Source organism: Anolis carolinensis, chromosome 2 (genome assembly GCF_035594765.1).
Source record: "Anolis carolinensis isolate JA03-04 chromosome 2, rAnoCar3.1.pri, whole genome shotgun sequence".
Taxonomy (NCBI): Eukaryota; Metazoa; Chordata; class Lepidosauria; order Squamata; family Dactyloidae; genus Anolis; species Anolis carolinensis.
In genome coordinates, this window is record NC_085842.1 from 31,440,816 (window position 1) to 31,508,388 (window position 67,573).

Genomic DNA, 67,573 nt, shown 5'->3' on the forward strand with positions numbered 1-67,573 from the left:
ATTTCACTATAAGTATGGCAGTCTCCGTTTAATAATTTAGGCTTCTAAGGAGAGTTCAGGCTTGATTTCCTCCTTTCTTTTTAAACTCTGCACAGTATCCATAAAAATTCCCCAGCACCATATTTCAAATGGGTTGATAAACATATTTTTAAAAGCCAAAAGTTTGTAATATCACAGTCCTCGCACTATTATACAAATTGAAAAAGAGTGTTTCTATGATTTAAATAAATTTGCAGTTCTAATAAACCACCTTATCCATACCTCACAACCTCTGAGGATGCCTGCCATAGATGTGGGTGAAACGTCAGGAGAGAATACTTCTGGAACATGGCCACACAGCCTGAAAGACATACATTAACCCCACCTTATCTGGCATTGTTTCTTCTCAGATCCTTCGATAACATCTGGGCTTAAGGCATCAGACTTAAGAAACCACCCTTTCTAGGATCGTTTGCCCTCAACACTCTTTCAATGAAGCTGAATTAAGGCACTCTTTTTAAACACTTATTTCAGTGGGAGCCACACCACCTGAAGAAGCATTATCTTTTAAAAAGATATAAATCACCTCCTCATTTTACGGCAGCTTTAAAAATGGCAAGAAGATACTTCTATCCCATATTTGAAGCTTGTATGGTGTGAAGGGCACCATCGGTGGCAGTTTTTTAAGTGTTTAGACTAATCCCTTATTTATTTATTTATTTATTTATTTATTTATTTATTTATTGCTATTTCAGTCAAAAAGCTAGTGGCATTAAGATCACCACTGGACTGGAGCACGATCAGTCTCTCTCAGAAGCCTGCTCGCAACAGAAAAATGGAGTCCCAGCTTGGCTAAGAGACTTTTTATGGCTTTCTTCTGTTCTGATTGGCTTAACAGGAAAGACTCACTGGGAAATCCTATGACGCTTCACCCGTAGCCAAAGGAAATCAAATGTAGCCATGGTCAGCAGCCACGTGTTTTGTTGCGGCTGAAAAAAATGGCAATGACACTCATGCCTATACAGCTAGCTGAAAGAGCCAAAAGAGCCAGAACAGCTGGAGCCCATTTTGAAAAAGCTGTGTACACTACACAGTCCCATTCTTAGTCTGTCTGAAATGTGCTCTTAAAATGAAACATAGACCATGAGAACACACTTGTATGGCCCTGTTCATGAAGGTTTCACATAATAAAACCTTCTCTGGTCTATAATAAATAATGAACCATCTTGGGAGATGACTCGAGGAAGAGATTGCATTGTTTAAAAAAAGCTACCAAAAAGAAAGTTTTAAATGGGACAAAACCCGTTTGCTTGGATTCTGAATGCCATTTCTTTGGCTCTCAGGAATTGTTCCCTATAAAAGTAAGAGCTGATTTGCAACCTTAAACAGCCTTTCAAACATGGAATAATTCAGTAAGTGCTTCCTTTTCCTTTGATTTTTTTTTGTGTGTGTGTCAGGAGAAACTTGAGAAACTGCAAGTCGCTTCTGGAGTGAGAGAATTGGCCGTCTGCAAGGACGTTGCCCAGGGGACACCCGGATGTTTTTGATGTTTTTACCATCCTTGTGGGAGGCTTCTCTCCTGTCCCCGCATGGAGCTGGAGCTGATAGAGGGAGCTCATCCGCGCTCTCCCCAGGTTGGATTCGAACCTGGCAGCCTTCAGGTCAGCAACCCAACCTTCAAGTCACAAGGCTTTAACCCACTATGTCACCGGGGGCTCCATCCTTTGAAATTTAAATGCTGTGTTTTAAAACTATTATTCTCACTCAGTTGAGGCCATGGTTGGCTTTCATATAAATGGAGTGATGAATCTAATCCAGATTTTAATCTGAATTTTAAAGATTAAGAATACAGTGGAACCTCTACTTAGAGTCTCAACTTAAGAGCGTTTTGAGTGCTTTGACTGTGCTTTCACTGCATGGCAGAGGCTTGGACTGGATGGCCCTTGCGATCTCTTTCAACTCTATGAGACTATGATTCTATGAACTAAGGGTCTATATACATGGACAACAATCTCTGTACACTTTGTATTGGCCGCTACCTTGACACATGATGTTTGTGGTTCTTCACATCCCTTAAACTACATTAAAAAGAATTGACCTTTACTCCAAATTCTGGCCAAAGATCTGCATGTTTTCTACTTTTTTCTGTGTGGTCATTCCCAATGGGCAGTGTCACATTGTAGCTGAGAGAAGAGTTGCGGTGGGACAGACTGGTTGGTGGGAGGTGACGAGGTCGAGAAGGTCACGTGATCATTTTGTTGTGGTAATCTCTGAGCGGTTAGACTCAATTTAACCTTCTCTAGGGGAGATTCCACCAAAAATCAGCAGACTAGCAAAAGCAAAAGCTTTCAAATGCAACAGTTACTTACACGGGGTGAGCAAAGAGAAGGCTTTCAGCTTAGGATGGCAATCGATTGCAGAGTCTCGGTAAAAGTTCAAAAAGTATTTATTCAGGTAAAAAGAACTCCATTGTAGATAGAAAGGCTTGGGAGCTGTCTAGTCTACTCTAGACTGGTTTCTAAGGAAAAATAAGAAAGGAAAAATAACAATCATCTAAATAGTTACATCTTGCCAGGAGAGACAGCAAGATGCTTCTTGTTAGCTAGAATAACAAAGGGAAAAGAGTGAACCAAAATGGTTCCAACCTCATGGTCCAGTTTATTGGGGCCATAAAAGACATTCTGACCAATGAGAAGTTAGTGTCCCTAAAGATTCACATTTCTACTAACTTCAAAGTAAGGGATGTGACGTATACAGGATAGAGTGAAACACAGTAGAGCCTGTCTAGGCATGCTTTGGAAACAGGAAAGGATTCCCTCAATCTAACTCTATCATCTACCTGACTACATTTAGACTTGAGTAGTCCAGGGTGATTCCCAACACATTTCCACCAGGAAGTTGGTTTGAATTTTAAATTTGAAAATGTTATTAAGGTTGTTTTTTTTAAAAAAAAAGGAAAGTGTATGCAAATATCCACAGTAGCAGACACAATTCCAAGATGGCCTCCATCATGTTACTAATCAACAAAAGTAATCACTAAGCAGTAACCACTATTAGACGACTGTCTCTGATAATGATACGATAGTTGTGAACATAATATTTATTTATTTATTTATTTATTATTTACTACATTTATATCCTGCTCTTCTCACCCCGGAGGGAACTCAGAGCGGTTTACAAATCAAACATACATACAATATATTATTAGCATAGCACAATATAAGCATTAAATTACTATATTGTACTATATCATTATAAGGTTAAAGGTAAAAGTTTTCCCCTGACAATACGTCCAGTCATGACCGGCTCTGGGGGTTGGTGCTCATCTCCATTTCTAAGCCGAAGAGCTGGCGTTGTCTGTAGACACCTCCAAGGTCATGTGGCCGGCATGACTGCATGGAGCGCCGTTACCTTCCTGCCAGAGCTGTACCTATTGATCTACTCACATTGGCATGTTTTCGAACTGCTAGGTTGGCAGGAGCTGGAGCTAACAGCGGGCGCTCAAGCCGCTCCCGGGATTTGAACCTGGGACCTTTCGGTCTGCAAGTTCAGCAGCTCAGCGCTTTAACGCACTTCACCACCATATCATTATATGGTAATATTATTAGTAATATTACATTTAATACATAATAGTTAAGCTAAATTGCAAAGCAGGAAGGGAAAATCGATGCCATTGGATGGATGGGACAGGTAAGACCCTTAGCCAGTGACAACTGACGTGTATGTGTATTCTCACATGCATAATAGGAAGAAAAAAGCTAATGACAACTGATGTACTATTCACATGCATGATGGGAATAAAAAAAAAGCAAAGTGGCCAATAGTGTATATGAGGAAAAGGCTCTCACAACTAAGGTAACATTGAGGTGAGTTCACTGGTGGTCATGTGAGGACATATAGGATGAAATCACCATGATGTGCATTGCTGCATGTAGTACTAATGAGGCAAATGCTGGGCCTTTGTGGATATGGAAAATTCAATGCAAATAAGGGCTTTGTTATGCATGTGTAGACAAGTCCCAGATTTCAAGAATGCAAACTTGGATCCAACCATTTCCTTTATCTCTGCAAGCAAAGGGCAACGAACCAGTTTCACCCGAGCGCGGAATTGAATATAATGAAGATCACAAATAATCACTTCCAGCAACTATATGGGAGTGGCATGTTGCTCTTCAGGAATGGGGAAAATAGAAGCCAGGAAACCACCATGTGAAGGAGTCATGGCAAAGAGGCAGCTGTCATCTGTGAATGCTCCAAGCATTACAGCACCATTGCAGCTGACGGTATTTGAGTACGTGCTTTTAATGGCACATAAAGCAATCTACACTTGTTGGCCATCATCACACATAACTATGCAGAAGGAGCTCCATTGCTGCAGTTACATTTGGTGATGTCTACCTTTGAAACACCTAACTTTTAAACCTGGCTACAAAAGAAGTGTTGCTAAGGTGCTGCAGACCGGGTGCTATCAAATAACACCTGCACTCTTCCCCTGGTCATAAGAGAGATAAAGAGCAGGTCATTCAAGAAACCCTTAGTCATCCTGTCATATCTGCTTGTCTCACTGTAGTTTGGTCGTCTGCAGTTTGAGTGCTGCCCAGCTGTAAAGGTAGGACTTTGAGACCATATTTGGTAGTTGATTAAGGTGCACATCTGGATATTTATAGGTATGGAAGCAATGGGTATCCCAGGACGTGTCCCCAAAATCATCCAGGCTCAGGCAGGACTATAAATCCCGGAATTCTGCAGTAGGCAGCCACAGGATTTAAAGTGGATAGACACTGGTGGCACAGTGCATTAAAGCTCCTGCCAACCTAGCAGTTCAAAAACATGCAAATGTGAGTAGATCAATAGGTACCGCTCCGGCGGGAAGGTAACGGCGCTTCATGCAGTCATGCCGGCCACATGACCTGGAGATGTCTATGGACAACGCCGGCTCTTTGGCTTAGAAATGGAGATGAGCACCAACCTCCAAAGTCGGTTCCGACTGGACTTAACGTCAGGGGAAACCTTTAGATTTACCTTTACCTCAGACACTATACCCATGGTTCCCAATCTTTGGTCCTCCAGGTGTTTTGGACTTCAGTTCCCACAATTCCTAACAGCTGATGATGTGGTGTGAGGCTTCCCCTTTTAAGGTTCCTACAGTTTACTTGACATTATGCCCAGGTTTTCTCTACCAGGTGCCTGCAATGCTTCTTATATCTGTGTATCCTCTCAAAGCAAATCACCCTGACATTTCCATTGGGGTTCAAAGGCTTCTAACATTACTTCAGAAACCCTTATACATCGGGCCCCTCTTCAATATATTCAGTGCACATATTTTCCTTGTAAGTCCTTAGGTGTCTTGCTGTTGTGTTTACTTTGCAACTTATTTCCATCCCATCCCCATCTGAGCAATCAGAAATATTTCACTTTCCTCCCTTGGACTGAGTTTGACCCGACCCTTCTCAGATCCTCTTGACTTGCCCCCAGGTCCAATTTTTAATGCCAAAAGAAGAGAGATATGTGCTATGCTTACATTTCATGACTTCCATTACATACCCTTTTTCATTACATTTTGTTATCTGTCTTGCTTTGTGCAACTGTGCAACATTGTGCTTCCTGTGACCTTTTCTGGGTGGGTGTGTACATGGGCAGTGCCCCATAACAGTGTAGACACTTGGAATGTTTCAGTTGAGAAAGCCAATCTTGGCAAATCCCGAATGACTGCTGGCTTGGAGTGCATTTCATTCTGGCTATAAAACAAGGGAGCTCACTGACATCTTTACATTGACCACTGAAACATGGGCCAGCACTGTAAGTGAATACTTTTCCTCACAAAAATAATTTCAGAAGACATATCCTTTTCAACATTGAATGATGACCGTGATATTCCGGATATGAAATGATAACTGTGATATTCTGGATATGAAATGATAACTATGATATTTCTAACAGCATTTTGTTTTGAACATAATAGATGCATAGAGTTATGATTATGAGTACCACGTATTGCTGCTATGTATGGATTAAGTTGGCTATGAGTATCCAACTTAATCTGGATATGAAGTGATAACTATGATACTTCTAACAGCATTTTGTTTTGAATATAATAAATGCATAGAGTTATGATTATGAGTACCATGTATTGCTGCTATGTATGGATTAAGTTGGCTATGAATATCCAGAATGATATTCTGGATATGAAATGATAACTATGATATTTCTAACAGCTTTTTGTTTTGAACATAATAGATGCATAGAGGTATGATTATAGTACCACGTATTGCTGTTATGTATGGATTAAGTTGGCTATGGGTATTGTTGAATGTTCTTACTATGCATGTTTGCAAGAAAATATTGGACAAAAATATGGAGATGCTTAAAGGTAGATGATGTCCAGTACGAAGCCAAAAGACTGGATCCATTGCTTCTCCCCTCATCTGTTCTTATGAAATTCTTCTTTGTCATCGTGTTTGTAATCTTATGGTTACTCTTATGGTTTCTATACCCTCCAAGAATCCTAGCTTGGAAGGGACAGTTCTCTTCTGTTCCATCTTTTCAGCTGCTTTTATAATGCAAACAATGTTCAAAGTGCCAAAGTAGTTTATATGATATTAACTCAACAAAATGTAGAAGAAGGATTTGGTCTAACCTCCAGTTGTTAGTAAAACTGAATTACTGTGACACAAAATCATGCAAATCTTAAAAGCTTGTCATCAACATGAAGTGTTTAGAAAGCTCTGAGTTGGCAAATTCAGGTATGTTTGAGAATAGACTGATATAACTCTTGTCTAGACAACACATCAGATCATACAATCACAGAGTTGCAAGAGACTCTAAGGACCATCCTGCAAAACCTAATTCTGCCATGCAGGAATACACATTCAAAACACTCCTGACAGATGACCATCCCACCTCTGTTTAAAAAGACCCAGAGAAGAAGACTCATCATGCTTTATAGAATCATAGAGTTGGAAGAGACCTCATGGGCCATCCGGTCCAAGCCCCTGCCAAGAAGCAGGAAATCACATTCAAAGCACTCTTTCAAGACAATTTTAATCTAAATGGATTTTTAAATGTGATATAAATTGTTTTTATGTATATGTTCATGTTGTAAGCCGCCCTGAGTCCCCTGAGGGGTGAGAAGGGCGGGGTAGAAATGATCTAATAAATAAATAAATAAATCTATTCCACTTTCACTCAACGGTCACAGTCAGGATGTTTTTCCTACTGTTTCGGTGGAATCTTTTTTCCTGCACGTCGAATCAACGTCCTTTCAGACATTTTAAAAGAAAACTTGCACTGCATATCCACGATGTCTGTGATCATTCAAACTGAAAAATGCATTTGTACTACAAAATTATAGTGCATCGATTTCACTTTAAATGTCACGATACCATCTTAAATAACGCAGTTTAGGGAAGGGGCATTTAGAAAGCAAGAGAGCTCTTGCAGTTCAGAAACCCCAGGAGCCCATTGGATGCAACCATGGCAGTGAAAAGTAGTGTCAAAGGACTATAATTATGTCAATGCAAAGTGATGACTTATTTTCATCACTTTGCAATGACACAATTCATGGGATGCTTGTAAGATGCTTGTGGCGCAGGCTGGTGAGCAGACTGCTGCAATAAATCACTCTGACCATGAGGTCATGAGTTCGAGGCCAGCCCATGGCGGGGTGAGCACCCGTCAATTAAAAAAAATAGCCCCTGCTTGTTGCTGACCTAGCAACCCGAAAGATAGATGCAACTATCAATTTACAATGTTGGAATGAGCAAGTGCCATCACAGCTGCTCCCCCCTGTGGCCAGAATCGAACATCCCCTCAGGAGAAGGTTAAATTGCCTCTGTGTCTGACTCTGTCTCAGTTCTATGTGTATATGGGCATTGAATGTTTGCCCTATACGTATATAATGTGATCTGCCCTGAGTCCCCTTCGGGGTGAGAAGGGCAGAATATAAATACTGTAAATAAATTAATGGGATTCATTAAGTTTAAATAAAATAATTTACAAGCATTTTATAGAACCTGAATCACTGCAAAATTCAGAACGTAACAAAATGTGTAGCTCAAGGAAACAAAATGATTAGCATTCTTTGTTGATTTGCTTTCTTGTTGCCTTACTAAGTCATTCCATTCTTTTTCCTGCCTAGCAGTCTTTCCATTCTTGCTTTTTCTGGCAACACTGGTTTCCAGCAATTATGCTGCGAAAGAAGAAGAGTGGATGGAGTGCTTTCGTGATCCTGACTATGAGGAGCTGCTAAATATTGCCAGGAATGGTCTCAACAAGGCCTCCAAGCCAAAGACGGTTGTAATTGTTGGGGCAGGAATCAGTGGACTCACGGCTGGCAAATTACTGAAAGATGCCGGACATCAGGTAACTATCGTGACTGAGGGTGCAGCTACACTGTGGCATTGATGTGGTTTGACATCACTTGAACTGCCAGGGCTCAGTGCTATGGAATCCTGGGATTGGTAGCTTGATGTTCTCAGCACCCTTTGGCAGAGGAAAGAAACAACCTTGGAAAACTACAACTCCCAGTCATTGAGTTATGGTTGTTATAATAGTGTCAATTGGCCTTAATTCTACAATGCAGATATACCCTAAGAAATACATATCATTAATTTCAATGAAAAAAAGAGAGAGAGACAAATTGAAGTGTTGTCTACATGTGCACAAAAATATTATACTCACCTCATATCTGGTACAGTAGAGTCTCACTTATCCGACATAAACGGGCCAGCAGAACATTGGATAAGCGAAAATCTTGGATAATAAGGAGGGATTAAGAAAAAAGCCTATTAAATATAACATTTATGATTTTACAAATCAAGCACCAAAACATCATGTTTTACAAGAAATTGGCAGAAAAAGCAGTTCAATACACAGTAATGTTATGTAGTAATTACTGTATTTATGAATTTAGCACCCAAACATTGCAACATTTACTACAAAAACAATAACTACTAAAAGGCACACTGCCTTGGATAATACAGAATATTGGATAAGTGAAGCTCTACTGTACGTGTTTGCATTTTGCAAACATGCAATGCTTTTATTTTTTTGAAAGCATATTTGTTTGTAAATTGCATATTGATGTTAGCACTTCTCTGTCTATCAACATTTAAGTACCAGCAATGTTACTTAATAGGATAGCCAATGACCTGTAAAGGCATTGGTATGTAACGTGGACTTACGTATTTTCACATACATAAGGCAGGGAACAGACTGGCCATGGCATTGTGCCCAAAACAATTCGAAATATAGCAGACATTGTCATTGTAGTAATTTGATATGGTATGTTTATTGTTGTGTCTCTGATGTGACATTGAATTTTTGTTGTAGTTTGTAAGCCAGTCTAAGTCCCCTTCAGGGTGAGAGGGGCGGGGTATAAATAGAGTAAATAAATAAATTGCAGGACTGTCCTTTAAGACCAAAGAAAATTCACAAGGGGAAACAGGTGAGTGCAATGCCACACTTACTTTGATTTAATAGAGATGTGTGTGGCATTAATGAACCACTATTGAGTAGGGAAATATGAGCTCAAGCAGATTTTTTTTCCTGTGTAGACAACACAGACAACGGTTTATTGTTATTATGTTCTTTCAAATTCTGATTTAAGACCACCCAATCATGGGGTCTTCTTGGAAAGATTTATTCAGAGGTGGCTTGGCATTGCCTTCTTCTTAGGTTGACTTGTCTAAGACCACCAAGGTGGTTTTTGAAACTAAGCAGGGATTCAAATTTGTTTTTCTGGGATCTTAGTCCAGCACTCAAACCACACTATATTGGTTCTCTAAAATAGCCATCATTTTAGTTTGCATTAGGGAATTACCTTGTTAAGCACACTATATTGTCTATTTGCATAATACTTGTAAGTTTTATTGTTTATTGTTATTATGTATAATTACATTTAATTACTTCTAGAGAAACAATAAGGATGTGATATGATTGTCCAAAATCATGATTAGAGAACTGAGCCCAAACAGAATAAATTTCAATGGGGAGAAATGTACAGTACTACTGTATTTTTTCTTAGGTTCATATTCTGGAAGCCAGTGACCGTGTGGGTGGTCGGATAAAGACCTATCGCGAGAAGGATTGGTATGCGGATGTGGGACCTATGCGCCTTCCCAAGCACCACAGGTAAGCAAGAGGAGGCATGACAGCAGCCATAACACCAAGCTATTCTTCTGTGATCTCAACAAATCATGTTTCTAAATGATAAGCTGAGTAGAAGCCTGTTTTTGAAACATCAGCAATAAATTATTATTAACAATAGATAGCATGAATCCACTCCAGACTAACCTGAACTTCAAAGGAGCTATCCGAGGTGCTGAACCCTTTTTCTGCTGCATTCTATCTTACCAAGCATTCTTGTCTTTTCCAATGAATCATTTTCTCGAAAGATATGTCCAAAGTACAACAGTTTTATTTAGTCATCTTGGCTTCTAAAGAGACTTACAGGCTTGAATTCCTCTTGGACCTGTTTTCAAGCCAGGTGTCACTCATCCTATATCTGCATTTCATTTTTATTGGCAAAGTGTAGTACATTGAAATTTATTCTGTTAATTTGGGCTCAGTTCTCTAATCTGTTAAAGTCATTCTGGATTCTGATCCTGTACTCTGTAGTGTCAGATGATCATTAGAATCATAGAGCTGGAAGAGACCTCATGGGCCATCCAGTCCAGCCAAGAAGCAGGAAAATTGCACTCAAAGCACCCCCGACAGATGGCCATCCAGCCTCTGTTAAAAGCCTCCAAAGAAGGAGCCCCCACCACAGTCCAGGGCAGAGAGTTCCACTGCTGAACAGCTCTCACAGTGAGGAAGTTCTTCCTAATTTTCAGGTGGAATCTCCTTTCCTGTAGTTTGAAGCCGTTGTTCTGTGTCCTAGTCTCCAGGGCAGCAGAAAACAAGCTTGCTCCCTCCTCCCTATGTCTTCCCCTCACATATTTATACATGGCTATCATGTCTCCTCTCAGCCTTCTCTTCTGCAGACTAAAGATGCCCAGTTCTTCAAGCTGCTCTTCATAGGGCTTGTTCTCCAGACCCTTGATCATTTCAGTTGCTCTCCTCTGGATTCATTCCAACTTGTCAACATCTCCCTTAAATTGTGGTGCCCAGAATTGGACACAGAATTCCATTGCAGAAATGAAGCAAGAAACTAAGTTGGAAATCCTAAAACAAATGGAAATTATAAACACAATTCTTACAGCTGCTGACAGTAAACTTGAGCAAATAAACATAAAATTGAATTGGATAGCCATGACCTCTAAAGAACAAGAGACACACAGAAAAGATAGCAAGCAAACAAATCTCAACTTGAGAAAGGTTGACTTGGTCAAGGGAAAGGAAATATGAACAAAGAGAGCTAGCTAAGTCCAGTACAAAGAAGGTGAATGGATGAAGAGGAAAAATTATAATTAAGAACAAGCGGGTACCAAATGGATCCCAGGCTGCGATCCAGAAACAAGTAATGTGGATGAAACAACAAAGATTTCAAATTAAGTTGGGAGTGAGTAGAGAATTGACAGGAAGTCCAAAGATGTTCCCAATCTTAATCTCTAATACCAATTGGCGAAAGCAGAACCTTTTAAAAGCAGATGCCTAAGAAGATAGAATCCCAGAGTATCATTGGTGAATAGAATTAATGATTCTGTTATTGAGATATAATAATAAATCTGTGTAAATCTTATTCCTGTCCTATATTCTGTGCCCATCAGATTTTCACAGGCTTTTTGATTGACCTAAAGCATATCAGCATTTCAGGATATAACAATATAATCTATAGTTGTGTTTTAAGAAGTGTTCCCCTATTTTTCTGTTTTTCAGAATTGTTCGCGAATATCTGAAGAAATTCAACCTCGCTTTAAACCCGTTTGTTCAGAATAATGACAATGCCTGGTATTTATTTAGAAACAGAAGGGAAAAAGTGGCAGACGTGAAAGCAAATAGTAACCTCTTTGGATATGAACTGGATCCCAAAGAGAAAGGAAAGACGCCCGATGAACTTTATTTGGGAACGTTGGATAGGGTACGTCCTTTCTGAACAAGACGCTGGAGTTATATCTCCTCTCCCTCCTGACATGCCCCATGCCATTTAATTTAGAATGGCATCATTGTAGTTGTAGCACTCCTGTTGCCTGTGACCCAAATACCCTAGAAGCACCAGATGCCAACTGATCTTGGAAGCTTAAGCAAGGCCAGCCCTGGTTAGTTCTTGGACAGTAGCCCACCAGCAAATACTGGGTGCTGTAGGCTATGATTTGGAGGAAGGAACTGGTATAACTGGGTTTGCTGTGGGTTTTTCGGGCTGTGTGGCCATGTTCCAGTAGCATTCTCTCCTGATGTTTTGCCTGCATCTGCGGCTGGCATCTTCAGAACCTCTGAAACCTCATTTGTGAAATATGACTCAGTTTCTCTTTTATTTCATACACGGTTCCTCGTTTCTGTGTCTTGCGCAGTTTGCCTTCATCTAAACTCTGGTCACTAATCTGTGCCCAAATCTGATCTTTATCTATTCCATTTTGTGTGCTTTAAAACTTGTCACATATTAATTAGTTTAATCCCTTTCAAAGTTGTCCAAGGTGGTGGCCTCTGGCAGTAAATCCCATAATTTAAAACTATGTCCTGTATGTTGAAATACTTCTTTATTTATCTGTCATGAATGTCCTGCCATTCAACTTCACTGAATGCCTTCTGGATTCTTATGTCCTAAGGCCGTTTTCTCACTGCCCACTTTGTCGATTCATTGCCTAATTTTATACAACTCTATTACATCTTAACTTGTTGGTTCTTGAAAGTAAAGATCCTTAAAGATTGTGCTCTTCCTTGATGGGATATAAGGAAAATCCTTGTAAAGCAATAAAAGGCACATAAGATAAGCCAATCATTGCTAATATAGTTAACATGTTCTGACCTGAATAACAAATGAACAACACAAATGAACATATTGGTTGGTTCCCAGTAGACTACATTCCTTGCATAAATTGTTGAATGGTGAGTTAACAATTGGATAAAACCCTATTAATTCTGGAATCTTATGAATAATTAGATTCTTGCTGTTATCTATGATTGTTGCTGTTTCTTTTAATTTGGAAAATTGAATAAACACACAAAGAGGGTTGCATTCCTTTTGCTTATCAGTTAATCTTTATGATTCTCTCCAGGTCACAAAAAACTGCACGCTTTTGAAGGCAAAGTATGATTCTTATACTGCCAAGGTAAGAGACATGGGCATGTGCTTATCTTTAAAATATATTTTAATCTATGCTGCTATATATTGTGTTCATTTGCCTGTTTGTTATGCTATACAAATGGACATACTTCATCAAAGAGTCACCTTATTTGGTGTGTGATCTAATAGGAGCAAAGCAAAGTCTACAGTAAAAATTGGGATTCAATTCACTAACTATATGAGATATTTATTTAAAAAATACTTTGTTTTAGAATGTAGATTTATGAAATGGCTTTGCACAAACTTGATATTAAATTTCAGACTACCATTCTGAACATTTTAAATAAAATAATCAGTAAACATCTGCATTTTTCAGATAACAGTTTTTTTGGCTCATTTTCTGTCATAAAGCAAATTGTAATGACTGTAGGGTCAAACTTTGTTTTATTGAAATCATGTGCAGTTGTGAACCACAAACCTAGGCAATGGGAAGTACATTTCATTAATTTCATATACATTTCTGAAAACTGTTTAATAGAGTTATTGTGGGATTTCCTGCCTTGATATTCTGGGTTATCTGGCTGTGTGGAAGAGCCCTCACTGCTTCTACTCAAAGATAGTAAGGGCTGATAGAGCATCACCAGGATGCTCAGTTCTGCAAAGAAGAAGGAATTTTTCACACTTCATAGAGGTGAAAGGGACCATCTAGAACAACCGCTTGCCATGCTGGAAAATACAATTAAGCAATATAAAGATGAACATCTAAGATGTGTAAATAGGTGGTAGAATGAACCTATATGAGATTGAGACAGTAGATGTAAATTTAATTTTTTTAAAAAGGCCATGTCCCAAAGCTTGATAACAAAGCTTGGTCCAAAATATTATTATTATTATTATTTTGCAATCTGGCTCATATCTTTTCAGTACAACAGGAGGAGAAAGAAAATCTAAAAGCATGGTATGCATTTAGCATCAATGGGAGTAAATATATTATGTAACTGGGTTGGTTAAAAGCAGCAACAGCTGTAACACAGCTACAAAAACCGGCCAATACCCATTCTTTTAGGAAATGCATTAGATTATATTCTATCTCAGTTTTGCTGGCAGAAATATTTCTTGAGCAGAATGCTACCAATGTTGGAAATAGGGAATGGAAAAAATACTAGCTATTTTTCTCCTCTCATAGGGCTTTTCCATATAGCCATATAATCCATGATATCAAGGCAGATAATCCACAGTATCTGCTTTGAACTCGGTTATCTGAGTCCACACTGTGATATAACCCAGTTCAAAGCAAATAATGTGAGATTTTATACAGCTGCGCAGAAGGGGCCATAGCCTCCAGGGCAATCTCTCTCAGTCTTCTGGGGGGTGCTACAGCCTTCTATAGTATCTTTTGAAGGCAAGGATACAGGGAACTACAGGGGGGAAAGCAGAAAGTCCACAAAACCACTTCTGTTACACCTGAAGAATCCAACTCTGTGTTGGGATCATCTGAAAAAGGAAGTCCTACTTAATTATCTTGTGCTTTGACAACCATTCTCCGCCATGTTTCATTTCCCTCCTTTCAGGAATACTTAATCAAAGAAGGCAATCTGAGCAGAGGAGCCGTGGATATGATTGGTACACTCGCAAATCAAGAGGCTGCGTTCTATCTTTCATTTTTTAATTCTGTATTCAGTCATGTAACTTTTTCAGATGATAACAGGTAAATGCAAAACCAATGGCCGAGAGGCAATATCAGTTAGCTATTAGTCCATTTCCTAGCTGTTTTACTAAATAGAGAACTTGATGTTGGCATAAGGGTATACTGAGTCCTGTCTTAAATATACTCCTGGGATATTTTTGCCCTTAAAATTACATGACAATGAGAGCCAGTGTGATGCAGTGGTTTTGAGTGCTGGACCATGATTCTGGGGATCAGAGTTCAAATCCCTGCTCAACCATGATAACCCATTGGGTGATCCTGGACAAGTCACTCTCAATTCCAGCAAGCCCTGTGATAGCCTTGCCCTAGAGCAGTGGTTCTCAACTTGAGGTCCCCAGATGTTTTTGGCCTTCAACTCCCAGAAATCCCAGCCAGTTTACCAGTTGTTAGGATTTCTGGGAGTTGAAAGCCAAAAACATCTGGGGATCCCAGGTTGAGAACCACTGCCCTAGAGTCTCCATACATTGAAATGACTTGAAGGCACACAACAACAACACAATTGTGAAGTATTCATACTTGTGGATATTAACTATATTAATGTTTGTACATCAGTCCAAGAGCTATAGGTCCAGTCATTCATATCAGCAAGTATAAAAGTCTGATTCCTGAAACATCTCCACTCATATTTGGATTGGATCTGATGTTGTCACAGCTTTACCCACTTTGTTTTTAACCATTATGTCTCATTAATTATTAATTCCTCTGCATGTTATCTAGCTAGATGTCTTCCAAGATCCCATTTTATGACAATTAGCTTTAAATATCTGTTAGTGAACCTTACATGGTATATCTATATGTATCAAAACTATTATCTGAAATAATTAAAAAGAGTAAGGGACTTTTGAACAGCTGAGTTTGGTGGAGTTGAAGAAGCAAAGGCCACGAGAAGGGATTTGTCAAAACATAAGGGCAGAAAGGTAGAGAGAAACAAATCCCATGGGCAACTCTGAAGGTAAGGCTGATAATGTCAGTAGTAGGGGAAGGAAAACTAGCATGGCATGGTCTTAAAACACATTTCTACAGTATAATTGATGTGGTTTGACTCCAACTTTACTGTTGAGGCTCAATGTTATGAAACTATGGGAACTGTAGTTTGATGAGGTGCCAGAACTCTTTGGCAGGAAGGCTAAAGACCTTGTAAAACTAAATCCCATGATTTTATATCACTGAGCCATAGCAGTTAAAGTGGTGTTAATCTGCATTAATTCTTGACACAGTTTATGACACGTACCAAAGAATACATTTTGTCTTTGTTGCTTGCTAAGTTCAGTAAATTAATCAATTCACTGTTGCCATTGTTCCTTTCCTGTTCCTCCCTTGATAGTAGCAGTTTTGAAAAACTGAACAGAAATTAGAACAGTATATTGATCTGGAAACATCCTAGGATAGCTCAGTAAGACAAATAAACAGAGTGTTTTTATACTTTTTAAAAATAATTCAGGTATCACAGAAATGTATTTTGTATGACCGCTTGATGAATCTACCCATTCATAGTTTTCATCTTTTCTTTCCTCCTATTTTCTTGGCTACTTTAGTTTGGATGAAATCACCGGTGGGTTTGACAAGCTCCCCAACGCTTTCCTCCAAACACTGCCTGGAATAATTCGCCTCAACAACAAAGTAGAGAAGATTGTCCATTCGGGCCGAAAAGCCACTGTGTTTTTCCACAAGAAGGGCAGAAGTGCCCTGTCCTGGCTGACCGCTGACTTTGTCCTTGTCACAGCTACGACTAAAGCCACTCGACTCATTGAATTCCAGCCTCCCCTTTCAAACACAAAGGCCCATGGCCTCCGTTCCTTCCATTATGCAAGTGCCACCAAAATTGCCTTGGCTTGCACAGACAGATTTTGGGAGAGAGACGGGATTCAAGGTGGAAGGTCAATGACCGATCGTCCATCCCGATCTATCTACTATCCAAGCCACAATTTTACCAGTGGCCTCGGGGTCGTCCTGGCTTCTTATACTACCCGGGAGGATTCAAATTTCTTCCTTCCCCTCAGTGAGGAAAAGTGTGTTGATGTGGTGCTGAGTGACTTATCACAGTTGCACAATATTTCCAAGGACTATCTCAGATCTGTTTGCAACAAACATGTGGTTCAGAAATGGAGCCTGGACGAATTCTCCATGGGGGCTTTTGCTGCTCCAGCTTCCTATGAGTTCAGTCAGTTTTTCAAGGCATTGGTTCAGAATGAAGGAAGGGTTTATTTTGCAGGAGAACATTTAGCTCATCCTCATGCTTGGATTGAGAGTGGTATGAAATCCGCAATAAGAGCAGCAAGTGCCATCAATCTGAGGGCTGCTAAACCTGCCTTGTAGAAGCTGGAAAAATTAGCCTGTGTCACACCTATCCATAAAAAAATGACAGAATGGATAGACTTCCTCTACTTTTAATGCACTGTGTGTTTGTGGCAGTGGTTAGGAAAGAGAAACATGGACCAAATTGTGACGTAGCCAAGCTTTATTATAATACAATCTTGCAAGTTTAGGTGTCTGAGTAAATAGGCATACACAAACAAAGTTCAGCACGTTTTGATATCTTCCTTTTTTTGGCCACTCATTCGTTCCCTCCATGGAGGGTTACAATCTTTGGCACTGCTTAAAACAACTCCCTAACTTTCTAAAACAACAAGTCTTTTTTGCTTATGCCAAATGCACAGTTTTCTCAAAGTTACAACAAAGCATACAAGCATGCACCTAAAAAAGAGAACATATTTTTATCTCTATCAAAGTTATAGGAAGGCCAGTATACACTCGCAGGATTGGAGCCTCTGGTAGCCTAGGGGATAAAAGCCTTGTGACTTGAAGGTTAGGTTGCTGACCTGAAGGCTGCCAGGTTCGAATCCCACCCGGGGAGAGCGCGGATGAGCTCCCTCTATCAGCTCCAGCTCCATGAGGGGACATGAGAGAAGCCTCCCACAAGGATGGTAAAACATCAAAACATCCGGGCGTCCCCTGGGCAACGTCCTTGCAGACAGCCAATTCTCTCACTCCAGAAGCAACTCCGGTTGCTCCTGACACACACACAAAAAAAAACCTCGCAGGATTCATAATTCTTTACAAAATGAACATTTTACCATCTCTAAAAATAGAGAAGGTAACATTCCTACAATCTATAGCAAGGAAATATTAGCATGCAACATTTCTATATCAAACATCTCCAACCACATATTTGTAAAAGCAATATTTCTTCTCTCAATATTAACCAAGTGCCATTCCTGTCTCCATGTTTTTAAAGCTGGATAGTCAAAGGATTCCTTTCTGATTTTTAATATTTTATTAATGAGTAGGAGCCATGATGTTAGAGAATATATACAGCCATCTCTGTAGTCTCAGGGTTTTCCCTGGCACTATTGACACTAACAGAGATTTTATTTTCAAGAAATCACCACCAACTTCACAGTGGATATACTTACACATTCCTGACAGAAACTGCAATTAAAAAATCAGTGGAAATAAACATTAATAATAATCTATTGTGATAGTTGATTGAAGTGAGAAGAATGGCTAAATAAATGCCCCCAAAAGAACAACTAGTATATGCAGAAAAAGGTCAAATTGCTGCTTGCACACTTGGTCCACTTCTTCCAGGCCCAATTATGCTATCTACAAGCCAAGATGAATAAACTAATGTTGTACTTTTGACATAGACACTAATGAGAGCTGTAGTTGAACAGAGCTTGCAAATTTTGCAATGGTGTGGGGAAGAGTGACTTTTACCGATAGTGTATTTATATGCAAGAAAGTGACTGGGCATTGGTTGGCATCCCTCAGTATGTTATCAAACCATGGCAACCCCTTTCCCAAAGTTTTGTGAACATTAAAGAGACTGCAAGCAAGAAATACGATTTTTTTCTTAAGTTTTTAAACATTGTCTGCAGATTCAAAGCTGCGCAATGCCAAAGCCACCAAAGGCTCTGGGATGGACCTAGCAGCAACTGTATCCAACTATATCAAATTGGTTTTCTATGTGTAACGTGTATCGTTTGTATACTGTGTCAGTTTTTAAATGCACAAAATGTATCTTGAAGGCAGCTACCTTCCCATGTCCTCAGTGTGCATAATCCCTTGGGAACAGAGATCGCAACTGGGATTCCTGTGTCGGATAATATCAGGACCTTTGTGTATGTATGCAGGGTGATGATCCCTTTTGTCACCAAGATGGGCTCAGGATGTTTGTCCATTCAGTTGAGGCTGAGAGTATGCTGCTCCTGTGGAAGAGGAGGCTCACCAAAAGATTGTGCTCCACTTTGGCCACAGGGGGTGCTGTCACTCTCTCTTCCATGCCATCCATTGAGCTTCCATGCCGTGATTGATGTCCTTAAAGGCTCATTTATAACCTCCCTGCTTAAAAGCGGTACCTATTTTATCTACTCGCATTTTTGCTTTTCGAACCTGCTGGGTGGGCAGGTGAGCTGGAGCAAACAGCGGAAGCTCAACCCAAGCGTGAACTGTTGACTGTTCAATCAGCAGGCTCTTTCTGCAGCACTGTGGTTTAGTCTACTATGCTAAGCCCAGCTCTTTAGATTTTTGTAAAGAGGCAACTAACCAATAACAAATCTACTATCCCCATTTTTTAAAAAGAAATTCCTTCTCTTTCCCCCCGTCTTCCAGTAAACTTTCAATAAAAATTATTTGGAATAAAATAGTAAAGGTAAAGATTTCCCCTGACGTGAAGTCCAGTCATGTCTGACTCTGTGGGTTGGTGCTCATCTCCATTTCTAAGCCGAAGAGCCGGCATTGTCTGTAGACACCTCCAAGGTCATGTGGCCGGCATGACTGCACGGAGCGCTGTTACCTTCCTGCTGGAGCGGTACCTATTGATCTACTCACATTTGCATGTTTTCAAACTGCTAGTTTGGCAGGAGCTGGAGCTAACAGTGGCCGCTCACGCCCCTCCCGGGGTTTGAACCTGGGACCTTTCGGTCTCCAGCTCAGTGCTTTAATGCGCTTCGCCACCGAGGCTCAGAATAAAATAATAATAAAATAAAATACATTATTATTGCTCAGTTTGAAGTTTTGAGGTTGTTGCTTGATCTGGGTCCCATGGGTGTGGGAAGGAAAAATTGTGGGTAGAGTTTTGGCTGATAGACGCTACGGGCACAATCTCATCTGCCCAGAATGGAACAATGTGTCTTGACTGGCTTAACAGTGATTGGCAGGGGAATTGGCCTGGCTTGAATGAATTGCCAGGAAGGGGGGACTATAGTTGAATGTTGGGAAATCCCCGCAGTTCTTCCTTAAATCCATTGTGAAACACACATGACTATTGTGAAGTGATTATGTCCCATGCCTGAATGAGATGAGATTTGCTCTGAGGTGCAACTTGGTGAGTTCAGGTTGAAAGGCAGCTGAAACTAGTTTTCTGAGAGAAAGAGCATTTGTTGGCTCCATGTCTGGGCACTTTTGGGGCACGGGTGCTGGGGTCCGTTATGGGGTTGCTAGGTCTCGATAATCTTGCGGAATGATACTTTCAAATCAGCCATCATGAATGCAGAAACATATAAAAGAAGGAGACAAAAACTTAGTATGTGCCTCTACTAAAGTTTGAAAAATTATTCAGGGAATTGATTAATATGTTCTCTCAGAATTCTCTAGGTTCTCCAGGGGAACACTATGGTCAACCTTTGCTGGAAGTTGACCATAGAGACATTATATTGGGCATAGGAATTTCTAGAGAAGTATTCTCTCAGATTTAAAAGTGTTCTTTATTCTTGTTTTTCCACTTTCACAGAGATTTCTGAGATTACTGAGCACCTAACCCCAATGAAAGTGGAGGGCTGATTTTTTTTGTTCATGTCAGGAGCAACTTCAGAAACTGCAAGTCGCTTCTGGTGTGAGAGAAGTGGCTGTCTGCAAGGACATTGACCAGGGGACGCCTGGATGTTTGATGTTTTACCATCCTGTGGGAGGCTTCTCTTATGTTGCCACATGGGGATCTGGAGCTGACAGAGGGAGCTCATCTGCTTTCCCCAGATTCAACCCGCTTTCCTGCCAGTCAGCAGTCCTGCCGGCAAAAGGGTTTAACCCATTGCACCACCAGGGGCTCCAAGAGGGCCAATTGTACATACAGTAGAGTCTCACTTATCCAACGTAAATGGGCCAGCAGAATGTTGGATAAGCGAATATGTTGGATAATAAGGAGAGATTAAGGAAAAGCCTATTAAACATCAAATTAGGTTATGATTTTACAAATTAAGCACCAAAACATCATGTTATACAACAAATTTGACAGAAAAAGTAGTTCAATATGCAGTAATGCTACGTAGTAATTACTGTATTTATTAATTTAGCACCAAAATATCACGATGTATTGAAAACATTGACTACAAAAATGCGTTGGATAATCCAGAATGTTGGATAAGCGAGTGTTGGATAAGTGAGACTCTACTGTAGTTATTTGCAAAGTGATCAGCAACTTGGTTAAATATAATCTAATCTATCTGAACTATGAATAAAAGAATTGTTGTACAACAAAGAAGCTGCATTTCCAGCATTTCGTTTGTGGAATTAAATTGCAGAAAGACAAGTTTCCACCATGTGTAACATGAGTTCACATCTTAACCCTGCTAGTTTTTATTTGGCCTTTAAAGTTCTTTTTGCCCAGCTGGCATATCATTGACTCAAGGCGAGCTGTTCTTGACTTGGTTGTTGTATGTCTTTCAGGCTGTGTGGCCATGTTCCAGAAGTATTCTCTCCTGACGTTTCTCCCACATCTATGGCAGGCATCCTCAGAGGTTGTGAGGATCCATACCTCACCACCTCTGAGGATGCCTGCCATAGATGTGGGCGAAACGTCAGGAGAGAATACTTCTGGAACATGGCCACACAGCCCGAAAGACATACAACAACCCTGTGATCCCAGCCATGAAAGCCTTCGACAACACATGTTCTTGGCTTCATTGTGGCATATGCCAGCTGTAGCCCTATGCATTTTCATCCATCATATGACAATATTTATTTTATTAGTGGAAACAATGGTTATGATCTTTGAAGTTTTGAAGTCCCAAAGGATATGGTCATCATTATGTGACTGACTTTTGGGACATAAGCAGCTACCTGCAATTCTGATATTTCCCCTACATTTAAAGAATGAGGGTGATCACGGCTAAGATCCCATAATGTCCTGGAGGAACAGAAAGCTCCATCAAGTGCATCTACCTACGTGAGTCCTTAGGCCACATTCTGAGGACAGGACTCTAATTCATTTGACTCAAACCAGGGAGAGGTAGAATCGCTGTCTGTAGGGAATAAATAGACTTTATTTGTTATTTTCAAGATCTCAACAATGATTAACCTTTCTGGAAGAAATGTTATGTTTGCTTAAACATTTTCTACTGTAGTAAATTCCAGTCTGTGTCCTTCTTCCCTCTTTCTGAACCTTGAGGTATACGTGACTTTCAGGATGTCATGCAGGTAAATCCACGCCATACATGCAAATCCAGACCTTCTAATATAGTTGGAAGAGATGCAGAAAAGAAGAGCTTTATGGACATTTCCTAAAGCCTTAAAAGATAATCTCCTTAAAAAGTATTTGATATTTCCTTAGGTACAAGTGTGTAAATGTCTGCTTTTCTCCTGATTTTTCTCTGGTGGCTCTGATGTCAATGGTGTATTGAACATATTTGTGTTTTAATCTGAACTTTAAGGAGCTATCTAAAGGTCTGAACTGTATCTTCAAAACAGGAAATGACTTCTTTCAAAGTTGAGGGAATTTTTGAATATTAGGTCAATGGACAGGAGTTGCCGTGATCTATCATGACTCCATCCCCCTGACCAGGTTCCCCATCCCACAGTCAACAGTGTTCGAGTATATATTTATTTATTATTTATTTATTTACAGCATTTATATTCCGCCCTTCTCACCCCGAAGGGGACTCAGGGCAGATCACATTACACATATAGGCAAACATTCAATGCCTTTTAACATAGAACAAAGACAAGACAAACATAGGCTCCGAGCGGGCCTCGAACTCATGACCTCCTGGTCAGAGTGATTCATTGCAGCTGGTTGCAGTTGGCTTGCTCTCCCGCCTGCGCCACAGCCCGGGCCTAAAGGTGGGTGACTGGGACAGAATAGGGATTCTGTTGGTGTACCTCCCACCTTGCTGCTTAACAGTCTCCCTTCTTGAGCTAGCAGGGATGGTTTCGTGGTTGGTGTTGGAGTTTCAGCAGCTAATAATGCTGGGAGACTTCAACATCCATGCTGAGACTGCTCTGTTGGGACTGCCTCAGAACTTCATGGCCTCCATGACAACCATGGGTCTGTCCCAAGTGATGTCTTGCCCTAACCATGCTGTTGGACATACTTTCAACCTTGTTTTCTGTGCAGAATGGGATGGTGGTGATTGTGGTGTGGAGGAACTTCTTGCAGTTCTGTTGTCATGGACCAATCACTACCTGGGCAGGTTTAAACTTCCTGGGACTCCAAACCTCTGTGGTCTGCCTCAGCCCTCGGCTCTTGGGAAGAGCCTGATATTCAGAGACAAATCCCAGACATTTAGACCTAATGTGTGTGTGTTGTGTTGTTATGTACAAATAATAATAAAAATTGAAGGAAAACTGATAAGGAGAAGACCTGGCTCTGGCTCACAAATGGGACACTGAAGAAGGAGACAAAAGGCCTGATCCTTGCAGCCCAGGAGCAAGCCATCAGAACAAATGCAATTAAGGCCAAGATCGAAAAATCAGCTGATGACCCAAAATACAGACTGTGCAAGGAAACCGACGAAATCATTGATCATATCCTCAGCTGCTGTAAGAAAATCGCACAGCCAGACTACAAACAGAGGCACAACTATGTGGCCCAAATGATTCATTGGAACCTATGCCTCAAGTACCACCTCCCAGCAGTAAAGAACTGGTGGGATCACAAACCTGCAAAAGTATTGGAAAATGAGCACGCAAAGATACTGTGGGATTTCCGAATCCAGACTGACAAAGTTCTGGAACACAACACCAGACATCACAGTTGTGGAAAAGAAAAAGGTTTGGATAATTGATGTTGCCATCCCAGGTGACAGTTGCAAAGACGAAAAACAACAGGAAAAACTCAGCCGCTATCAGGACCTCAAGATTGAACTTCAAACACTCTGGCAGAAACCAGTGCAGGTGGTCCCGGTGGTGACGGGCACACTGGGTGCTGTGCCAAAAGATCTCAACCGGCATTTGGAAACAATAGACATTGACAAAATCACGATCTGCCAACTGCAAAAGGCCACCCTACTGGGATCTGCACGCATCATCCGAAAATACATCACACAGTCCTAGACACTTGGGAAGTGTTCGACTTGTGATTTTGTGATACAAAATCCAGCATATCTATCTTGTTTGCTGTGCCATACAACGTCGTTGTGTTGATAATAATAATAATAATAATAATAATAATAATAATAATAATAATAATAATAATAATAGCACACCAAACTTCAAAACGAAAAAGAAGGGAAATGCACAACTGGTACATATACAATAGAGTCTTGCTTATCCAACCTTTGCTCACCCGGATCCACAGCTGTTTCTCTAGGAAGCAACTCTATCTTCATTTATAGTCAATTTTTTAGTAGTCAATGTTTTCAATACATTGCGATGTTTTGGTGCTAAATTCGTAAATATGGTAATTACTACATAACATTACTGTAGATTGAACTGCTTTTTCTGTTGATTTGTTGTAAAACATATTTTGGTGCTTAATTTGTAAAATCATAACGTAATTTGACGTTTATTAGGCTTTTCCTTAATCCCTCCTTATTATCCAACATTCTGCCAGCCCGTTTATGTTGGATAAGCAAGACTCTACTGTATAATCAAACTACTAGTAGAAATAGAATAGAGAACTCATATCAGTCCATTTTGACAAAAGACAGTCTTCTTCAGAATTTTATAGTAAACAGGAAGCTAATCCATACTAATTTGGTTAGCAGAGTTTGTGCAGCTGGTGGGTTGTAAAAGGAATAACAGAAATGTTATTGTGGGAGTCTACCACAGACACCTACTAATTGTGTCCATTGTAAATATCTCAATCTTAGTTCTGTATGATGCCTTTGTATGGTTTTCAAGCAGATTCTTATAGATAAGACAAATTGATTCAGTTTCTTTTAATTACAATGTCTCAAAGCATAAATTTTAAGAGCTATCTGAAATATGCTCTTAAAATGAAACATACACCATGAGAACACACTTGCATGGCCCTTTCATGAAGGCTGCACATAATAAAACTTCTAGACATCCCTATTCTATAATAAATACTGAGCTATTTTGGGGGATGACTTCAGAAAGGGATTGCATTGTCCAAAAAAACTATCAAAAAGAAGTTTTAAGAGGACAAAACCTGTTTGCTTGGATTCTGAATGCCATTTATTTGGCTCTCAGGAGTTGTTCTCTATAAATGTAAGAGCTGACTTGCAACCTTAAAGAGCCCTTCAAACATGGACTACTTCAGTAAGTGCTTTCTTTTCCTTTGAAATTTAAATGCTGCATCTTAAAACTATTATTCTTACTCAGCTGTGGTCATGGTTGGCTTTCATGTAAGTGGAGTGATGAATCTAATGCAGATTTTAATCCGAATTTTAAAGAAGATTAGCAATAGGTAAAACCTATTCTGAGGATAGGGTTCAGTACTATGGAGACCTCTTAGTCTTGAACTACACACAAAGCAGATAAATTGGCATTGCAGTTTTCACATAATGCTGTGTATTTGTCTCCTCAGGCTTATCATTTCTTCCTGTATTATTTGTATAGGTAGAAGACTGGTCACGTGTTAATATTTACCTTTTGCATGTTTAAATTGTTTAGCTTTTTAAGTATTATTTTGGTCTCAATTCTGAAAAAAATGTGAGGTATGTGTATAAAAATACATAGAACAAGAACTTTTGTTCAATCGTCACTTGAAACCTGTTATCAACATCCTGAAAGGTTTGATAGTTTCTGCTTATAGGAAGGCAAACAGAATAACACGCAAAGAATAGTGAAATGACAGAAAAATCCCTCAGCTGGGAAAATCAATTCACCCCCATCTCCTTTGTATTTCTAGTACTTCTACCACTTTTACTGCTCATGACTGACCTAACCTCTGGAAATGGCATTGACAACCTAGAAGGCTGTCTCCAAGATCCGGAATATGAAAAATGGTTGGATATTGCTAGACATGGGCTAGGAAAGGCCTCGAGAGCAAAGACCATTGTGGTTGTCGGGGCAGGAATAAGTGGACTCACTGCTGCCAAATTACTAAAAGATGCCGGACATCGGGTAATGACATAGTCCCAAGGAATCAACTGGTCTTTAATCAGAAAGAAAAATAATAATTCAGTATGTGTGTGTTTGTGTGTGTTTGGACTTAGAGATAACCTCTGTGTAAGGAAAAAGATTTTAAATGTACCATTTGCCTAAAAGGCTAAAAAAAATTGTCATTGACTCCTGAACAATGACTTCAATGGGAGATGCCATCAAAATCCCACTGGTTGATTATATTAGTGCAACTAAGGCCCCTTCTACACTGCCATCTAATCAAAATTATCAAAGAAAATAATCCACAATTTCTGCTTTGAACTGGATCATATGAGTCTAAGGGTAAAGGTAAAGGTTTTCCCCTGACATTAAGTCCAGTTGTGTCCGACTCTGGGGATTGGTGCACATCTCCATTTCTAAGCCAAACAGCCAGCTTTATCCATAGACACCTCCAAGGTCGTGTGGCCGGCATAACTGTATGGAGTCCTGTTACCTTCCCGCCAGAGCGGTACCTATTGATCTACTCACATCTGCATGTTTTCAAACTGCTAGGTTGGCAGAAACTGGGGCTAACAGCAGGTGCTCACTCTGCTCCCTGGATTCGAACCTGTGACCTTTTGGTCCACAAGTTCAGCAGCTCAACGCTTTAATACATTGCACCACCAGGGGCCCCCTACACTGCCATATAATTCAGTTCAAAGTAGATAATCTGGATTTTAAAAGGCAGTGTGAAAGGGGCCTAAGGAGTACATTGGCATAAGGGCTTTTTCAAGTATGCAAGAAGGTACCTAACAGAAAATATTAAATATCTCCTTGTGTATCAGGCTCAGCTCAAAAACAGCAGCCAGACAGTAATCAAGCTTGCTACATCCACAGCTTTCCTTTCATCTACCAAGCCTGTAACTCTATTAAAAAAGAGATAAGGTTAATCCGGCATGACTTTTATTTTGAGACACCCATGCTTTTTAGAAAACATGATATTCCTTTCTAAGTGCATACGGATTGTCTCTTTAATGATCTGCTCCAGAATCTTTCCTGGCATTGATGTCAGGCTGACTGGGCAATAATTATTTGGGTGCTCCATTCCCCCATTTTTGAAGACGGAGAAAACATTTACCTTCTCCCAATATACTGGAACTGCTCTTGTTTTCCAGGAATTCTCAAAGATGACTGCCAGTGGTTCTGAAATTGCTTCTATCTTTGGATGTAATTCATTTAGCCACAGGGACTTGAATTCATTTAAATTAGTCATAGTCAGATATTCCTGTACTGCCTCCTTGCCTATTCTGTGCTGCATTTCCCCTACTGCATCCTATGCTCCATCCTCCTCAAGTTAATGTTTCAGGAGAAAACTGAGGCAAAGAAAGAGTTGAGTAGTTCTGCTTTTTCTCTGTCCTGTTAGCATTTTGCCATCAGTTGTACACAGGTAATATACTGTAATCTGGCAGATGGGTATAGGAATAAAAATGTTACTTGTAACCCCTTTTAAGTTGCTCACAGTTGTCTTGACTTTGACTTTATTTGAGGAAAATGAAAAATTGATCTAACTGAAGGATTTGTCACACTATCCCAGTGGTACAGGCAGAGCATAGAACAATGGTGAGTACAGCTCTCAAAACTGTGGCCACTGACAATGCTGGATGGAGATTTATAGAGCTCTAAATATCCTAAATATCCTAAAATGTCACTTTCCCACACTCTGAGCATGCAATTATTTCTGTTCCTGCAAGATTCCCACCTTGTAGTACACTAAAAACATCTGGAAGCCATTTCAAACTATACAATTCTAGCACTATGATTCCACTCTGGCTGCCATAGCTCTGCCCAATAGAATCCTAGACTTTGTGGTTCGATGAGCTCTTGGGCTGAGAATCCTAAAATAAAACCTTCCTAAACTGCAAATCCCAGGATTCCATAGGATGAAAGTATGGCAATAAAAGTGGGATCATGGCTGTATGACAGTGTGGTGTGAGTATCCTTAATGTAGAGCATGGAACATTAGAAGCAAGGACAAAGGGAATGGGCTAACACATCGTTCATGCATATGCTTTTTCCTAGGTTGTGATTTTGGAAGCCAGTCATCGAGCAGGAGGACGAATAAGGACACACCGAGAGGATGATTGGTATGTGGATATGGGGCCTATGCAGTTGCCCAAATCTCACAGGTAGGAATGAGAGGAGACATGATAGCCATGTATAAATACGTGTGGGGAAGTCATATGGAGGAGGGAGCTAGCTTGTATTCTGCTGCCTTGGGGACTAGGATGCGGAACAATGGCCTCAAACTACAGGAAAGGAGATTTCACCTGAACATTAGGAAGAACTTCCTCACTGTGAGGGCTGTTCGGCAGTGGAACTTCCCGCCCAAGAGTGTGGTGGAGACTCCTTCTTTGGAGCCTTTTAAACAGAGGCTGGATGGCCATCTGTTGGGGGTGCTTTGCAATTTTCCTTCTTCTTGGCAGGGGGTTGGACTAGTTGGCCGGTGAGGTCTCTTCCAACTCTACTATTCTATGATTCAATGAAGAGGCCTCCCAGAACATTTTGACTCTTGCACAGAATTTGAGTAAAACTGCACACTGCACCAAATCTTTCAAGTTTTATTATTGTTTTATGTTAAACATCTCATGAGATTTTTTTTTCCTATAATGACCTATCAAAGCATGGATAAAGTTTTTATAGGTAAAGTATGTGGAACTGCCATTGAAAGCAATCAAATAACCTCAGTACACTAAGTCTTACATAGAACCTGTATCCATGGTTTCACTTACCTGTTTCTGGAAGGGGAGATTAATGGAGTCTCTAGGGAATTTGATAGGTCTTCCCATAAATTCTATGGTATAATTGCCCCGTAGGTTATTATAGTTGTGTTGGATGACTTAGAAAACTCTTAAGAGAAAATACCTTTCTAGGAATTTCTCAGTCCTCCGATGCAACCTGATGGTATGCTAGAACTGGAAATCAGGTAACTTTCACATAACCACAGCCTGGCCAGAAATTTATCTCCTGTGGATAAGGAGAGAGATCCAAAGTCTGGGAGTAGCTACTAAAAGGGTCTTCTCCCTTGTTCTCACCAAATGTGCCAGAGAAGATGATGGACAGAGAGAAGGACCTCTCCAAATGTTCTTAAGGGGCTCTTAAAGGGAAATGCTTGACTTTTAATGATCAACCCTGGAGCCCTCAGACATATTTGACTATAGTGTCCAACCAGCAAAGCCAAACTAGCTGAGGATGATGAGGGTTGTACTAGTTATTTGTGTAGTTTGGACCTCATGTCCTCTCATGAAAACCTGCCAGCTTGCTTTGATTAGTGGTGGAAACTCTACGCTGTATCCAGCTACAGAGAGCACCTCATCCCATGCATCTGTGACCCATCTTCAAGACTCTTTGCCTACGGGATCCTTACAGGTTCCATCACATGACACACACCCATTTCGTCAGTAATCTGTAGGATCCCACAGGCAAAGAAAATGCAGCCCATAATTTTTGAAAGATGGGGATGAATTGACTCCACTTATCTCTGGGAGCATCTTCTTTTGTGTGAGAAGGGGCATCCTGTGTATCTGTATGCGTGTTGTTGTTTTTGGCAGTGACATGTCATTTTTGGGAAAGCTTTATTTTTAATTCTGACTACAGCAAGCAGAAAAGGGTCCACTCATGAGAGAAACCATGTAAATCTGAGAGAAAATGCCCATTAATTCATTTAGGAAGAGAACTCTTCAGTGGTGGTGCTGGAGCTCAGGAACCTCTCACTGTGGGCATCCCCGTTCTCCCTATTTTTCAATCCGAACAAAAAATGTTGTTATTCTGGTTGTTGAACTTGAGTGTTTTATGATGATGCAGTATTGCTATTGTGTTTGAAATCAGTTTTTTCCATATTGCTTAATTCACTGACACTTGATAGCCATTGTGAGGGAGCCTATTGCTGAGATAGAAAGGCAGAGTAGAAATCCCTTTACAGTAGAGTCTCACTTATCCAAGCTAAACGGATCAGCAGAAGCTTGGATAAGCGAATATCTTGGATGATAAGGAGAGATTAAGGAATAGCCTATTAAACATCAAATTAGGTTATGATTTTACAAATTAAGCACCAAAACATCATGTTATACAACAAATTTGACAGAAAAAGTAGTTCAATGCGCAGGAATGTTATGTTGTAATTACTGTATTTATGAATTTAGCACCAAAATATCACGATATATTGAAAACATTGACTACAAAAATGGCTTGGATAATCCAGAACTTTGGATAAGCGAGGCTTGGATAAGTGAGACTCTACTGTATTTAAAAAAAATAGTGGCAGTGTCGCGCTCACTTCAAAGGATCAGTCTGAACGCAGATCAAAGATAGCTGCTCTCAAATCCAATCTTTATTGAAGAATACATGACTTTGGAAAAGTCGAGAATGACCTAATGTTTACATACATTCAATTTTATCACTTCTGATGCAACGTAACAGCACACGCAAATATCATCATCAAACCCCACCCTCCGGATCACATTACTACCATTCCCACACACTACATCAATTATAATTGTTTATACTTTCAACCCTGAGTTCCCAGGCTCATTTTATCTTCTCCCGCCAGGTGCTTGCAGGGTTGTTTTATGTTATGAAGCCAGATTCAGGGCTTGGAAATCCAGCCCTGGGATTTGGCTCCATGACATGGCGCCCTCGTTTTCTTCGTCCTCCTCTCCGGTTCTTCTTTCATCATAGTCCTGAAACAAATCAAACAATAACTCTATGTGTCCATTTTGTCCAAAGTCCCCATATACTTTTTCAGTAAGCTGCGATGGAATACTGGGTGTATTTTCCCTAAACTTTTTGGCAATGCCAACTGGAAAGTTACTTCATTGATAACACCCTGTATTCTGAATGGTCCAATATATTTGGGGCCCAATTTTCTCGAAGGTAGCCCCAATTTGATGTTTTGGGTACTTAACCACACTAGATCTCCTTTATCCAATTTATCGCCTTCCACCCTCTTTCTGTCTGCGAACGCTTTATACTTTTTGTGTGCTTCCTTTAAGGATGCAGTCACTTGACTCCAGCATTCTAGCATTTGCGTTTTCCATTTTCCTGCCTCTGTTTCCTCATTCTCTGTCCATCTTGGCAACTGGGGCAAAGGCTGTATTTCATACCCGTAAACTACTTCAAAGGGGGTTTTATTTGTTGCTGAATGTATAGTCGAATTAAAAGCTAGTTCTGCAAAAGCCAACCACCTAGACCAGTCATTTTGTCTCATGTTAGAGTACATTCGAAGGAACTGCCCAAGTGTCTGCTGAGTACGTTCTACTGCCCCGTTTGTCATGGGGTGAAAAGCAGAACTTAGACTCCTTTCTGCTCCTAGCATTTCCAAGAATTTTTCCCAAAATTTTGCTGTGAATTGTACTCCTCTGTCACTGACCACTCTACTGGGACATCCATGCAGTTTGTAAATATGGTTTATGTACAATTCAGCTAGTTTCTCGGCCGATGGTAGTTTCGTCAGTGCTATAAAGTGGGCCTGTTTAGAAAACAGGTCTAATACTGTCCAAATATAACGATGTCCTTTGCTAACCGGCAGTTCCCCCACAAAGTCCATAGCTACACATTCCCAAGGTCTGGTAGGTTCCGCTACTGTTTATAATAATCCCATAGGCTTCCCTCCTCTCGATTTATTTCTGGCACAATCATCACATTGAACAACATGATTCTTTATGTCCTTCCTCATTCCTGGCCACCAACAATGTTTTGCTATTGCCTTCGTTGTTTTTGTAATTCCTGTATGACCAGCGCTCTGGTTATTGTGAAAACGATGCAAAATCTTAATCCTTAATATTGCTGGGATATACAGTTTCTTGTTAACAAACCAAAATCCCCCCTTCTGCTCCCCCTTTTCTGCGTTGGATGCGATCCACTGATCTTCTTCATAAGACTGTTTCAGTTCGTTTCCCCAATTATCTTCCCCGTTGAGTTCAACAATAGCCGTGTTCTCCTTTTGGGTTTGCGCTCTTGTCCTGACAGCTAAGCCCCATTGTTTATCAGAGAATATTGTCCCCTCTTTTGCTGTGGTTATGCCTTCGTGTTGAGGCATGCGTGAAAGAGCATCTGCCAAGACATTCTGCTTCCCTTGAAAAAATTTTAATTGGAAATCGAACCTGCTGAAGTATTGCGCCCATCTAATTTGTTTGGGGGACAATTTTCGAGGAGACTTTAAATACTGGAGGTTCTTATGGTCAGACCAAATTTCAAATGGGATTCCGCTTCCTTCGAGGAAGTGTCACCAGCATTCTAAGGCTTTTAATATGGCTAATGCCTCTTTTTCCCATATTGGCCAACATTTTTCAGTTTCGCTGAACTTCCGGGACAAATATCCACAGGGTTTTAAGTTCCCATTTTGATCTTTTTGCAATAGTACTGCCCCGTACGCACAGTCTGAGGCATCGCAATGGATTATGAAAGGGCTTCTGATATCTGGATGTTTTAGGATGGGTCCTTCTGTGAAGCATTCTTTTAGGGTTTCAAATGCCTTTTGGCATTCTGGCGTCCAACTCAGTTTGGCGCCAGGAGCTTTTACTTTTGCTGTCTCCCCTTTCCCTTTTGTTTTTAAAAGTTCAGTAAGGGGTGCGGTTATTTGCGCGAAGCCTTTTATGAAGGATCTATAAAAATTTGCAAACCCCAGAAATGATTGCAATTGCCTCCTTGTTTGAGGCACTCCCCATTCTTTTACATCTGATACTTTAGCTGGATCCATAGCTAACCCTTCTGGAGATATCCGATACCCCAGAAAGTCAATTTGAGTTTTATTAAATTCACATTTGGACAGTTTTGCGTACAGCTTTGCTTCTCTTAGTCTCTGCAACACTTCCCGGACCAATTTCACGTGCTTTTCCTTATCTTCGCTCACAATCAAGATATCATCAAGGAATATGAATACCCCTCTGTACAACAATGGGTGTAGTATTTCATTTATAAGCTGCATAAAGCAACCGCCTCCGTTTTTTAATCCGAAAGGCAAAATTTTATATTCAAAATGGCCGAATGCGCAGGAAAATGCAGTTTTCCAAGTATCCTCCGGTTTGATTCTTAATTTATGATATGCTTCAATTAAATCCAGTTTAGTAAATATGCTCCCTTTCTTCAATACGGTAATTAAATCCTTTACTAAGGGCATAGGGTATTTATTGTCCTTAGTAATTGCATTTAAATTTCGATAATCAATGCACAATCTTAGGGAGTTGTCTTTCTTTCTCCTAAATAACACTGGGGCCCCGAGAGGAGAATTGGATGGCTTAATGAAGCCTCGCACCAGGTTTTTATCAATATATTTCCTCAATTCCTCCTTCTCCTGCACAGACATGGGATACACTTTTGGTTTTGGTAAGTTTGCTCCTGGGGTTATTTCAATTTCTACTTCTATATTCCTTTTGGGAGGTAATTTACTTGCTTCTTTCTGATTGAAAACATCCACAAAGTCTCTGTATTCAGGTGGCAATAGCTGTGGGTCTATTTCACCTGCTTCATCTCCCTCGTCCTCCTCTTCTGCAATTTTGCTTATCTCCCATTGCGTCTGCTGTTCTTTAAATGCTAGGCTCTTTCCTCTCCAATCTACTTCAGGATTAGCCTGTTCGAGCCATGGTATCCCTAATATTACGTGGTATGCGGCAATAGGGGCTATCACAAAGGATATTCTTCCTTCCCATTTGCCTATTTTACATGGGACCCCCCGTATTTCCTTTGTAGATACTTCCCCAGCAGCAACTGATCCATCTAGCTGCGAAAATGCAATTGGGGAGTCAAGCGCCATCTGCTGGCACTTCAGCGCTCCTGCTAGTTCCGGAGTTATAATGTTCCTAGAACAACCACAATCCACGAATGCCTTGCAGGTGGCCCGATTCTCTAGCCCCGAGATGCAGATTGGCACTACTATCATGCGTTTGTCCCGACTCACCAGTTTTTCCGAAGATTCTGGGGCTTGCACCTCCTCCTCCGCACGCCTCCCGGTTGCTGGCTTGGGTTTTGAGGGTTTTGGTGGCTCCCCCTTCCGTGCCCAACATTCTGCTGCTCGATGGCCCGTCTTCCCACACACAAAGCATCCCGGTTTAGGTTTGTTGTCGTCTCCTCTGGAGGGAATCCCCGGCCTCCCTCCGGACCTTTCCTGCTTCCTCGTTTCTCCTCGGCCTCTTGCCACCGGTCTTTGCTGGCCGCCGCTGCTCCTGAAGCGCTTCACTTGGGCCAGGGTGGACTCAACGCGCCCCGCTAGTTGAATCCATCCCTGGAGCGTTTCGGGGTCATCTCTGTGCGCTGCCCAGCTGAAAACCTCGGGGCGTAGTCCCTCTTTAAATATTTCCACTTTGGTCACTTCAGACCACTCTGGTACCCTTTCCGCGAGGTGGAGGAATTCCTCTGCGTACTCGGGCACCGTTTTGTCCCTCTGCTTTATTCCTTTAAGCTGGTCTCGAGCCCTCAATTGCTCTAGCCGGTCTCTGAACCGGTTTTCCAGTGCGGCGAGGAAGCGGGGCACTGACCTCAGGCATGGGTCGCGTCTGGCATGTAGTTGCACATACCAGCTTGCAGCTCCTCTCTTTAGTGTGTTGCCGATGGCTCGAACCCTGCTTGCTTCGGAGGGGAATGTGTGTGCATTGTCTTCCATGTATCCTCTGATGCTAATTAGAAAAAAGTTCAATTCAGCTGATTCCCCTCCGTATTCTAGTTTGAGATCTTCCCTCCTTGGCATCCATTCTGCGGCCCGTTGGTGCTGTCTGGGAGGCAGGGGGAAGGGTTGCATCGGGTTTCCTTGGACGGCCCCTCTGAACACGCCGCGCCCCACTCCGGTGGTCATTCTGCGCGGCTCCCGAAATTCTGCCGCCGCTGTCGGCCCTTCCGCCCATCCGCATACGGGCCTCGCTGTAGCCCCCGCATCTCGTCTTCCCTCGTCGTACAGCACATTCTCCTCCTCTTCCTGGATCTCCTGCTCCTCTCCGCCTTCGTCTGCTAATCCACTGGACCCGATCCCTGGCCCCAGTGGTCTTTCCACCCCGACGCCCATTCGGGGGGTTGGGAGCTCTGTTGGAGATGGCGGCCTCAGAGTTCCCAGAGCTCGCTGGCACTCCACTTCGCGTGCCATTCTGTCTCGGAACTCCAGCTCCTGCCAATATTCCTCATCTCCCTCGCCCCTCGCCGCCACGGGACTCTGCGTTGATGCTCGCTGGCCCCTCTGGCTCCAATCTCCTTCTTTACTTGGCTCTCTCTCGGCGCCATATCGGATGGGCTCCTTTTGGAGATTCTCTTCCAATAGTGGCACCAACCTCCCTACGGTTTCCGACAGCCTGGATAAATTTGTTTCCAGGATGGATAACCGCAGGGCCACGGTCTCCGGCATGCTTCCTCCAGATCCCCAACTGGTTTCCGCAGCCGCAGAGACGCCTCTTCCTCCCCTGGGAATCCTCTGGGTCACGCCGTCCGGCCTGGGGTACCCCGTAGAGGAAGCTATGGCTTGCAGCGTCTCTTCTCCCAACGGCCGGGCCCCTTGCAAAGGCCTCCCTGCTCCATTTGGGCTTTGATCTCCTTCTCCACTCATTATCACTTCACTGCGAATTCCGCAGGAGGGTGAGAACGGGATTCTCGACTTAAATGTCGCGCTCACTTCAAAGGATCAGTCTGAACGCAGATCAAAGATAGCTGCTCTCAAATCCAATCTTTATTGAAGAATACATGACTTTGGAAAAGTCGAGAATGACCTAATGTTTACATACATTCAATTTTATCACTTCTGATGCAACGTAACAGCACACGCAAATATCATCATCAAACCCCACCCTCCGGATCACATTACTACCATTCCCACACACTACATCAATTATAATTGTTTATACTTTCAACCCTGAGTTCCCAGGCTCATTTTATCTTCTCCCGCCAGGTGCTTGCAGGGTTGTTTTATGTTATGAAGCCAGATTCAGGGCTTGGAAATCCAGCCCTGGGATTTGATTCCATGACAGGCAGGAAATAGCAAGGCATATTTCAAACAAAGACCACCACCTTGGCTCTCAGGACAGAGAATGTGATCAAAGCAGAGATTGGCAGGTGATCCACTTTCAATGGAGGCTATGAGGAAATGCCTTGTGCCATTTATTTCAATGGCTCTATAAGCAGGAGGTTGGACTGGAGGGCACTTGTGGTTTCTTCCAACTCTATGATCCTACTCTACCACTACATCTGGTTCCTATTAATTAAGTATAAAGCTTCCAGTGGCTACAACTGATTACATAGGCATGCATGAATACAATATTTATCTATGGTGGCTTTTTAACAACCTCCAGGACAGAGCTTGGAAACACTGCTGGTGTTAACTTTTTTATAATTTACTTTTCCCCCAAGACTTGGACTCTTTTGGTCTATAACTTCTGAATCAAGAGAAGGTTGAGAGAAGACATGATTGCCATGTATAAATATGTGCAAGGATGTCATAAGTAAGAGGGAACATGCTTGTTTTCTGCTGCCCTGGAAACTACCGTGTTTCCCCGAAAATAAGACAGTGTCTTATATTAATTTTTGCTCCCAAAGATGTGCTAGGTCTTATTTTCAGGGGATGTCTTATTTTTCCATTAAGAAGAATTCACATTTATTGTTGAACAAAAAAATTAACATTTATTATATACTGTACAGTAGCTGTCATCACAAACCAGCATAACCAGACAAATTGTGAATCCTATCAAGAATTTCTTGTTACTACCATTATTTCTATGTACAACTGGTATGTACATTTACCAATCCTGCATGCTCTGGTGTTCTATTTGGCAGGCACTGGGCATGCTTCCAAACAAAAACTTTGCTAGGTCTTACTTTCGGGGGAGGCCTTATATTTAGCAATTCAGCAAAACTTCTACTAGGTCTTATTTTTTGGGGATGTCTTATTTTAGGGGAAACAGGGTAGGGCTCAGAGCAATGGGTTCAAATTACAGGAAAGGAGATTCCACCTGAACCATAGGAAGAATTTCCTAACTGTAAGAGCTGTTCAGCAGCGGAACTCTCTGCCTCCGAGCATGGTGGAAGCTCCTTCCTTAGAAGCTTGTAAACAGAGATTGGATGGCCATCTGTCAGGCCATCCAGTTGGTTGGGTTGGGTTGCTGACCTGAAGGTTGCCAGGTTCGAATCCAACCCGGGGAGAGCACGGATGAGCTCCCTCTATCAGCTCCAGCCTCCCACAAGATGTCTCCCACAAAGATGATAAAAACATCAAAACATCTGTTCATCCCCTGGGCAGTGTCCTTGCAGACAGCCAATTCTCTCACACCAGAAGCGACTTGCAATTTCTCAAGTCGCTCCTAACACAAAAAAAGGAGTACTTTGATTGTGCTTGACAAGGGGTTGGACTAGATGGCCTATGTAGTCTCTTCCAACTCTATGACCATACTAGCATGCTAGCATAGGATGCAGGGAATTGTAGTCATAAAAAGTAACCTTTCCTTAGCTCTGCTCCATAAAAAGTAACCTTTCCTTAGCTCTGTTTAGCTCTGGGCACAAGAGCAGGAGCGGGCTGTTCATGCCTTGCCCTTCAGCTTCCCAGAAGTATCTGTTCATCCACTGTGAGAAACACAATACTGAACTTTGGTTGGCTCCAGAAGGACTCGTCATATTCTTCCTAATGAGAAAATTAAGAAACCGTTGGTTGTTATTTTTCCCCTTTTAGAATTGTCCGTGAATACGTGAGCAAATTCAACCTCAGACTAAACCACCACGCTCAAATGGATGAGAATGCCTGGTATTTCATCAGAAACAGCAGGCATAGAGTGGGAGATGTCCATAAAAATCCTGGAATTTTTGGGTACGAAGTTAATCCCAACGAACAAGGAAAATCTGTTGATGAACTTTTTCAGGAGGCACTGGATGAGGTATGTGTGAAGGTACACACATGTGTATGTGTTATAAGGAAACTGAATGAACACGCTGAACTAGACATAGTGGAATTGCACAGTACAGATTTAATATGACAGCAGTTACAGAGTGATCTCAAGTCACCCTCAACCTTATTCTGTGACAAAATGGGGATGCTGCTGTTAGTTTGCTTTAATAAGAGGGGTAGGAATGATGAGCTTGTCAAATCTTTCTAGACTGCAACTCCTAGCATTCCTTGCTTGGGAGACTGCTGCCTCGGGAAGATGGAAAACTTCATTCCAAGAAAATCTGAAGCACCAATCGCATCTCACCTTAGACAATTAGAGTCTCAGCTGCAGTGTGTAGATGTGCTGTGTGAATGACAAAAATCTTGAAAATATATGTTATTATCTTACAAAAGATATACCGTATATTTTAAAATATACACGAAACAATTTCATTAGATATGTTGTGGCCCTGTACATTTCATTATTACAATTTATGTGTCCATATCTCTTATAAGGAATTGGTTTAATCTCCGGTTTTCCAGTAAAACCGAATTACTGGTCATGAAATGATGCATGTCTAAAACATGTGTCACCAACACAAAATGTCTGGAAAGTTTTGTTGTAATGGAAGCTCCTTGTGTGGTGTCATGAACTTGTACATTTACCTGGTTCCACATCACAAAATTGTCATCATCTGCTGCTGCCACTCAGGGAACAGAAAGGAAATGCAGTATGGGACAACCAAATGTCTATTATAGTGGGCTCTTAATAACCACTGGTAACCCGGTGATGTAATGGGTAAACAGGCAGGACTTCTGACTGACAGGTCGCCAGTTCGAATCCGAGGAGAGCAGGATGAGCTCCCTCTGTCAGCTCCAGCTCCCTATGTGGGGACATGAGAGAAGTCTCCCACAGGATGGTAAACTTTAATTCTATGTTTTTAGTAAGTGTGTTTCATTTTTCTGGTCAATGTTTAAATATTAGAACTGGTGCATGTTATTGTTTATTGGTGTATTGTACATTGTTATTGATTTGTATCTGATATTTCTGTGAGCCGCCCCAAGTCCCTTCCGGGGGAAATGGTGGCGGGATACAAATAAACTTATTATTATTATTATTATTATTATTATTATTATTATTATTATTATTATTATGATACTTCAAACACCCGGGCGTCCCCTGGGCAATGTCCTTGCAGATAGCCAATTCTCTCACATCAGAAGTGACTTGCAGTTTCTCAAGTCTCTCCTGACATGAAAATAAAATAAAATAAAATAATTGGGATTTGATTCAAAGATCCCTGCGGATACAAAACCCACAGATCAGCTTTCCAAACATTTCATGTTTGCGACATATTTTTTAGACATGCATCATTTCACGACACAGCAATTCAAATTGTATTAGCAAAGAGGAAGTTAAACCAATCCCTTATAAGAGATATAGACACATATATAAACTGTAATAATAAAATGTATGGGGACATCACATATCTCATGAAATCCTTTCATATATATATATTTCAACCAGCCACATTTTTTCATTTCACTTCATTCCATTCTTCTTTACTTTCAGGATGCCTATTTTATTCTATCATTTACTTTCTTAAGAATGAACAAAGTGCATGGCAAATATTGTGATGTTTTAGTCAAATTGCATAGTTTTCAGTAGGTTTTTTTTCCTGATTCAGATTGTGTAAGGATTGGTCAGTTTTATCTATCTTTCTTGTTCCTTTTGCACAGGTTACAAAAAACTGTACACTTTTGAAAGAGGAATATGACTCCTTTTCCACTAAGGTAAAGTCTGTCTTCATTCACTCTTCAGTTACAAAAACTGTAATTAATCCTGTATTTCAGTTCTTTTAAAAAGCAGTTCTTTTTAAGCAACACCAAAAATACAAAGAATCAATATATGAATACTGACAATTAAGCAATAATAAAAGCATGTTTTAAAATCCCAATTAAGGTAAAGATAAAGGTTTTCCCCCGACATTAAGTCTAGTCATGTCTGACTCTGGGGGTTGATGTTCATCTCCATTTCTAAGCTGAAGAGCCGGCATTATCCATAGACACCTCCAAGGTCATGTGGCCGGCATGACTGCATGGAGTGCCGTTACCTTCCTGCCGGAGCGGTATCTATTGATCTACTCACATTTGCATGTTTTCGAACTGCTAGGTTGGCAAAGGGGCCCCTGGTGGCACAGTGTGTTAAAGCGCTTAGCTGCTGAACTTGCGGACCGAAAGGTGCCAGATTCAAATCCCGGGAGTGGAATGAGCGCCTGCTGTTAGCCCCAGCTCCTGCCAACCTAGCAGTTTGAAAACATGCAAATGTGAGTAGATCAATAGGTACCGCTATGGCGGGAAAGTAACGGCGCTCCATGCAGTCATGCCGGCCACATGACCTGGAGGTGTCTATGGACAACGCCGGCTCTTCGGCTTAGAAATTGAGATGAGCACTAACCCCCAGAGTCGATCACGACTGGACTTAACGTCAGGGGAAACCTTTACCTTTTTAGGTTGGCAAAAGCTGAGGCTAACAGCGGGTGCTCACTCTGCTCCTCGGATTCGAACCTGCAACTTTTCGATCTGCAAGTTCGGCAGCTCAGCACTTTAACACACTGAGCCATCGGGGGCTACAAAAATCCCAAATACAGTAGTATAAATACCAGACAAAAAGAGAGATCCTAGACCCGGGGTCTTCAAACTTTTTAACTAGAGGGCTAGTTCACAGTCCCTCAGACTGTTGGGGGGGGGGATTATGATTAAATAGTCCAAAATAGGATTGTTGTTGTTGCGTGTCTTCAAGTCGTTTCAGACTTAGGTCAACTCTAAGTCTAAAGTTTAGGACAGGGGCCAGGTAAATGACCTTGGAGGGCCTCATCCTGCCCACGGGCCTTAGTTTGGGGACACTTGTCCTGACCCAAACTAAATTTGATGTGAATGTGACTTTACCTCTTACTTTGGATTTGGGATGTTCAGCATTTGGAAGACATCTTCTGCTATTAGATCAATAAAAGTAAATGTTTTTTAGAAGTGAACTAACAACTTTAAATGTACATCTAACCCCACACTTCATTTTCTCTTTTCTCACACATTAGGAATACTTAATTAAGAAAGGAAATTTGAGCAAAGAGGCCGTTGACATGATTGGTGAACTCCTGAATCAAGAATCTGGCTTCCACCTGTCATTTCTTAACACTGCCATGGATTATCTTATCTACTCTAAAGACAGGTAAAGGTGGACTGGAGGACACTATGTAAGAACGAAATCAGCATTTCATTACTGAATTGAGATTTAACATTTTGTCCACTGGCCACACTGGCTGGGGGATTCAATGAGATGAGGTCCACCAAGTAACTTTTCAAACCTTGGCTCTGTCTAACAAAAAGTTGATCATGAAATACTGCAATTGAAATGCAGCAGCGAGTTGACCTCCCGTCAATAGAAAGGTCAGTTTGGAACCTGTTTGGCAGAAATCAGTGATTAGACTGATACGTCTGGAACAAGTTGAGGCGACGAAGGGGATTATATTAGCAATAGAGGTAAAGGTTTCCCCTGACGTTAAGTCCAGTCGTTTCCGACTCTGGGGGTTGGTGCTCATCTCAATTTCTAAGCCAAAGAGCCAGCGTTGTCCGTAGACACCTCCAAGGTCATGTGGCCGGCATGACTGCATGGAGCACCGTTACTTTCCCGCCATAGCGGTACCTATTGATCTACTCGCATTTGCATGTTTTCAAACTGCTAGGTTGGCAGAAGCTGGGGCCAACAGCGGGCGCTCATTCCGCTCCCCGGATTCGAACCTGTGACCTTTTGGTCCGCAAGTTCAGCAGCTCAACCCTTTAACACACTTCGCCACCGGAGGCCATATTAGCAATAGAACATGGTCTCAAATCACTATACAGGGTTCCTTCCCCTCCCCACTTTCTGGAAGAGATTTGCAGCAGCGCACCAAAGGCATGAAATAGTTTTTAAAATAGGGTGACATTAATGGAAGTAACATATTATTACCCATCCCAGGGGCTCAGTTATCCCACTAATGCCATGCCCTAGAAGTGTTTTTGGACCCACCCACCCCCTGCTCGCTGCCCTCCAAAACACCAATGTGAGCAAATGTCTATAAAGTGCTTTGCATTCTGCAGAGCTGATTTCACTGTGTGATGTGGTTTAAACATGGGGCTCATTGATGTGCATTAACTCGGACTTTCCCCTGACTTTGCTTGATGTGCTTTACTATCCTTAAATGGCATTGCAGAGCACTTTTAAGCAGTGTATGTTTTCTAGCCATTACAGTTTGACATTGGCTTCAATTTGTATCAAACCTTCAGTGCAGATGTGCCCAGAGTCAGACGAGGCAAGAGATTAGAGGGAGAATGTGAGAAGAAAGGAGATTGGTGCCCCTCTTATTTCCACCTTCATCATAGCCTCATTGGCTGGTTGGAGGGGAATGGAAAAGTCATCCTCTTTGTTTATTTACAACATTTATATTCTGCCCTTCTCACCCTGAAGGGGACTCAGGGCGGATCAGAGAACATGTACACAGCAAACATTCAATGCTGTTAGACATACAAGACAAAGGTATTATGTCGGCATTTTCCCAACTTCGGCGCCCTGGAGGTTGTGCTCGATTCCGGCCACAGGGAGTTGCCGTCGCTCCAACCACTATGACGATGACGAGCCCTTGATCACAAATGTGTCCTCCTGTTCTTTTGATCGCCGGCATTTCTGGTATTTCTGGTATTTGTTTTTTTTTATGGTACTGTAAAATACCTCCATAAAAAACCCTCCATGGAGCCCCTGGTGGCACAGTGTGTTAAATCACTGAGCTGCTGAACTTGCAGACCAAAAGGTCGCAGATTCGAATCTGGAGAGCCGAGTGAGCGCCTGCTGTTAGCTCCAGCTTCTGCCAACCTAGCAGTTTGAAAACATGCAAATGTGAGTAGATCAATAGGTACTGCTCCGGCGGGAAAGTAACAGTGCTCCATGCAATCATGCCAGCCACGTGGCCTTGGAAGTGTCTATGGACAACGCCAGCTCTTCGGCTTAGAAATGGAGATGAGCACCAACCCCCAGAGTCGGACACGACTGGATTTAACGTCAGGGGAAACCTTTACCTTTTCCTAAAATACCTCCTTTCTTAAGTGGTGTCTAATTTCTCTACTCACAGCTTCACAGCTGGTTTTGAACTGCTTAGTTTCACTACCTGAACTGATACCTTTCATTTGATCTGGAAGCTGTCTGGTAAAGTATGTTTGGGAAGGCATTCAGAATCATGGCAATGGTGTCATGGTTGTAGCATTAGTGAATATGGGTCATTTATGGATTCATAGATCAAGGTTAGACGCTCATAACTGCCCTACTGGATTCCAGACATGATCCAATGGTGATAGCTATGGATCATGAAAGCTTATACTAGGTAAAGTACCACAAGATTATTTCAATGCTTGGGAAAGTTACTTTACTACAACTCCCAGAATCTCCCCATTCACTGTGCACTCAAATGGGACTACTCTGTCGGTCAGCTTCAGATCTTCTTCAAAGCCAAGTGCCTTCAGGAGCTGCCCCTCCTCATCTCCTGAGGTTTTGGCTCCTGCTGGGAAGGCAGCTGCAAAACCCCCTTTGCTCACATACCAATTCCCCAAACTGTCTTCTATCTAATGCTCATTTCAATTATTGAATTTATATTATGAATTTAAGCCCCATCTACACTGTTATATGACGCAGTTAGAAATGGATTTAAGCACTTTATATGTTCTAAGTTTGTATATTGTTTTTATTGTTAATTGCCTAATTGTTTCTAATTGTTTTTAACTGTTTTAATTACTCCATGTTTTATTTTACTGTATTGTTATTTACCAACATTGAATTTTGTCAGATTTGTAAGCCGCCTTGAGTCCCTCCAGGTGAGAAAGGTGGGATAGAAATGATGTAAATAAATAAAATAGTGTCAGTGTAGACCAGGCATGGGCAAACTTGGGCCCTCCAGGTGTTTTGGACTTCAACTTCCACAATTTCTAATAACTTACTGGTGTTAGGAATTGTGGGAGTTGAAGTCCAAAACATCTAAAGGGCCCAAGTTTGTTCATGTCTGGTTAGTTCAATACAGTTCAATGCAGTCAAATTGCATTGTATGAGTTTATAAAAGGTAAAGGTTTCCCCTGACGTTAAGTCCAGTCGTGACCGACTCTGGAGGTTGGTGCTCATCTCCATTTCTAAGCCAAAGAGCCGGCGTTGTCCATAGATATCTCCAAGGTCATGTGGCCAGCATGACTGCATGGAGCGCCATTACCTTCCCGCCGGAGCGGTACCTATTGATCTACTCACATTTGCATGTTTTCGAACTGCTAGGCTGGCAGGAGCTGGGGCTAACAGCGGGCGCTCATTCCGCTCCCGGGATTTGAATCTGGGACCTTTTGGTCTGCAAGTTCAGCAGCTCAGCGCTTTAACACACTGTGTTTATACTGACCATATAATATAGATGGGGGCTGACACCATGGTATGGTAAAATCAGTTTAAAACAATTTTATGAACTCCAGATTGATAAAGAAAAGAGAGGAAAAATAGGTGTCAAGTACCCCCCCCCCCCAACAGTTGTGATAACTTACCCTTTTATACTTGTGTCTCACTTTTGTCTCACTTTCAGTTCTGAAGAAATTTCAGGTGGATTTGATCAGCTTCCTCAACATTTATACCACGAAATATCTGAGATTGTTCATTTTAACTATACAGTGGAGCAGATTCAGTGTATAGGTGAAAAATTGAGAGTGTTCTACTGGTGGTCATCTAAACGGGCATTTTCGTCCCTTTTTGCTGACTTTGTTCTTGTCACAGCGACTGCAAAAGCCACGCAGCTCATCAAATTCGTGCCGCCACTTTCGGCTTCCAAGGCTCAGGCTTTGCGGTCTCTGAATTATGCAAGTGCTACGAAAATTGCCTTGGTTTGCACTGAGAAATTTTGGGAGGAAGACGGGATTCAAGGTGGATGGTCCATCACAGATCTCCCATCCCGAAGAATCAGCTACCCAAACCACAACTTCCCCAGTGGGATGGGGGTACTGCTGGCTTCCTACACTTTGCATGGCGACACTGATTTGTATAGTGCACTCAGTCCGGAAAAATACATTGGGATACTGATGGATGACCTAGCAAAAATCCACCAAATATCCAAACAATACCTCGAGTCTATTTGTCAGAAACATGTAGTGCAAAAATGGGCCTTGGACCAATATTCGGTTGGAGCATTCAGTGCCTTCACCCCATACCAGTTTACCCACTATGCTAATGTTTTGTCCCAGAATGAAGACAGGATTTACTTTGCAGGAGAACACACGACTCATCCTCATGCTTGGATCGACAGCGCCATGAAATCGGCTATAAAGGCCGCAAGTGATATCCACCATAGGTGAAATGGTGCTTCAGAGCAGAGATGGCAAAATAAATTTAGAGAAGGCCAATTTGGCTGTAAGAGAACTCCAATGAATGGTTTGGAAACTGCAACTATATTGAAGGTGCAGGTGTGCCTCACCTCAGTAGCCTAGAGGAGAAAACTGCAAAAGAAATAAATGAAAAGTAAAGCTGTAGAATTAATACAGTTTGAAATCACTTCAGCTGTCTTGAATCCTGGGATTTGTAGTTTGATGATGAACCAGCAGTGAATTTTCCTTCCTTGGGGTAGATTCCTCTCAATTCCTGTTGTCTCATCCTGGTTCTTAACTAGGAGACTGTAAAGAAGTGTATAATTATATTTTGTTTATAGATGACATGTGTATTTGATTTTGTTTGAACAGTCAGGTTTGGCTAAGTTTAAAATGGTGAGTATTTGAGTTGATGATGTATGGGGGAAGGTAGCCATCTTAAGGCAGGTTACCATAGCAACAGGGGCGGAGCCAACCGCCGTTTGGAAAGAAAAAGGGGGAATGTTTTAAAACCCAGGCAGTCTGTGATTTCCATTCACAGTGAAGGAACTGATTCTTGTGTAGAGGATCAGGGTGACTCAAAAGAATTTGAGTCAGGTCTAAAATAAAAGGATTTATTTTAGGCAGTCTGTGATTTTCTAGTCACAGTGGAGGATCTGATTCTTGTGAGGAGAATCAGGTTGGCTCAAATAGAAGGATTTGAGTCAGATCTAAGTTGGACCAGACTAGGCAAGTTAGGTGACTTGTCTAGGGTCATTTATAGAGCCTGTGGATTAGGGAAAATTAATCCCAGGGGATCCAGGAGGATCAGGGTTTAGTGTAATCCAGAGAAAGAAATATTTTGAAAGTTTGACCACCTCATATCCGTTTGTAGCCATTAAGTGAAGTGCCTTTAACAAGTTATATGAAACCATCAAGCTCTGTACCTGCAATAAACTTATTTTGATTTTATTCTAACTAAGCCTCTGTCATACTCTTATATTAAGTTAAGTAACAACAACATCTGAAGTAAAACAAATAGAGACAGCTTAAAAGAACCAGTGCCATCTGCCTGACGTCTCCTCCATTGGTGGCAGTGAAGAAGATAGTCAAACAAATAATGAATTAACATCATCTCTCATAAAACATCTTTATTAATTGGTGGTATCTGTGTGTGTGTGTGTAGGATCAGAGGGATTCCATCTCTGTCACACATTCCTGTCAGACACCTTACCTCTGCACATATTGGTGGCAAGCGGAGGGGATCAAAAGGATTCCATTCCCTGTCACCCTCAGTTCTGTACAATTTGGTGGCAGCTGTGGGATTCAAAAGGGATTCCATTCCCTGTCACCTCAGCATCTGTACAATTTGGTGGAGCAGCGGCAGGATACGTATAACATCCCTAATTTGGTGCCTGAGATCGCTCATTAAAATTTCTGAGGTAAAAGTTATAAAGAATGGCCACCAGAAAGCAGAAAAGAGGAGCAGGAGAGGTAGAGGTGTACCAAGGGGAAGAGAGTTCAGATTCTGAACAACAGACCACCATGTCAGAAGCAATGATGAAATATCAATTAGAGATGAGGAAATTACAATTAGAGGCCGAGGAGAAAGAGAGACAGGCACAGATGGAGAAGATGAAATTGGAAAAAGAGATGGAGATGAGAAAGATGGAGATTGAATGAGAAAGACAGAAGCTGGTGGCCAATTACAAAATTCACAATTGCCTCAAACAGAAAAGTTCTTTCTTTCACCCTGGACATTCCACAAATATATAAACCCCACTTTCCTAGTTTCCAACTGACCTCACAACCTCTGAGGATGCCTGCCATAGATATGGGCAAAACCTCAGGAGGGGATACTTCTGGAATGTGGCCATACAGCCTGGAAAACTCACAGAAATCCAATGATTCCAGCCATGAAAGCCTTCACCAACACATTATTATTATTATTCATAGGTAAAGGTAAAGGTTTTCCCCTGACATTAAGTCTAGTCATGTCTGACTCTTGGGATTGGTGCTCATCTCCACTTCTAAGCCAAAGAGCCGGCATTGTCCGTAGATGCCTCCAAAGTCATGTGGCCGGCATTACTACATGGAGCGCCGTTACCTTCCCGCCAGAGCAGTACCTATTGATCTACTCACATCTGCATGTTTTAAAAAACTGCTAGTTTGGCAGACACTCCATGCAGTCATGCCGGTCACATGACCTTGGAAGTATCTACGGACAACACCGGCTCTTTGGCTTAGAAATGGAGATGAGCACCAACCCCCAGAGTCAGACACAACTAGACTTAATGTCAGCGGAAAACCTTTACCTTAGGTTGGCAGAAGCTGGGGCTAACAGCGGGAGCTCACTCTGCTCCCCGGATTCAAACCACCGACCTTTCAGTCTGCAAGTTCATATCCCACTTTTATTTCCATTGAGACCCAAAGCACCTGTTGCGGAGCCTTCCAAGCTCTGGTTCATGACCCATTCGTGTTTCGGCTGCAGTGATGCAAGTCTAAAAAGTGTATTTACTGTTTACCACTTGGAAAGCTCTGACGTATTGCATGATAGATTGCAGACCCTAAAAGGCAAAACAGTCGGTCTGTTTGGTTAGCTCTTTCATCTCATGTGTGGTGCGTGCAATTGATGAAGGGATGGATGGATGTCCACATTTAAGTAGTATCTTTTACCCACTAGAGGGCACTGGGTTTTCCTGCAAGAAAATAAAAACTGCTGTATTCCCTCTTTGACTGGACAGCAAGCTATTTCATCCATTTCCTGGGTTAAACAGAGATGGTTGGTGCTGATGCTGTGGTGCTGTGATGATTCCTTTCCATCAATTGCAGGGAAAAGATAGTTTTTTGTTTTACTCTCAGGATTTCCTCTGACTAAAGGAAAGACTGTATCCATTAGGGACAAACTCCCATTGATGCATCTAGGTCTGCTGCTGCATTGAAAAGCTCTAGAGCACAAGGCTGTAGCTGGGTCAGGGAGGGAGAACATATCTACTGCTTTATTCTGGAGGTAGGTGCAAATCCTTTTCTCCCCAAATCTTAGCTCATGGCAGAAAAGGGAGGAAAACTGAAAGCCAAAGAGTGGAGCAAAAAGGAACAAGGGCAGCAATAAAGAGAGAAAGCAAAGTGTGGAGATCTTTGCAGCAACTGACTATACTATATAACAGGATTTTTGTTCCTGGGTTATAAATGTCATTTCCTAATTTGTTCTAAACATGGAAAAAGTTTATTGAACTGCAAAAACTTAGCAGGACATCCTGTAGCACATTTTGCTATAGTTTTTCTATAAATATCTCATCGAGTCTCAACCAATTCAACATAGTTTTGTGGCAACCACAAAAGTGAAGCTTCTGGAGTCTCGCTTATCCAACCTTTGCTTATCCAACATCTGTATTATCCAACCCAGTCTGCCTTTTAGTAGTCAGTGTTTTTGTAATCAGTGTTTTTAATACATTGCAATGTTTTGGTGCTAAATTTGTAAATACAGTAGAGTCTCGCTTATCCAACGTAAACGGGACAGCAAAACGTTGGATAAGCGAATATGTTGGATAATAAGGAGAAATTAAGGAAAAGCCTATTAAACATCAAATTAGGTTATGATTTTACAAATTAAACACCAAAACATCATGTTATACAACAAATTTTATAGAAAAAGTAGTTCAATACACAGTAATGTTATGTAGTAATTACTGTATTTACTAATTTAGCACCAAAATATCATGATGTATTGAAAACATTGACTACAAAAATGTGTTGGATAATCCAGAACATTGGATAAGCAAGTGTCGGATAAGTGAGACTCTACTGTACAGTAATTACTACATAACGTTACCATGTACTGCTTTTACTGTCAATTTGTTGTAAAAATTATGCTTTAGTGCTTAATTTGCAATATCATAACATAATTTGATGTTCAATAGGCTTGCCCATAATTCTCTTTATTATCCAACATTTTTGCTTATCCAACATTCTGCCAGCCCGTTTATGTTGGATAAGCGAGACTCTACTGTACTTTCAAAATAAGGACCACACAATGAAACAGAAATAACATTTCAAACCAGGAACAGAAAATTGTTTCCTCCTTTCTGTTGAAATTGTCCACTTGCCTAGTTTCCATCAGACCTCACAACCTCTGAGGATGCCTGCCATAGATGTGGGTGAAACATCAGGAAAGAATGCTTCTGGAACATGGCCATACAGCCCGGAAAACTCACAGCAACCCACTCCTGTAATAATGTACAGTCATTATTATTTTGTTATACCCTGCTTTTTCCCCACAGAGGAGACTCATGCTTTAACGGTCTTTGATCTGTATCCTTTTCTTTGGATTGTTACTTTTGAATTAACAGAAATTCAACTCCGCATATGTCTGCTTGCCCACAATGCCCTGCCTCATGTACGGAGAAGGAGTTGTTTAAAGTTACAGACAATGCGGTTGCTGTTGCCCGCTTTTGGTCCAAAACTATTTAGTTGCTTGTGATTTCCTTTCTTTTTTATTTTATTTCCATTATTTGAAATGTATTTGCCGTACCAATGCTTTTGACACGAAATAAATAAAATAAATTAACCGAAATAGAAGGAGTGAGAAGAGAGGTAGAATTAGCCCTCCTCCTTCTGTTTTGGGATTTTAAAAAAGTACTTGCAAGCCCTAGGTTCCAATCCATGGATTCTGCCATCCACCCTTTGGAATTCTTTTTTTTTAATTCCAAAAAGCAAAACTTTTGCCATTTTATATAAGAGTCTCCATTTTACTACACCACTATAAAAGAAAGGAACTTTGAACATCCAGGGATTTTGGTATCCATTGGAGCTTCTTATTCTAAGTACATTGGTCTTTTGGTCTTTTTATTCCATTGACTAAAATTAATGCAATTTGACAACACTTTAACTGCTATGACTCAGTGCTATGGGATTATGGGACTTCAATTTTATAAAGTCTTTAGCCTTTTCTTGTAAAGGCTCCTCTGGCTGCCAGTCTGCTACCGAGCACAACTGAAAGTGCTGGCTTTAGCTTATAAAACCCGAAACGGTTCCAGCCCAGCTTACCTGTCTGAATGTATCTCCCTCTATGAACCAATTTCGGAGATTAACATCGTCTGGGGAGGCCCTGCTCTCAGTCCCACCACCTTCGCAGGCGCGATTGGTGGGGACGAGAACAGGGTCTTCTCAATCATGGCCCCTTGACTATGGAACTCCTATTACTGTATATGCATGTATTTGACTAAGTTTCTGTGGGATCACTACTTGTGTATGTGTGTGTTAAGGGAAAAACACCTGGTCAATTACAACTCATAGATGAGTAATTAGAACAATCAAGGTTAACAAGCTTGAACCACTCCCTGAATGGGGTATAACTTTGGGAAATGTTTGTAATGTCTTTTGGGGACTTACTGAATACTTGCTGAGAGCCTACTACGAAGATGCATGAATTTAATGCAAGGAACTTTATGTGAGTTTTGTTGCTGGAAGTTTTATTGTGTTTCTTTTTGACTCTTCTACCTAAGAGTAAATTTTTGATTTTTCTTCCATTTTTCTGACTTGTTTCTTTTGCTCATTGTGGATACAACAAAGGGCTGGATAAGTCTGGACAGGACTGCACGCAGTTTGTTTTTTAACAAACCCGTAACAACTCCCTCCCTAGTGAGATCAGATCAGCCGCTTCTCTCCTGGCCTTCTGGAAAAAACTTAAGACATGGCTTTGAGACCAAGCTTTTGACAAGCAATTGGAGCAGTGCAATACGTAACAATGAAACAATGTGATTGACAAATGCAGTGACCCTGGATTATGTTTTGGATGGCATGATTTTAATTGATGTTCTAATTGATGTTTTAATCATTCATATTTAATTGGTTTTAATTGTAATTATTTATTTGATATATGTGTGTATGGCATCAAATTGTTGCCTGTTTTAAAGCCGCCTTGAGTCCCCTCCAGGGTTGAGAAAGGCACGATATAAATATGGTAAATAAATACATAAATAAATTCTGGTGCCTCACCAAATACAACTCCCAGGATTCCATAGCATTGAGCAATGGCATGTTAAAATTGTGTCAAACTGCATTAATTCCACAGCGTAGGTCCACCGTTTGTCTATATTGTTCTTAGATTTGCGTTTTACGGCTTTGTTAGCTATCTTCCAGCTTATGGAAAATAAAATGTATTTACTTTCTTTTCATTTCATTTCCTTTCTTCCCCTGCAAGAGATTGCTTTCTTTTTCTTTGAGAATGGCTCTTCCCAAGAGATTGCTTTCAACAGATGGTGCAAAAGAAATTGGGTATTTTACTCCAATGGTTCAATTGGGTGCCTGGTCGAGAACGGAATGGCCTTCCTCGGCCTCAGATGACACCCCAGACACCTGTCTCCCTGTGAAGGAAGAACAAACAGACATCTGTGCAGACATCGAGGTGGACTATGTCACCCTGCTCAAAGACAGGGAAGAAAGCAACAGACAAAGCTTTCGTTCAAATACCGTTCCTTTGGGAGAAACTCCCCGACAGACTCTATTCCGGCTAATGGAAGCTGCCCACCGGTGGTTGCAACCTGAGGACCGAACAAAGGGGGAAATTGTGGACATGGTGGTCTTGGAGCAATTTCTACATGTGCTTCCTTTGGGAATGCAGTCCTGGGTGAGATCCAGGAAACCAAGCAGCAGTGAGGAGGCAGCTCGACTGGCACAGACCTACCTGGAACACCAGGTATAACGCAGCCCTACAACAAATACGATAAATTGTCTTGGTGTCATGGTGTTTAGCCCTGTCCCTGGGGTTATTTTGTATGCCGATTCATTGGAAAGACCACATCCGTTCTAGTTTCTTATATACAGTTATCATAATTTTTATGAGTGAGCATGGCATATGTTCTAGGTATATATGGCATGAGCCCTCAGTGGCACAGTGGGTTAAACCACAGAGCTGCTGAACTTGCTGACCAAAAGGTCGGCAGTTTGAATCCAGGGAGTGGGGTGAGCTTCCGCTGTTACCCAAAGCTTCTGCCAACCTAGCAGTTCAAAAACATGTAAATAAATATGAGTATATCAATAGGTACCGCGTCAGTGGGAAGATAATGGCACTCCATGCAGTCATGCTGGCCACATGATTTTGGAGGAGTCTATGGACAATGCCGGCTCTTCGGCTTAGAAATGGAGATGAGCACCAACCCCCAGAATCAGACATGACTAGACTTGATGTCAAGGGGAAACCTTTACCTTTACCTTATATATGGCATCTATATATGGTATCTCAAAAACTACAGCTAATAGGAGAAGATTGGTGCCATTTTAGAAATCAGCAGTCAGATATACACATAAACAGTGCTAACAATTCAGGCACCAATGTGTGTAGGCTAGTGTAATATAAAGACAGAAAATAACAATGCAGTAATCCTGCTTGCTTACATGATTTGTGTTGGCACTCCTAAATACTACAAAATATGAATACCAATTCAAAACAGGGTAATTGTCTTGTTGGTTCCAAGCACTGACAAACAATTCAAAATGTGTAGGCTATACAGTTGGCACTCCATGTTCATGAGAGTTAGGGGGCATAGGACTTTTGGGAAAGTGAAGAACCACAAATAAAGAAATTGCTATTTTTTTAACCTGAGAGAAAACCTCACTAGGAAATTCTAGGTCTCCCAACATGACTTTAATTATTCTGGAAACTGACCATAGAATTACACTGGAGGCTCTAGAGAGGTGTTGTTCTCTCTAGAACATACCTGGAGGAAATTAACATGATGATGATGCCACTTTTTCTCTCTTAAACACACTCATAGAATCCATAAATAATCAAATTCACAAAAGTCGAACCTGCAAAAGTGGAAGGACCTACCAGGAATGTCCACTTATAAATCTGTTTAATATATAACTCCTATCACTTTGGAACCTGAAAGAGGAACCAAACATCAACATTTCCAAACCTATCACCATAGTGTTATTTAACCACATGCTTAGTAGTACACAAAATAACAGCCAAAGTCAGGTGTATTAACATCCTTTTCCACTTTGCTTCTCACCATCTTCTAGTGGCCCGTAGCTTTCCAGGATGTGTCTGTATATTTCACACAAGAGGAGTGGGACCTTTTGGAGGAGGATCAAAGAGCTTTATATTACAGCGTGATGCAGGAGAATTCTGAGAATGTGGCCTCATTAGGTAAGGATTCCTTTTTCCATTAGGACAAATTTGCATGCCCTGTTGAGCCCTTGGCAGTGGTGGAGAGTTTTAGGCAGCCTGTGATGAATTCAGTCCATGTTTCCAAGGGTTATTTCAATCACATACTACTAGTACGTGATGTTGACTTGTGCTAAATTTAAGATCACTTGTGATGGCTTGCCCAAAATAAATAAGGACCAGGTTCAGGACATGGTAACCATGTGCACATAGGTCATCTTATTGAACAGTGGTTCTCAACCTGTGGCTCACAAGGTATTTTGGCCTACAACTCCCAGAAATCCCAGCCAATTTACCAGCTATTAGGATTTCTGGGAGCTGAAGGCCAAAATATCTGGGGACCCACAGATTGAGAACCACTTCTATAAAAAAAAATTCGTGTCAGGAGCAACCAGAGTTGCTTCTGGCCGTCTGCAAGGACGTTGCCCAGGGGACGCCCGGATGTTTTGATGTTTTACCATCCTTGTGGGAGGCTTCTCTCATGTCCCCGCATGGAGCTGGAGCTGAAAGAGGGAGCTCATCCGTGCTCTCCCCGGGTGGGATTCGAACCTGGCAGCTTTCAGGTCAGCAACCCAACCTTCAAGTCATGAGGCTTTTATCCCCTAGGCCACCGGAAGCTCCACTTCTATAATATCACTGGCTAACCCTGTGCCATTGAAGATCATTGCTTTGGATCTGGAACAGAGGCATACAAAATGTACCCCAAGGCCATTTTTGTCATCCCCAGGGCTGTTAGGTAATTTAAATTCTCCCAAATGCTGCTAGATGCTCTCTAGTGCGGTCCACTCTTGTTTCCAATCATAATCCAAAAAGTTGGTTATGAATGACAAAGATAGGTTGAAATGCAAGATAAAACTAAAAACACATAAAACCACTTAAAACACAGAGTAAAAACACATAATCCTAAAATTAAAACACAAACTGTTACATATTAAAAGTTAGCCATACATATAAAAATGACAATTTAAAATTCATAGTTTAAAATTGACTGGTTAGGTCCTTAATGCCTTTTCTTTAAAAAAAAAAAAAGTTCAGACAGCATATTTAGCCATCAGTTCTCTTTTGGCAGGTCAATCAGGAAATTTTGACTTCTTTAATAGTGCTTCAGGGGGTCTTTGAGAAGTACTAATGCAGACCCCTGTCCTCCCACAGTTGTCTATCCCTAACCTAGAAAGAGACAGAATGCTATGTTTTAATGGTTTTCAATTTCAACCATTCAGTCTGTTTTGCATGAGCTTTTTAAGAAAGCATTTGAAAGTTCCTTCTCCTTTCTGTTCTTTTTTGTGACCCAGAATTGCAACTTTCAGAACCAGAGGACTGTGAACATGACACTGTGATCCAGATAGGGCAGAAAGAAAAGATTATGGAGTCAAAGGAGGAAGAGAACCCAAAGGGTTTTTCTGCAGGTAAAATGGTGTTATAGGTCAGTTCTTTTGGAATTACACTGTCAGCAAGGATCCAATGGAATAGAATGCTTTCAGTATCGGAGGAGGAGTCTGGGAGATAAGATTATCAGAACAAAAACCGGAGAGGGTTTCTGTTAGTGTTGTGCTTTTATATGGAATTGCTGTTCGTTTTGTCTAGTTTCATTCGCTTTGTCTTATCGTATTTGTTTCTGCTAACGAAAATGGAGCGCCTATATGAATAGAATTTTCGTCTCACTAACTAAAAAACAAAAATTTTCGTGCCATTGGAGGCAATGAGAGGGCTTTAGAGGCTGCCGCCCCCCCAGGTGTTTTTGGCCTATAATTCCCAGAAATCCCAACCAGTTTACCAGCTGTTAGGATTTCTGGGAGTTGAAGGCCAAAACATCTGGGAACCCACAGGTTGAGAACCACTGGTGTAAGTACAGATAGTGTGAAAAACTGCTAAGAGCCCTCAACTAGGTCTACTCCTCTTGAAATTAAAGATAATATCCCAACAACAACTACACTAAATTCTGTGGCATATGTGCAGATGGCTGGTATGAGTTTGTATCAGGGGCAAGAAACAATGACCAGTATTTCCTTACCTCATTTCAGGCCTTGTTATCCCATTTCAGCATTGTTTGTTTCTAAAGGTAAAGGTTTGTACTATAAGGTTATTTATTTATTCAAAATCCTGTTTTCTCCCAAATGGGAGTCAAAGTAGCTTTGGGTCCAAGAGAAAGGAAGGTTAGAAATTAAATAAATCAAATGCTCTATTCATGTCCCCTCTCTTGCTAAAAGAGTCTGTATCAAGGCCTATGCAGAATGACCCCCAACTTACCCATGGGTTATTTCAAAACACATACGTTTGGCCTCCAAATCTGCCCTCGACTTATACATAAGGTCAACTTAAAACATGTGTTAAAACGGTAGAAATCCTTAACAGTGTAAGGTTGTCTATAGGTAAAGGTAAAGGTTTCCCCTGACGTTAAGTCCAGTCGTGTTTGACTCTGGGGGTTGGTGCTCATCTCCATTTCTAAGCCGAAGAGCCGGTGTTGTCCATAGACATCTCCAAGGTCATGTGGCCGGCATGACTGCATGGAGCGCCATTACCTTCCCGCTGGAGCAGTACCTGTTGATCTACTCACATTTGCATGTTTTCGAACTACTAGGTTGGCAGGAGCTGGGGCTAACAGTGGACGCTCATTCCGCTCCTGGGATTTGAACCTGGGACCTTTGGGTCTACAAGTTCAGCAGCTTAGTGCTTTAACACACTATGCCACCAGGGGGCCAGGATGTCTATAGGTGCTCCTAATGAGAGACTTGCTTAAGTCTTTCGTTCTTCAAATACAACAGGAAATCCACACAAGTCTTTAGCACAGAAATATTCAATGAGTCTGAATAGTTTCCACATGGATATATGTCACAAATATACTGACGGAGCAAAACGGAAAATCGGGAAGCATCAGCACCTAGAGTTCATGCAACTTTTTATACATTTTGATCATAGAAAAACAACACTTAGAAATGTGTTGTTGAAGGCTTTCATGGCCAGAAACACTGGGTTGCTGTGAGTTTTCCAGGCTACATGGCCATGTTCCAGAAGCATTATCTCCTGGGTGGGAGAAAGGATTCCAACAAAGGATTCCCCCAGGCAGGAATGGGCTTTGAAGTTGCAAGGCTTTTCAATGCTAATCAAGGTGATTCATTGCAAATTCACACTTGCCTCAAACAGACAAGAGTTCTTTCTCCCATCCTGGACCATCCACAGATATACAAACCTCACTTGCCTAGTCTCCAAAATACCTCACAACCTCTGAGGATGCCTGCCATAGATGTGGGTGAAACGTCAAGAGAGAATGCTTCTAGAACACAGCCATACGGCCAGGAAAACTCACAACAACTCAACACTTAGAAACCTCTTCTGCTTAAGATGCCTTCTTATGGTAGTCCTGTAGGATTTCAATAAAAAAATCTATGATGTCAAGACAGGATGTCCAGTGGTTCAATTTGATGGCAAATGTCATCCAACTTTATCTAGGCACTGCCAGTTAACATTTTCTGTGTTCTTCTAGGTCATTGGTTGGAAAGTACGGAGGTGAAGAAGAAGCCTCAGCAGGAAGAGGTTAGAGCTGAGCCTATACAAGAGAAGGAATGTTGGAATGGTTTCTTTGATCCCAATTTGTCCAAAACCACTGAGATCAAATCTGTAAGACAATCAGAATTCTTGCTACCAGAACGGACACAAGACTGTGCAGCTCCCGGAAGCGTGAAAATAATGGAAAGTTCTGTGTCAAAAAGAAATTACAACTGCTCTGAGTGTGGGAGAAGTTTTGATCGGAGTTCAAACCTCATTAAACACCAGCGGACCCACACTGGGGAGAAGCCATATCCATGTGCTGAATGTGGGAAGCGCTTTGACCAACAATCCAACTTGAATGTTCATTTGCGAGTCCACACAGGAGAGAAGCCATACGTCTGTCCAGATTGTGGCAAAAGGTTTAGCATTAAATCTCACATGCATGGACACTATAGGACCCACACTGGAGAGAAGCCCTATGAATGTGGGGACTGTGGAAAGCAATTCCGGGTGAAAGCTTGTCTGAATAAACACCAGAGGATCCACGCAGGGCAGACTGAGCTGTCCAAAGTATTTGAGATTCAATCAGTTGAACTTCAGGCAAGAATACCAGTTGTGACACAGCAAAATGTAGCACCTCAAAAAGCAAATTGCACTAAAATTAACAGAAATGCACCCCAAAAAGAAATCCTTATGTCAGAAAGAAATTACATCTGTTCTGAGTGTGGCAAACGTTTCAATCGGCGTTCAAACCTAGTTAAACACTACCGGATTCATACTGGAGAGAAGCCGTATTCGTGTGCCGAATGTGGGAAACGCTTTGACCAGCAATCCAACCTCAACGTCCATTTCCGAGTCCATACAGGAGAGAAGCCATATGGCTGTCCAGATTGTGGCAAAAGGTTTAGCATCAAATCTCATTTACATGGACACTACAGGATCCACACAGGAGAGAAACCCTATGAATGTGGGGGTTGTGGGAAGAGATTCCGCGTGAAGTCTTGCCTGAATAAGCACCAGAGGACCCACGCAGGAGAAAAACCCTATAAATGCCTTGTCTGTGAGAAAACTTTCACCTGTAGTTCCCATCTTATTAAACACCGTGTGGCTCACTCGGGAGAGAAAAATTACATGTGCTCTGATTGCGGGAAGAAGGTTTTCAACAATTCCGATCTTCACAAAGGTGACAGAATCCACACACAAGACTCTTTGTGTCAGCCCCTTCTCTGAAAAAAGATTCCATCATGTTTCTCAGCAAAATGAACATAAAAGAAGCCATATGGAAAACAGCAGAAAAGGTTTTAGAGAGGACTCTGAGCAGAACATAAACAGCAGAATCCACACAATGCGGCATACCAGTGATGTATTTGTCATTTTAAGGATGTAGATATCAACATTAACAGCAACTTTGGTTCCAGTGGAAAGGAAGGATAGAAATTAAATAAATAAAAATAACTCATTCATATTGCCTCTCTTGCTATAAAAAGTATGTATCTAGGCCTCCGCAGAATGACTCCTAACTTATTCAAGGGTTGCAGCAAAAGCCATAATTTTGGCCCCAAAACAGGCCCTCGATTTATACATGAGATCAACTTATATATGAATTAATACAGTAGCTATCCTTAACATTTTAAGGTTGCCTATAAGTGCTTCCAATAAGAGACTTGTATAAGAAAAATCTTTGGGTCGTCAAATACTACAGAAAATGCACAAGGAATGGCCGCTGCTTTTAAGAAATCAGATGAAAACTAGGACTTGGAAAGGCACCTATGAAACAACGAGATGAGATCATGAAATCTAAAGATATGCCATTGAATACTAAAATTAGGGTTGTCCAGGGCATGATATATCTCCAATTTCTATGCATAGCTGTGAATACTGGACAGTATCGGAACCTGATAAGAAGATAATCAACTCATTTGAAACGTGGTAGAGAAGAGTTTTACAAATATGGTGGACGCTCAAGATAAATAAATTGAGACTGTAGTACACTGGCCGTATTGTGAGAAGGCATAACTCAACAGAAGAGACAATAAGGTAAGGTTTCAGATGGAGAGACTCAATCAACACAGCCCTGAGTTTGCAAGACCTGAGGACAGAAGCTGAGAAAACTTCCCATAGGGAGATAAACAATTTCAATTCCATTTGATTTCCCGGTGTTGATAGCAGCCCGACTAGAATTAGAACAGAGTGCTTTTTCATGTGAAACCGACATTTGGATTTCTTCTCTACCACTCAATACTCTTGTGGGAACTGGAAGGAGGAAAAAAATCCTGAAGTAGCAGTATTCTCTTTTTTTTCTCCCCATGTACAATGAGTAGATGTGATGTCATAAGGTGCATCTACACTGCTATGGCTCAATGCTATAAAATCATGGGAATCCTAGTTTGGTGAGGCACCAGCACTCATTGGTAGAAAGGCAAAAAAATCGTAAAACTACAATTATTATGATTTCATGACATTGAGCCATGGCAATTAAAGTATGTACACCCTTGCTCTCCACTTTCCCCATAGAGGAGGAACAGCTCACAAGAGCAGATTATGAAGTTTGACAGCTGACTTTCCAGATACTATTGTGACATCTCACGTCTGGTATGATTTGACTGGGTGGCTATTGTTCCCTCCAACCAATGAAAAGGCAAAGAGCTGGTTCCTCATTTGAATACGAGTCAGTATATAATAGCAAACCTAATGAGACCATGGAGGCATTCATCAAAAGACATTCAGAGGAGGATAGGCACAGCAAACAGAAACAATGGATATTGCCCAAAATGGGAATATGATGCATGCTCAGAAGAGAATGACAAGAAACCAGAAGAAGAGGCAACGTAGAAGACGGAAACAGAGGAACAGGGCAATCCGTCAAGCGAGGAATGCAAACTTCCCACCCAAGACATTTGCACCTGAGATGGAGCCACCTCTTTTCCTGTGTCAAGGAAAGGCATCCCTGCCAATCAAGGAGAATGAAAATGCCACCTCTGCACAAGGCGGTGCACCCACAACCCAAGATGGGGAACAACAACATTTCCTCAGCAACTCCATGTCTTCACAAGCCACCGTGGACATCCAGGTGTCCCCAGATATTGTATGGCTTTGCAGGCCACCCATGCTAAGATGTCCACAGCAGCAAAGTACATTCACCAACTATTTGTGTCCACAACTGTGTGTCCCCAGCAACACAGTGGTCTCACCAACCATTTGTATCAGGATGGGAAGCAATCTCTGTGCTCTCATTGCCAATGAGCTCCGGTGTGAAGTCAATGAGATGATGCCCAGGCAACTGATACCGTGCTTGTTTAATAATGACCAGAATGCCTCTCCCTTTTAGAAGAGCCACACTCCCTTTCTTCCCAACCTGGTCTCTAGAGGGAAGAAAGAAAAAGAGAAGCCTGGAAAAAATCCCATCTTTCACATGACGGAAGGTCTTTCGTTGCCATCTGAAGGTCCAAGAAACCCAACACTTTTAGAGGAAATGAACAATGATCAAGGGGTAAAACAGGTATTTATTAGGACACATCTTGAAAAGAACATCTGCCTAAAGAAGCCTCTGGTTTTCACAAAGAACAAACTTTCTTGTTTCATCAACTGTTGGATTTCCAGATATCTCAGACTGCACACGAGAGATTTTCTTCCAGAAGAAGACAAAGCATCTAATTATTATCAAGCCAATAAAGTGGGATTTTACAATCAGTGTGTTCATATTTGTACTTTATTGTTGCTTTCATGCATAGTAGCCACTTGCATGATGGTTTATAGTTCTCCTAGAACAGTGGTTCCCAATCATTATCTATATATATAAAATGATAAAGTTGTTTGCGCAGTGACTATAACAACAAAACTAAACATCCCAGAAATACGAAATTTGGCAACACAATGCAAAAGGCTTGCCTCCAGGTTACAACAACACAACCACACCACAAAACCACAATCCAGACCCACAAAACTCACAACAACACATCATGCGATAACAACACAACTAAACGCCCCAGAAATACAAAACTTGGCAACACAATGCAAAAGCCTTGCCTCCCAGTTGTAACAACATAACCACAACACAAAACCACACAGGACCCACAAAACTCACAACAACGCATCGTGACGATAACAACACAACTAAACGCCCCAGAAATACGAAACTTGGCAACACAACGCAAAAGCTTTCCCTCCAGGTTGTAACAACACAACCACACCACAAACCCACAATCCGGACCCATAAAACTCACAACAATGCATCATGACTATAATAAGTCAACTAAACGCCCCAGAAATACGAAACTTGGCACACAACTAAACGCCCCAGAAATATAAAACTTAACAAGACAACGCAAAAGCCTTGCCTCCCAGTTGTAACAACACAACCACACCACAAAACCACAATCCGGATCCACAAAACTCACAACAATGCATCGTGACTATAACAATACAACTAAACGTCCCAGAAATACAAAACTTGGCACACAACTAAACGCCCCAGAAATATAAAACTTAACAACACAATGCAAAAACCTTGCCTCCCAGTTGTAACAACACAACCACACCACAAAACCACAATCCAGACCCACAAAACTCACAACAATGCATCGTGACTATAACAACACAACTAAACGCCCCAGAAATACGAAACTTGGCAACGCAACGCAAAAGCCTTCCCTCCAGGTTGTAACAACACAAGCACACCACAAACCCACAATCTGGACCCATAAAACTCACAACAACGCATCATGACTATAATAACACAACTAAATGCCCCAGAAATACGAAACTTGGTACACAACTAAACGCCCCAGAAATACAAAACTTGACAACACAACACAAAAGCCTTTTCTCCCGGTTGTAACAACACAACTACACCACAAAACCACAATCCGGACCCACAAAACTCACAACAACGCATCGTGACTATAACACAACTAAACGCCCCAGAAATACAAAACTTGGCAAAGCAATGCAAAAGCCTTGCCTCCCGCTTGTAACAACACAACCACACCACAAAACCACACTGGACCCACAAAACTCACAACAACGCATCATGACTATAACAACACAACTAAACGCCCCAGAAATACGAAACTTGGCAACACAACACAAAAGCATTCCCTCCCAATTGTAACAACACAACCACACCACAAAACCACAATCCGGACTCACAAAACTCACAACAATGCATCGTGACTATAACAACACAACTAAACGCCCCAGAAATACAAAACTTGGCACACAACTAAACGCCCCAGAAATACAAAACTTGGCAACACAACACAAAAGCCTTGCCTCTCAGTTGTAACAACACAACCACACCACAAAACCACAATCCGGACATACAAAACTCACAACAATGCATTGTGACTATAACAAATACAAAATTTGACAACACAACTCATCCACCTCCCCAATCCCTACATTCACACTTGGCCTCCAAAAAAACAATTACAATAATAACAATGACAACAACAACAACAATAAGAATCAACACCATCACAGGCAAGAAACAGCCAGGCACTGAGGCTGAGAGGCCAGTCAGTGCTACACTGGGCCTCCAAAAAACAATACAGTAGCATCTAACTTATCCAACCTTCATGACCACTACAACAACAATAATAATAAACACCTACACAGGCAAAACAAAAAAAAGACTATTCTACCACAATAAAAATATAAACCGCACTCAGCAGAATCAGACATTACAATTAACAACAAACCAAAGACAACACGGATCTCAAGCAATTATCAATCAACACAAAAATTGAAGAAGGTAACAGACTTCAAATACTACTACTAATGTGAGTATAAAGAAGGGTGGAGGTCACAGCATAAATACAACCTAATGTAGACTGACCAACACCACCAGACTAAGCCACAGCAACGCGTGGCCGGGCACAGCTAGTTCCTCCATAAGTTTTGGACTTCAGCTCCAAGAATTCCTGACAGTCAAGCTGACTGGGGCTTCTGGGAGTTGAAGTCAAAAGAACATGTCCTTGAACATAAGTGGTTAACTCTGACTCTCCAAATTAATTCAGATGGAGAACTAAATTCAATGTCAGAAACACTCTTAAGGGCCAAAACTCAGTGGTAAATGGAACAAAAAAATGCCAGCATATTTTGTTTGTAATTAGGTATGCTTTTTGTTAAAAAGATCTTGGAGTCCTTGTGGACAACAAGTTAAACATGAGCCAACAATGTGATTGTGGCAGCTAAAAAAGCTAATGGGATGTTGGCCTGCATAAATAGGAATCTAGTGCCTAGATCCAGGGAAGTCATGCTCCCCCTCTATTCTGCCTTGGTCAGACCACACCTGGAATCACACTGTGTCCAATTCTGGGCACCGCAATTGAAGGGGGATGTCGGCAAGCTGGAATGTGTCCAGAGGAAGGCAACTAAAATGATCAAGGGTCTGGAGAACAAGCCCTATGAGGAGTGGCTTAAAGAATTGGGCATGTTTAGCCTGCAAAAAAGAAGGCTGAGAGAAGACATGATGAGGGCCGTATATAAATATGTCAGGGGAAGTCATAGGGAGGAGGGAGCAGGCTTGTTTTCTGCTGACCTGGAGATTAGGACGCGGAACAATGGCTTTAAACTACAGGAAAGGAGATTCCACCTGAGCATTAGGAAGAACTTCCTCACTGTGAGAGTTGTTCAACGGTGGAACTCTCTGCCCCAGAATGTGGTGGAGGCTCCTTCTTTGGAGGCTTTTAAGCAGAGGCTGAATCGGCATCTGTCAGTGCTTTGAATGCGATTTCCTGCTTCTTGGCAGTGGGTTGGATTGGATGGCCCATGAGGTCTCGTCCAACTCTATAATTCTATTATTCTAGGAGTGGCATCTTAATCTTTTTTGGAATAATACAAAGTAAAGAACTCTCTACTTTTTTTCATGTCAAGAGCAACCGGAGTGTATAAATGTGTCAGGAGAAGTCATAGGGAGGAGGGAGCAAGCTTGTTTTCTACTGCCCTGGAAATTAGGACACGGAACAACTTCAGACGACAGGAAAGGAGATTCCACCTGAACTTCCTGACTGTGACAGCTGTTCAGCAGTGGAACTCTCTGCCCGGAGTGTGGTGGAGGCTTTTAAACAGAGGATAGATGGCCATCTGTCAGGGGTGCTTTGAATGTGATTTTCCTGCTTCTTGGCAGGAGGTTGGATTGCATGATCCAATTTTAAGATTCTAACCCATCAAAAAACACTAAAATAAATCACACTGTCTACAATTAATCAACAAATGAGTTTAATTAAAAATATTGAATTTGGGAGAAAACTGTATGTGGTATAACATTTTATTGTATTTTCTGAATTCAGAACCATCAAATATATTAAAAATGGCTACCATATTGGGAAACTTTTTTCATCACAAGTCTGCAAGTTAATTTACCAGAGTGTCCAGCCCAAATGTAGGTTAGGGGACAAGAACTATATTTTCCACATCCTTATCTCCATAGTAGTCTGGCCTGAATTAAAATTGATTGACTCTTATCGGACACAGAAGCTGTGATTCCCAGCACCCACCCTAGTAGTTAATTTAATGAGTTTTGCTGAAAACCGCCCTGAGTCCCCACAAGGACACAGAGAGGGTTATAAATAAAGATTTGTTGTTGTTGTTGTAAAAGTGGAAGGACAAAAATTATCTACAAAGTAAAATATGTGGCCACTTTGGATTCTGCATAGGGGAAGTGGTAGGATATAAATCAAACACAAATTTTAAAATAAATAATGTTGCAGCAAATATCACTGCAATAAATATTAGATTACAAAATACTGTATATACTCAAGTATAAGCCTAGTTTTTTAGCCCTTTTTTTAAGACTGAAAAAGCCCCCCTCGGCTTATACTCAGGTAAGGGTCCTGGTTGGCTTATATTTGGGTCAGCTTATACTTGAGAATATATGGTACATTTATTATTTTCCTCTATTATTATTGGTATTATTACATTTATTATTTTTCTCTATTGTTGCTACTATTACATTTATTTTACTCTATTTTTATTATTATTATTAATAAATTTATTATTTCACTCTGATATTATTATTATATTTATTATTTTACTCTATTTATTACATGTATTATTTTCCTGTATATTATTATTATTATTATATTATTATTATTATTACATGTATTGTTTTACTCTATTATTATTAAAAGGATAAAAGCTAAAGGTTTCCCCTGACGTTAAGTACAGTCATGTCTGACTCTGGGGGTTGGTGCTCATCTCCATTTCTAAGCCGAAGAGCTGGCGTTGTCCCTAGACACCTCCAAGGTCATGTGGCCAGCATGACTGCATGGAGCACTGTTACCTTCCCGCCAGAGCGGTACCTATTGATCTACTCACATTGGCATGTTTTCGAACTGCTAGGTTGACAGAAGCTGGAGCTAACAGCGGCCGCTCACGCCGCTCCCGGGGTTTGAACCTGGGACCTTTCAGTCTGCAAGTTCAGCAGCTCAGTGCTTTAACACACTTCGCCACCGGGGCTCCTTATTTAAAAGGATACATAAGCACATTTACATTGAAGAAGATGAGAATAATGATTTAATCATAGTTGACAGGGTTGTTGTATGTCTTTCGGGCTGTGTGGCCATGTTCCAGAAGTATTCTCTCCTGACGTTTCGCCTACATCTATGGCAGGCATCCTCAGAGGTTGTGAGATATAATCAGAGTTGGATAATCTGATCTTAAATTAGAGCTTTATGTAAATATTCAAAAACATTTAACCTACTGATGCCTCAGTTAATGTAATTTTATTGGTATCTGTTTTTATTTCTGAAATTTACCACTCTCGGCTTATACTGGAGTCAATGTTTTCCCAGTTTTTTTGTGGTAAAATTAGGTACCTCGGCTTATATTCGGATCGGCTTATACTCGAGTATATACAGTACATTATTTTTGCTCTTTACTCTCATTTTACTCTTCCTCCCAATGGGCCAGCGAGTAGCTCTGATGTCACAATCAGGAAAACAAATGTATTATGAGGTCCGGGTTGGCTGTCCAGGTGCTATTATTGCATCCCAAGACATATGCAATCTGATTGGCTGGCCATTGTTCTCCCCAGCCAATCAAAGGGCAAAGAGCTGGGCTCTCATTTGCATATTGGCCACTATATAAGAGCAGAGCTAGTGAGGCCGATGAGACATTCATTGCAAAGACGTTCAGGGGAGCAGAGGCACAGAATTTAGAAACAATGGCTGGTGCTCACAGACGCAAGAAGAAGCAGTCTCAGAAAAATATCAAGCAGAAGCATAAGCCACAGAAGAAGCAGCCACGGAGGAAGGGCTCTGCCAGCCAGGTGAAGTCTCCTTCCAAGGACTTTGTGCCTAATTTGCTTCAAAACCTATGTAACGGGAAAGGACCCCTGCCAGCCAAGGCCAACGAAAAGGCCGTCTTTACACAACGCTGTTTCGTCGCGACCCAAGACGGGCAGCAGCAATGTTTCCTCAGTAACTACATGGCTTCAGAAGCTATGACAGGCTCTGCCAGCAGCAGCGTGGCTCCGGCAATCATGTGGCCTTGCAAGCAAGCCACGACCAAATGGCCAGTGACCATGTATCCCCAACAGTCCGGCACCCTGACCAGTGGTCAGTGGCAAGATGGACAGCAGCGTTGCATCATCAGCAATGCGATTTCCTCGCCCAGCATCTCTGGGAGGATGGGCGGCACCCTTGGCACCATCACCACCAAGGATGTCCAGTACGAAGTGAATGAAATCGTGCCCAGGCAAGTCATGCCATGCGTGTTCACCAGGGACCCAAGTACACCTCCTTTTTAGAAGAGCCGCACTCCCTTTCTCCCTAAACTGGCTTAGAAGTCATCTCAAGAGGGGAGAAAGAAAAGAAGGAGGAGGAGAAGCCAGCCTGAAAAGAAAAATCCCATCTTCTGCCTGATGGAAGACCTTTCATTGGCACCTGAGGATCCAAGAAACACAATGCTCTTTAAAAAAAATGAACTCACCGGTTCACAGCAGATGTGTTTTGGGTCCATGGAAATGAAGTCTCTAGTTTTCATCTTGTTTCACCAAATCTATTTCCAAACATCACAGGCTGCACATGAGATATTTTCCTTCAGGAGAAGACAAAAAGCACCTAGTTATTATCAAACCAATAAAGTGGGATTTTACAATCAGTATGTTTGTTTCCATGCTGTTGCTTATTTGTCTACTTTCTTAATGTGTTGTCGAAGGCTTTCATAGCCAGAATCACTGTTTTGCGGTGAGTTTTTTTTTTGGGTTGTATGGCTTATTTATTTATGTTATTTTAATCAAGGTGGCCAGAAATTGTCGTTTGCAGATGACACCAAATTGGGAGGGATAGCTACGGTGATAACTCCAGAAGATAGGAGCAGAATTCAAAACGATCTTAATAGATTAGAGAGATGGGCCAAAACTAACAAAATGAAGTCCAACAGGGACAAATGCAAGATACTCCACTTTGGCAGAAAAAAGAAAATGCAAAGATACAGGATGGGGGAATGCAGTATGTGTGAAAAAGATCTTGGAGTCCTCGTGGACAACAAGTTAAACATGAACCAACAATGTCATGTTGTGATCGAGGTGACCCCCCCCCCCCCCGGGACTTTGTAAAAGATAGTTCAAAAATCAAGGCTTTATGTCCTATA

General features: G+C 41.4%; 3 protein-coding genes across 5 annotated transcripts; all 3 read left to right on the plus strand.

The window, feature by feature from the left end:
- The first annotated feature begins 5,648 nt into the window (after positions 1-5,648).
- On the plus strand, positions 5,649-18,689 carry LOC100566990 (L-amino-acid oxidase). Of its 2 annotated transcripts, none has more exons than XM_008105478.3 (7): positions 5,649-5,778; positions 8,117-8,340; positions 10,004-10,110; positions 11,797-11,998; positions 13,134-13,187; positions 14,713-14,849; positions 16,385-18,689. In XM_008105478.3, the coding sequence occupies exons 1-7, from the start codon at positions 5,766-5,768 to the stop codon at positions 17,163-17,165; spliced, it is 1,518 nt and encodes a 505-aa protein (XP_008103685.1). In that variant the 5' UTR covers positions 5,649-5,765; the 3' UTR covers positions 17,166-18,689. The 2 variants fall into 2 exon arrangements, with proteins under 2 accessions (XP_008103685.1, XP_016847273.1); XM_016991784.2 differs by having other exon boundaries at positions 5,650-5,778; positions 8,120-8,340.
- Positions 18,690-25,164: 6,475 nt separating this feature from the next.
- LOC100567189 (L-amino-acid oxidase) lies at positions 25,165-46,299 on the plus strand. The gene is made up of 6 exons (XM_016991782.2): positions 25,165-26,093; positions 28,131-28,237; positions 37,741-37,942; positions 39,673-39,726; positions 41,028-41,161; positions 44,571-46,299. Exons 1-6 carry the CDS (start codon positions 25,818-25,820, stop codon positions 45,331-45,333), a joined length of 1,536 nt encoding a protein of 511 aa, XP_016847271.1. The 5' UTR covers positions 25,165-25,817; the 3' UTR covers positions 45,334-46,299.
- A 1,756-nt stretch (positions 46,300-48,055) lies between these two features.
- Positions 48,056-60,667, plus strand: LOC100567384 (zinc finger protein 557). Of its 2 annotated transcripts, none has more exons than XM_003217892.4 (5): positions 48,056-48,331; positions 51,524-52,018; positions 53,347-53,473; positions 54,784-54,897; positions 56,973-60,667. In XM_003217892.4, exons 2-5 carry the CDS (start codon positions 51,548-51,550, stop codon positions 58,205-58,207), a joined length of 1,947 nt encoding a protein of 648 aa, XP_003217940.2. In that variant the 5' UTR covers positions 48,056-48,331; positions 51,524-51,547; the 3' UTR covers positions 58,208-60,667. The 2 variants fall into 2 exon arrangements, with proteins under 2 accessions (XP_003217940.2, XP_008103686.2); XM_008105479.2 differs by lacking the exon at positions 48,056-48,331 and adding an exon at positions 50,558-50,770 and having other exon boundaries at positions 51,526-52,018.
- Positions 60,668-67,573: the final 6,906 nt, after the last annotated feature.

What these genes read in the sequence shown, in the direction of transcription:
- LOC100566990 (XM_008105478.3), top strand. An exon ending in CGCCTTCCCAAGCACCACAG is followed by an intron (nt 10,111 to 11,796) that starts GTAAGCAAGAGG and finishes TCTGTTTTTCAG; the next exon opens with AATTGTTCGCGAATATCTGA. An exon ending in ACTTTTTCAGATGATAACAG is followed by an intron (nt 14,850 to 16,384) that starts GTAAATGCAAAA and finishes TGGCTACTTTAG; the next exon opens with TTTGGATGAAATCACCGGTG.
- LOC100567189 (XM_016991782.2), top strand. Translation starts at nt 25,818, where the DNA reads ATGACAGAAAAATCCCTCAGCTGGGAAAATCAATTCACCCCCATCTCC. An exon ending in TAAAAGATGCCGGACATCGG is followed by an intron (nt 26,094 to 28,130) that starts GTAATGACATAG and finishes GCTTTTTCCTAG; the next exon opens with GTTGTGATTTTGGAAGCCAG. An exon ending in ATGACTCCTTTTCCACTAAG is followed by an intron (nt 39,727 to 41,027) that starts GTAAAGTCTGTC and finishes CTCACACATTAG; the next exon opens with GAATACTTAATTAAGAAAGG.
- LOC100567384 (XM_008105479.2), top strand. Translation starts at nt 50,742, where the DNA reads ATGCATGAATTTAATGCAAGGAACTTTAT. An exon ending in TTTAATGCAAGGAACTTTAT is followed by an intron (nt 50,771 to 51,525) that starts GTGAGTTTTGTT and finishes CCCCTGCAAGAG; the next exon opens with ATTGCTTTCTTTTTCTTTGA. An exon ending in CCCAAAGGGTTTTTCTGCAG is followed by an intron (nt 54,898 to 56,972) that starts GTAAAATGGTGT and finishes GTGTTCTTCTAG; the next exon opens with GTCATTGGTTGGAAAGTACG.